The sequence below is a fragment of the Mercurialis annua genome, linkage group LG5, assembly GCF_937616625.2.
Source record: "Mercurialis annua linkage group LG5, ddMerAnnu1.2, whole genome shotgun sequence".
Taxonomy (NCBI): domain Eukaryota; kingdom Viridiplantae; phylum Streptophyta; class Magnoliopsida; order Malpighiales; family Euphorbiaceae; genus Mercurialis; species Mercurialis annua.
Genome location: NC_065574.1, coordinates 45,466,188 through 45,517,029, shown reverse-complemented (window position 1 = coordinate 45,517,029; position 50,842 = coordinate 45,466,188). Strand labels below are relative to the sequence as shown.

Here is a 50,842-nt window from a genome sequence, read left to right as displayed (position 1 = left end):
AACAATAAATCATAAGATAATGAAAAGTAATCAATAACTTGCATTCAATAAGAAAATCTTATTTTTACAACCAAATAAAAGCTTCCAAGCATTCAATAATGGAGGAAACTATGGAACTAATCCCTATAAAGATACTAAGTTAAAAAAAGGCATCAACTAAGAGAATAATTTTATAAAAGGTTGCTTACCCTAAAAATGAGATAATGTTATATTTACAGGTGTTACAAAAGAGGAAACAAAAGACAGCCACTAAAAGAGTGTTGGGTCAAAAATGGAAGTGAGCCTCGAGTCTTGTCTTTGTCTTGAGATTCAAATTTTGAGCCCATAAGTGAATGGCTCGATCGAGCCTTGGCTCTAGAGAATTCCCTGGCTTGTTTTCTTTATGGGGCTCGATCTAGCCCCTTTTCATACGTGAAGGGCTCGATCAAGCCCTTCCTTTTTTTCCTTAACATCTTGCTCGTTTCTCTGCTTTTCGACTCGCTTCTTTTTCGATACTTGAATCCTTCCTTCTTTATGCCCAAAACACTTCGTATTGCCCCGTTATCCCTGAAATGCTAACACACACATAAGCACACAAACATGGGGAAATAACATATCAAAGTATAAGAAAAGCATGCGAAATTGACTCTAAAACATAGGTGTATTTTGCACCTATTAGTATTCATATGAACAATCCACTTATTCTGCTTCTTTTGATTACTGCTTTGGTTTTCTTTTTCATCGATATTGTATATTTTTAGTGGAAGGATATAAATATATATCTGTGTTAGTTTATTCCCATTTAAATTTTTTTCGTGGAAGGATATAAATATTTTTGTTTTTTTATTTCAATTTAATTTTTTTTCATGGAAGGATATAAGTATTTGTGTTTTTTTATTCTAATTTTAATATTTTTCATGAAAGGATTTAAATTTTTTTTTACTGTTTTGATTTTAAGTATTTGTCATTCGTGAATGGATTTGCAAATTTATCTTGTTATGTTTATCACTGTTTTGATTGTTATTTTGCGTCCTTCATAAAAAGGATTTTGTTTTTGATCTTAGTCCTAAAATAAAAGATGTTTAGAAATAAAATTGTAACAAGGAGATAATAAAACATGATTATAGTTAAACTTTTGTTGTTTCAAACAACAATTCTAATAGAAAGTTCAATTGTAATTTAAACTCATACAAAATTATTACGAAGCAGAAACCGCCTTTTGAAAATGACATTGGCTAGTTTATGTGCTACAACAGTGGTAAACTGTTTCATAAGACACGCAAGTGTCAGAACAAACTTAACTCTAGTCCACATACTAACATGACTTCATTCATTCTGAGTTATGATCTTTGAGATCAACCTTATTGGTAGACCATACGAGTGATAGATAGACATCGGCGCTTCTCGCTATTTTAATAATTACTACATAATAGCACTGATGAGTTAATAATATTCTTAAATTCTATCAAATATCAATATCATAGTTAGTATAATCTACATATACAATATATTCAAAGTACTACAAAAGGTGAGAGTTCGAGTGTTAAGCTCCTATTTCATGATATCATTTAGTAAGTGTATTTCATACTATCATTTAGTATATATCTGATTTTTATAAGGATACTATACGTGTGTGTGTATTTATTTCTCATTCGATTTGAAAATAATATCAAAGTCCTAAAATTAGTAGGCCGATTTGATTCTAATAATATATGTGGTTCAGGTTTGTAGCATTTAATTATATAATACATTACATTCTTGATTTGGACGTTGAAAAATTCATCTTCCTTAAATCCTTTCTCAATATTTTTCCAGACGGACTCTTTGGAATGGAGCTGATAAAGGCTACCCGTCGTACTTTTTTATAAGGTGCAACCTGCAGCTTAGAGATTATCCATATAAGCATCAATTATAAACTTATTCAACAAGTGATAATTCATGATGAGATGGTTAAAAAAAGATGACAATAATCCTATAGTGTCCTAAAAATACTTGATACTATGCAGACCTCACAATCGTATTTGTGGATCAAATTGTATCTTTCTTAATTCAAAATACAATTATTCTAAACACAAATACGACATGATTACTAATCCTGTTAGATAAATAAACCTCAAACACAACACGTTTATAATACATGTTACATTGGTTACACGACACAATATGTATGTTATTGGACCAACTTGTTTATAATGACACATTCAAACTCCTTTAGCTCTATCTCATGTCATATTATTTAATTATGTGGTGTTTAAATGATTTTGGTCTACTACTATGTCCAACATGTTTAAAAAGTTATTCTCAAATAAATACAACTTAGTTAAAGAGAAAGATCAAATTATCATTCAAGAAGTAGCACCTGTTTGGAAACATAATCCATTATATTTCTTTCATTTAGACTGCTATGGCAGTGCTTCACAACAAAAGCAAAAGGTACCTCACCGACTTCTTCATCTGGATATCTGCAGTTTGATATTCTTGTCATAATTATTTATAATGCAGAGTATTAAAAAGTAAGGCGTAAATGCACCAAAAATCACCAATTTTTGCGTGTTTTTGGTATTTAATATAATCTTTTAATTTTGACATATTTAACGTGAACTTTTCAATTATTTGCAATTAAGACCACATGTGTTTTCCTTTAAAAAATAGAGTTATTTTACTTCCAAAATGGCATCGTTTTAATATAAAACGGTGCCGGTGTCTTTAATTGAAAATTTTGAAAGTTAATGTACTTTTTGTCCAAATTAAAAGATTATGTTAAATACTAAAAATGCGTGAAAATTGGTGATTTTTAGTGCATTTAAGCCAAAAAGTAATGATGGAGTAATACTTTTTATTAATCTAAAGGAAACGGATACTTACGGTACCACTGCAGCGTCTATTATCTCTGGGTGTGACTGGAGCAACTGTTCTAGTTCAGCCGGAGCAACCTGAACAAAATTTGAGTAGTTGGGTTTATAATTTGCTATGTTCACCAGAATGGAAAAAATTGGAATAAAAAGTATAATCGAGGATTACTTGATATCCTTTGTATTTTATCAAATCCTTGAGTCTGTCAACCACAAAGACATAACCCTCTTTGTCTATATAACAAAGGTCACCAGTTCTCAACCATCGATCGGATGTTAAAACAACAAAAGTTGCTTTAGGATCTCCAACATAACCTGCAATGAGAAAAAATGAAAAAAATATCATAATTTTTTTTGCTCATATTGCTCATATAAAATCTGACCGAATAAAAACATATCAAGGAGTAAATACAAATAATGTTTTGCCTTTCATTATCATGGGACCGCTAATCCATAATTCTCCTTGTTCCCCGGGGAGCAATGGAACATTGGTTTCAGGATCAACAATCTTTACTATACAGTACGTTGTAACCCTTCCAACCGAACTCATACAAAAACTTTCCTCAGGACTTATTGCTCGGGAGCACACGCCCGTTGATTCGGTCATGCCATAACCCTTAATTGTAAAGATTCAGCTCTTATTAGCTATATAAAAGATAATAATAGAAATAATAAAAAAAAGAAATAGAAAATGATGGAATAAAATTGTCACTTTTTTACTGCATTTAAAATTATGCATTGTGAGAATTTAGGCACTAGTTCTTTTTTGGAATAGTCTAGTAAAGTGTTGTTATGAATCAAATTTCAAGCCATATACATCTTTCTTTATTAAAAAGCTAAAAATCATTGCAATATAAGATATTTGTGGGAGGTCCGTATTAAGTGAAAGACCCGGACGATGGGATGCCGAGACTAGTCTTTTCCGAAGTTTATTCATGTCGTCGGTTTCCGTCCCAATAGAGCGGTCAAGCTCCGTCCCAATGAGATGGTTGGGTTTCGCCGGGAGTTCTCCGTTCATAAAATATATATATATAAATATAAAATAAAAGCTGAAGTTATAAAAGAAAAATCAATTATATATAGATTGCCAAGTGACAATTGTATTCTTTCACAAAGTTTTTAATCACTTAATATGAAATCTAAAAAATTATTAAGTTATTAATATGTATAAGTTATAGCATATGCAAAGTTTTTAAAGTTAATTAATTTAAAAATTATGAAATTTTAAAAGTTTTATGGTTATAAAGTTTAAAGATCTAATTAGGTTATATATTTGGTTGAAAAATACTATATTATCTGTGTTTATAAATTATGACATAAGAGATATAATATAGAATTAATATTTAAAAGTTAATAAATATGAAAAGTTTCAGAAATTGAATTTAATTAATTAAAATTTGAAAGTACAAAATTTTAAAAAAATTATCTGTGAAATTTAAAGAGTTTAATATAAATTGTACAATTTGAATTTTTTTTTGTTATTTTTTGTGTTTGTAATATTATGACATAAAATAAGATATATAGTGTTAAAAATTAATCTTAAATTTAATTAATTAAAGTTTAAACTCGTAGAATTCAACTTTTTTTTATGGTCGTGGAGTTTTAAAAGTTTAAAATAATATCAAGGTTTATATATTTTTGAGTTAGTATGAAGAGTATTGGTGAGGATAAATTGATAATCAACTCTAGATTGCCAAGTGACCATGGTGTTCTGTCACCAAGAATTTTAATCATTTATGAAATATAAAATTTTAAAGTCTTAAAATTGAATTTAGTTAAGTCAAATCAAAATTTATATATTTTTAAAAGTCTTATGTTATGAAATTGAAAGTGTTTTTGTTGATGTTTATAGCTTACACATATAAATAATTTTTTAAATAATTTATGTTTATAGATTATGATATAAAATTATATGAAGTACTATCTCTTATTATCATGAGAAAATAACAAGAAAAGTCATAAATCACAACTCTTTTTCACCAATTGCCATCTTAGCTAGAGCTATTTCTTTGTTACCATTATTATATCAATTAATAGCACAAAACCCATTTAGTTTTCATTTACTACCATCTTTCTCTAACTGACAACACGTGTCCAATAAATAACACATGTAAATATTGGAGCAAGATTTGTGCAAATATCAAATTGGGTCCCACTTAATCCAGTTTCATTTGCTAAAGTCTGATTCACCTATGTCCGCAGACTTTTTCTTTTCCATTCAGCAACTCCTAATTCTCTGCCATGCGATCATTTCTACCCTTTATGCCTTGAAATAAACATGTGAGCTCCATATGATTTTAAGATTTTTATCTGGATCATGGGCCTGTGGCCCGCCCTTAATTGGATGAGTATTATTATTTGATTGCAAGATAATTGAATGAGCAATGCAATTTGATTTTTGCACAATTACGTTTGTTTTTTATTCATCATTTCAATTGAAAGAGAATAAATTAATAATTGATTAAATATGTTTAATTTTTTGTTTTTAATAATATTAGGGTCATAACTGAAACTAGAAAAAAAAAGTGACAATAGTGATAAATATGAGGACTTAATTTACATCAAAATCTATTAATTTTATTAATTAAAGCCATTTTTAATTCATTTTATATTAATTATAGCTAACTGAAATATAATAATTATGGATACATATTTGATATATTTATTATACATAATTAATACAATCGTCTTCACAAATTATCAATAATGGTGGGTTTAATTTATTGGTATTTATTTAATTTATATTTAGAAATCTATAGTATGTTATTTTGTTTTTTAGATATTATTCAAATCTTTTAATTAAAAAATGGATACATCTCCGATACATATTTAATACATATGCGGTACATATTTGATACATCTCTGATACATTTCCGATACATATTTGATACATCTCCAATACATTTGATATTTTTACGATACATATTTGATACATCTCAGATACATATTTGATATATCTCCTATATATTTTTGATACATATTCTATCGTTCAAATCTTTTTTCTTATTTTTGTACATCTTCTTTTTAAGTTTTATTACATATATCTTTTTAAAACATATTGATACATTTGAGATACATATTTGATAAATATTCGATACATATTTGATCGTTCAAATTTTTTACTTTTATTACATATATTTTTTATACATATTTGATACATCTTTGATGACGTATTAAAAAATTTATTACATGTATTACATGTATGTTTTTTATACATATTTGATACATACATGATAGATATTTTTTTTCTAAATTTGTACACGACATATATATTTTTAAAATGTACTTAATAGATAAATGAATGCATGATATATATAATTATTAATGTATTAAATAGATATATGGTTGAGACATAATTTATATATGATAGGTTTACTTTTCACTTCAATAGATATATCTTTAATACATAATTATGCACGATAGATATATTATACATGCATCAGATCCGTGTTCGTTATGTATCTACAATGTATCCGATGAATAATTCATAACATTGTATTTTAAAATTGTATCATTATGTGTTTTTTTAAATTTAATATATTCACATTTTTAAAATTAATATTAATATATTTAAAGTTTATATATAATAGATAAACTAAAATTAATAGTAGAATTTATATGTATAAATAAATAATGAATATAAGTGAAAGTGTTTGTGTTTTGGACAAATTTATAAATAACAGCACAAATAAAGGATATAAGTGATGTGTACCTGTTCATTATTTCTTTCATGGCTTAATACATAGTTTGACCCCTGAACTTGTACCCTTTTACCCATCTAACCTCCAAACTTAACGTCTCACCTATCAAACCCCTGAACTTGTTAAATAACCCGATTTGACCCCCGAACTTGATAAATACGTAAACATTGAACCCCTCCGTACACAATTTCTTCTAGAACGTTTCAAGTGACAGGTGGACACGAAGGGTTCAATATTTGCATATTTATCAAGTTCAGGGGTCAAATCGGATTATTTAACAAGTTCATAGGTTCGATAGGTGAGACGTTAAGTTTAGGGGTTAGATGGGTAAAAGGGTACAAGTTCAGAGGTCAAACTATGTATTAAGCCTTTCTTTCATGAAAGTTAAATGTGACCATTTATACTATGTGACAGCCACTTGTTGTAATCTAATTGGTTTGAGCTTATATAATTGAGAGAAGGCAGCGTGAATCACGTGGGACAAATTCTTTCTTATTGATGATGCCATGACACGCATGTCCTCATCCTATTAGGATGGTATTAATGTAAAGTTTTTGTTTTTTGTGGTAGGAATGTTAAATAGATAACTTAAATGACAATTGATGTAATTGGAGTCTAATTTTTGGTAATTTTGTTATTTTCTCTATTATCATATCAATATAGTATTAAATTTATTTATTTTTCATGTTTAATTTTTAATTTTTTAAAGAAAAAATAACTTATTTATTTACAATTATAGTTTTCTTTTTTTTACCAAATATATCATTATTTTATTTTTCATGTTTAATTTTTGATTTTTTTTAAAGAAAAATCAACTTATCTATCTTCAATTATAGTTTTCTTTTGTGCCAAATATATCATTTTTTGAATTTTGCCATTTTATTCCATCGTTTCTTCAATTTTTATCAAATATATTAAAAAAGGATTAATATTATAAAAATGGCTTAATTACTTAAAAAACCTCCATCTTGTAATATTTTTTCGTTTATACCATGACCTAGAAAAAAGTTCATTTGTACTCTTTTTTTGATTTTTTATTTTCAACTCAACCCTAAAGCACTAAATTGAACTTTTTTTTATCTAGAAAAAGCTTAAAATGATCCTTCATTTTTTAACTTATTTGTATTTTTTTCAAATAAAAAAAAGATGATATAACCCTTCTATTTAATTATTTTTAATATTTTCATCCTTTAATTAATTAAATTGTCAAAAAATAAAATTCTCGGGTACAATTGAAAAAAAAAAAATCAAAAAAAGGGTACAAATGAACTTTTTTCTAAGTCAGGGTATAAACGAAAAATTGCTTCAAGGTGGGATTTTTTTAAGTAATTAGGCCTATAAAAATTTATGAACTTATATGTTTTCTCATTTTAATCACGCAGTTTAAATTTTCTTATTTTCATGTAAACTACCACTTTTTTTTTCAAATTTATACACTGTGCTGAGGTGTCACGGCTCTATTGGTGTAATTTGCTGAGGTGGAGGTCATTTTACACCAATAAATGAGTGCCACCTCAGTATCATGCATGAATTTGAGAAAAAGTGGTAGTTCGTGCATGAAAATGAGAAAATTTAAACTGCGTATTTGAGAAAAAGTGGTAGTTCGTGCATGAAAATGAGAAAATTTAAACTGCGTGATTAAAATGAAAAAATGTGTAAAGTTCGTGATTTTGTTTACATTAACCCTTAAAAAAATGATTAAGCTTAAATTAAGTTTTAAAATTTTATTATTTTATTATTATATTATAAATTTATTTAATTGCATTATGGCGCCGACATTCAGGTAATTTATACTCCCTTCGTCCCATTTAAAAAGTTCCATTGTTATTTTTTGTGTCTCACTTAAGAAGTGCCATTATACTTTTTAATTTTTGTCTATCTACAATTATAGTTTTCTTTTTGTCAAATATATCATTATTTTATTTTTCATGTTTATTTTTTAATTTTTTTAAAGAAAAATCAACTTATCTATCTACAATTATATTTTTCTTTTTATGCCAAATATATCATATTTTTTGAATTTGGCCAATTTGTTCCATCATTTATTCAATTTTTGTCAAATATATTACAAAAGGGTTAATGTCATAAAAAAATCATGAACTTTACACGTTTTCTTATTGGCTTAAGGTCTGAAAAACTACCGACCTTTCAATTTTTTTTCAATAGCACCCTCACCTTGTAATTTTTTCAATAGCACTCTAAAGTGAAAAATTAGATAATTTGATTACTATAAAGATGAAAATTTTCATAAAAACTAAATTTAAAGGTGAAATTATACTTTTTTTCTACTTGCACACTTTTAAACAAGTCTTTTAACTTAAAAAAAGTTCAAATAAGTCCTCGGTAAATGAGTTTAATTTGATAATTTATGGTGCTATTGAAAGTCAAAAATACAAAATAGGGTAAAATTGACTGTTTTATAAGGTCGGGGTGCTATTGAAAGTCAAAAATACGAAATAGGGTGCTATTGAATAAATTACAAGGTGAGGGTGCAATTGAAAAAAAATTGAAAGGTCGGTAGTTTTTCAGACCTTAAGCCTTTCTTATTTTAATCACGCAGTTTAATTTTTTCATTTTCATGCACAAACTACCATTTTTTTCTCAAATTTATACACGGTACTGAGATGTCACGGCTCTATTGGTGTAATTCGCTGAGGTGGATGTAATTTTACACCAATAAATGAGTGCCACCTCAGTATCACTCATGAATTTGAGAAAAAAAATAGTAGTTCATGAAAATTTAAACTGCGTGAATAAAATGAGAAAATATGTAAAATTCGTGATTTTTTTTCATTAACCCTTACAAAATGATTAGGCTTAAATTAAGTTTTAAAATTTTATTATTACATTATCATATTATAAAGTTATTTAATTGTATTGTGGCACCAACATCCAGCTAATTTATAACGAAAAACAAGTGAAGTCTATATTCAACTGAAAACTCTTTATCTCTACAACTTAGGGGTGTGATACCGACCTAATAATATTCGAACTCCAAGCATCGCCTAACGAATGCTATGCTCGCCCAACGGGTCTCCAAATCTCCCATCGCCCATGTCTGTCTCGGGCGGACTCATCCAGGTCTGCCATCTAGGCGATCTCATCCACTCTGTTCCCTGACACCCACTACCCGGGATAATCGGGAACGTGCCTTCCCCATTATCAATAATCGTGGGGCAAACCCACGATTTACCAGATAACCACCGCCTTAAACTCATTATAAAAGGAAGCCACCGAATGCTGAGAAGGGTAAGCAAAATCAGACTTAAATACTCTTACATTCATTTACCTACCAAAAAACCCTCTCTGACTTAAGCATCGGAGTGGCTTTCAGGCTGAGCAAGCCTGAGGTCCTTTGAGCTTATATTTGTTACTTGTGCAGGAAAAACAGTACGGGCGACCCTTTAAAGATCGACCTGTATCATTTGGTGCGGTGAGGGTGGAACTTATTAGTTTCGTCGTTCCTTTTAGATACTTTTCAAAATTTGCTTTTTCAAGAATGGATCCCCCACGAGATAATACTCTAGCAGCTACCAACCGAGAAGACAGGGAAACAGAACCACCGGCCCTAAATCTGTTTCCCCCAACCAGCGAAGAAGGAGAAACCAGCGACCCCCTGGCGATAAGACAGACGATACCTCCGATAGCCATAGCACCTGATGAAGAGCCAATCAACAACCAAGCAATGTTCAAGGCTTTCCTAGAAATCACCAGTCTACTCAAAGACATCAAACAGAGTATCTCGTTAAAATCGCCAGAGCAGGGATCAGCGAAATCACCAGTACAGAAGTCAACGTCAACCATGGACAAGGGAAAAGAACCGATGCGAGAGGAAGATGCCCCTGAAAATTCCGCAAGGAAACAAAATGCCCCCATCGTAATTCCAGACGAAGAACGTTGGATGGATGAACAACACACCCTCAAAGGCGGAGAAGAGCATCTGGAGGAAAAAGTCCGCCAAGTCATGAGCAGGCTTGGAATAAGATGTGAAGACGTGGACATCTCTCTTCGAAGTGACTCACCACTCGCAGATTTCATCATCTCTCACGAATTCCCTACAAAGTTCAGATACCCCCCAAATTTGGAGTCATACGATGGAACAGGCTGTCCCAAGAGCCATATTCACAAATTCCAAGCGGTGATCAATGTTCAGACAAACTTGGATCACGTACTATGCAAACTTTTTCCTACTACCTTAAAAGGTCTGGCGCAGGAATGGTACCAGAGTTTAAAGCCAGGATCAGTGCTGACGTTCAAACAATTCTCAGGACTTTTCCAGGCTAGATTCGTAGCATGCATCCCTCAAAAGAAGCTGTCCACAGATCTGCTGGCCATCATGCAATGGGAAGGAGAGACACTCAGGAAGTATGTAGAAAGATTCAATAAGGAGGCGATGCAGATAGAAGACCTGAGCCAGGAGATCGCCTACACAGCATTACTCAATGGAACTACCAACTCCGACCTACGAAAGGAATTGTTGGCTAAATCACCAAAATCATTTACCACACTGATGACCATCGCACATACACAGATCAGAGTGGATGATGGCCAAAGAGAGATAGAGAATCGCCTCGGACGGGTAGAGGAACGAACGTTTGCAGGAAGAAGAAATGGGGACAGATCGCCCATAGGAAAGAGGTTCAGAGAAAAAGGCAACGACCATTTCAGAAATAAAAGGAAAAAAGACGAAGATAGGCGATATACGCCCCTGAACACAACCAGAACCAACGTACTGTTTTGGGTAAAAGACAGCCGAGAGAAGGTCAGATGGCCAAGGAAGATGAACGCTGCATCAGCCAGCAAAAGAGACAATAGCAAATACTGTGAATTTCACAGAGACAACGGCCACACCACAGATGAATGCTGGCACCTGAAGGAGGAGATAGAGAAGCTGATAGAAAGGGGATCCCTTTCCCAGTTCGTAAAAAGGGACACCGAAGCCAGAGAGACGGAATCAGAAAGAAAGAAAGAGCGGAAAGAAGAAATCGCCAGAAGACCCAGACCAGAGCCAGCAGGCGTGGTTAACGTAATAATGGGCGGATCGACCGGAGGAGACAGCAATACTACAAGGAAGAAAGCTGCAAGAACAGTCTACTCGGTTAGCCCAGGTGCACCGAATGCTAAGAAATTCAGAAGCGTATCTTTTTCGGAGGTCGATAGTCGTGGCTTATCAGTCCCCCATGAGGACGCCCTAGTTGTCAAGGGGCGACTCAACAATTTCGAGGTATCTCGAATGCTCGTAGACACGGGAAGTTCGGTAAACATGATCACGATGGAGGTGTTCGGCAGAATTGGACTCAAGAAAGAAAATTTGACACATGTCTCTACTCCACTAGTGGGACTAGGAGGCAAATCTGTACAGGTGGAAGGATCACTGGAGATAAACATCCAACTGGGGGATGGAGAGATCTACAAAGAGATCCGAGCAGAATTCATGGTGGTCAATATGGATTTCGCATACAACGCAATTCTCGGAAGGCCACTCTTGCACGATACGTGCGCATCCATTTGCATGAGGTACCTACTGATGAAAATCCCAACCAGAGAAGGCGATGCCGAAGTCAGAGGATGCCAAAAGTCAGCCAGAGAAGCATACTTTACAGCTCTCAGGAAAGTACATATAACCTTGCCAGTACTAACAATGGAACCTCCAGAGAAGAAGGAAAGGGCGGAGCATTATGGGCGAACTGAGAAAATCGAATTATCCCCAGGAAAGGAGATAGAAGTGGGAGATGAGCTAGAAGAAAAAATCAAACGATCTCTGACCGAAAACCTCAGATCGCTTGGAGACTCCTTTGCCTGGACAACAGACGAATTGATCGGAGTAGACCCGGACGTCATATGTCATCGGTTAAACATAGCGACCGACGCGAAGGCAGTGATACAAAAGAAGAGAAGGCACTCGCCCGAAAAACAACTCGCCATCGCAGAAGAGGTCGCCCGGTTAAAAGCAGCAAACGTGATCAAAGACGCCTATTACCCCAAGTGGGTAGCAAATGTGGTGATGGTAAAAAAGTCCAATGGCACTTACCGAATGTGCGTGGATTTCACAGATCTGAATAAAGCATGTCCCAAAGATAGTTTCCCACTCCCACACATTGATCAGTTAGTAGACTCCACAGCAGGTCACGCCCTCTATACATTCCTAGATGCCAAGGCGGGATATCACCAGATACCCATGGCACCTGAAGATCAGGAGAAAACGGCCTTCATAACGGACCAGGGATTATTTTGTTACAAGATGATGCCCTTCGGTCTGAAGAACGCAGGAGCCACATATCAGCGGCTGGTGAACTCAATATTCAGAGATCAGATAGGAAAACACATGGAAGTTTATGTGGATGACATGATTATCAAGAGCATCCGAGCTGAAGACCACCCAACAGATGTGAAGATAGTCCTGGAGACGCTAAAGAGATACCAGCTAAAACTCAATCCGGAAAAGTGCGTATTCGGAGTACCGGCAGGCAAGTTCCTGGGATACATGGTCTCTCAGAGGGGTATCGAGGCCAACCCAGATAAAATCGAAGCGGTCTTAAAAATGACACCGCCACGGAGCATACATGAAGTCCAGAAGCTCAACGGCCGGATCACGGCTCTAGGTCGGTTCATGTCCTGCTCGGCAAAACGATGCCTGCCTTTCTTCAAAACCCTGAAACAGATCAAGAACTTCACATGGACCGCAGAATGCCAGCATGCGTTTGAAGAGTTGAAAAGCTTCCTATCCTCGCCCCCACTGTTGGCGAGACCGGATCCGGGCGACGTGTTATATTTATACATCTCTTGCTCTGACGAAACAATAGCAGGAGTATTGGTGTCGGAAAAAGGAGGCGAACAATACCCGATCTACTACATTAGCAAAGTACTCAGAGATGCAGAGCTGAGATACCCGAAGTTGGAGAAGCTGGCGCTGTGCGTATACACCGCCACCATCAAGCTCCGACATTACTTCGAAGGACACCAAGTCATTGTACGGACCGACCAACCATTACGAAAAATCCTCCAGAAGGCAGAGACAAGTGGACGCATAGCAGAATGGGCCGTCAAAATAGGAAGTCTGGGCGTTATCTATGAAGCTCGGAAAGCACTGAAAGCTCAAGCACTAGCCGACTTCTTCGCTGAATTAACATTCAAAGAACCCATGGAGGACAAAACGACTCCCTGGGAGATGCACGTCGATGGAGCAGTTTGCGGAGAAGGAGCAGGCATCGGAGTCGTGCTCAAAGGACCAGGAAGAATCCAAATGGAATACTCAGCAAGACTCGAATTTCCAGCTTCCAACAATGTTGCGGAATATGAGGCGCTGATAACAGGGTTGCAATTATGCGAAGAGCTCAACATCTCCGAAGTCCAGATCTACAGTGATTCACAACTGGTTGTGAACCAAGTCTCGGGGAACTTCGAAGTAAAAGAAGCTACGTTGAAGAAGTACGCCAAGCAGGCCAAAACCTTCTTTGCCGATAATGGGCGATCCTGGTCGCTACAGCAAATACCCAGAGCAATGAATGGAAGATCAGACGAATTGGCAAAGTGGGCAGCAACAAAGAATTACGACTCAATGAGAAACATTCCTCATGAAATCAAACGACAGCCTAGCTTTCAAGAAGAAATTGAGGAAGGCGAAGTACTGATGGTAGAAGGGGAAGAAAACTGGATGTCCCCCCTCACAGCATACCTGGCTAATGGAATACTCCCCGAGGATAAGAAGGAAGCCAAAAGGATAGTGATACTCTCATCAAAGTTCGGAATATACAACGGCCAGCTGTACAAACGGTCATTCACCCATCCCTGGCTAAGATGTGTGAACAAAGAAGAAGGAGAGTACATCATGAAAGAATTACATGAGGGGACCTGCGGAGCACATGACGGAGCATCAACACTGGTCAGGAAAGCACTGCTACAAGGCTATTATTGGCCCACGATGAAAGAACAAGCTACAACCCTAGTAAGGGGATGCTGGCCTTGCCAGCAACATGCCTTGGTACCAAGAAAGCAAGCTTCAGAAATGAAACCCATCGGCAGTGCATGGCCGTTCGCCCAGTGGGGTATGGACATCCTGGGACCTCTCCCTTTGGCCACAGGACAACGGAAGTTCCTGGTAGTGGCAATCGACCACTTCACCAAGTGGATAGAGGCAGAACCACTGGCAAAAATCACCCAACAACGCATAACTAACTTTTTCTTTAGATCTATCTTGTGCAGGTTTGGAATACCGAAGGTGCTGATCACAGACAACGGAAAGCAGTTCGACTCAGCAAAGTTTAGAAAGTTTTGTGCCGAGTATCAGATCGACCTAAGGTTCACTTCGGTTTACCATCCACAATCGAATGGGTAAACCGAAGTGGCCAACAGAATCCTACTGGCCGGACTAAAAAGAAGACTAGACGAGTGCAAAGGAAGATGGGTAGAAGAACTCTACAGCGTCCTATGGAACTACCGTACCACCCCTAGAGAATCAACGGGCGAAACTCCATTCGCCCTAGCCTATGGAACGGAGGCTGTAATTCCTGTAGAGATCGGCGCACCCACGCCAAGGACAGAAGACAACCAGCTAAACCTAGAAGAAAACGAAGAAGAGCTCAGGAACAATCTGGATCTCCTGGTTGAAAAAATCAACAGATCAGACATCAGGATGGAAGCCTACAGACAAAAGATGGCCAAACATTTCAACAGCCATGTAAAGAAAAGAAAATTCAAACTAGGCGACCTAGTCATGCGAAAAACCGAAGTCAAAAAAGGAGAAGCAGGAAGTGGAAAACTGCAGCCAAACTGGGAAGGACCTTACATCATCAGCGAGGTCATTAAAGAAGGAACATTTAAACTCACCAACTCCATGGGAAGAATCATACCAAGGACATGGAACGCCAACAACTTGAGAAAAATTTAGTCACAATGGGTCGCCATCAGACATGATTAGTTATTCCTTAAGAAGTAGCATAATTAGTCAAGCGGTGTTTAGTTTCAATATTGTATTTCAATTCCTCCAAGTGATGTTTAATCACAACATTGTGCTTCAATTTCTACAAGTGATATTTCATCACATTATTGTATTTGAATTTATGCAAGTATTTTAATTTACCCTTGCTCGGACAAGGAATTTCCACAGATATCGTCTCTTTACCATAGTTACTGATTACTTAAAAAAAATTCCAAAGAGGAGAACTGACGAGTTCATTCCCAAAAAAGGAAAATACACAGTCAAAATATATATATCGCCTAAAATAAAGAGAACATAGAAGCTAACTGTCTCAAAAATAAAGAAGGCAAAAAAGATATATATTAAAAAGAGGGCAAATGCCCCACAAAAATTACAAAGGAAAGTAAAATTCCTAACAAAAGAAAAGATACAAATGTACAAAGTACATAACAAAAAAAAAAGGAAAATTCTTCCTATACAAAAACTAAAAAGAGGAATCTAAAGCTTGATGATCTCTGGCTCAATCTTCTCCGGGGCAGCCTCTTTGTTCCCCTCCAAAATATTTGGGACAGATAGCCCCTCCTGCGAATCCCGCCTGGCTGAAGAAGAAGCATCGACACGAATGTTGCCAGAACGGGTGGGAGAAGCGACATCGGCAAGACTAAGAGGATCGGACCCTGGAAGGATAGACTCCAGATCAGAAGGCCGATCCAATAAGTCCAGAGCAGCAAAAGGCCGCTCCGAAGATATAAGCAAGCCGAAGTCCTTCTCCTCAGGACTACCTCCCAAACCAGGAACAAGAGGCTTCTCGCCAGCCTTGGCAGGTTCCTGGACCCCTTGGGCAGACTGTTCGGCAACCTCAGCAGCACCTCCACCATTTTCAGACTTGATGGAGACGAACAAGTCTTGGGGAGAATCTGGCTCACTCTCACTGTTAACCCCCTCGGGAAAGCCATATAAGAATTCAACGTCCCCATCAGGATGACGCTCCAAGTAGGTACCCACGATGGCTTCAGTGAAGTCAGTCAGATCATTGGCTAGCTGGGCGGTGTTACGGCGACGCCTCTCCTTCTCACGAATCAGCCTGCCCCGCTTCAAATAAAGCCTCTTCTCAGCAACTGAGACTTTATCGTTAAGGGCCGTGACGGTGGTGTCGAACTCCTTCTTGAGATCGTCATAATCAGTACTTTTCAACACCACCTCTGCCGCCAGATTTTTATTTTCCTTCTTAAGGCGGGCGACCTCCTCAGACAGCACACGCTGCTGCTTCACAGCACTCTCCCTCTCTCTGGATAATCTATCCACATCAGCACGAAGAGAGTCCAGCTTCTGAGTGCACCCGCCATGTTCGCTGCGAAGGGAGTCATACTTTCCCTTCAGCAGCTTGTACTCCGTCTTTAACTTCACCTGCATCTCATCGTCGTTAAGACGGTTGGAGCGGTATTGACGGATGGCATAGGCAACCTAAACATAAAATAAAACTGAGTTAGAAAATAACCATAACAGGAAGAAAAAGGCAAAATGATAAAGTTAGAAAATAATCACCTTTGCCAGGTTGGAAAAACAATCGTCCATCAGTACGTTGTCCGGCCTCTTCAAATAATAGTCAACGTCCGAAGGGCAGCAGGAACCCCGGAAGATGTCGTGGGCAACGGCAGGACAACGCACAGTAGCATCGGCCCCATACTTTTGAAGGAGCAGGTCGACCTGAGTCACCATCACATCCCTCTTAGGCCTTTTCATAGAGGGTCCCTCCCCCTCAGTATCTTCGCCCCCTGAAGAAGGAGCTCGCCTTTTGCTGCCGGTCGAAGCAGCCGGGGCAGTTTGGGGAGCAGAAGGAAGGGATCTGGCATGCTTCTCCTTCGCAGGAACCTCCATCTTATCCTTCCCCTTACCGGTGTAAGAGGGAACAGCAGGAGGAGGAGGGCTGGTGACAGGTTCCTTTATCTGGAAGCCTGGCAGCACCACCCTAGGAGTAGGGGCAGATTCATCACCCTTCTGAGAAGAAGGGGGTTTGCTTCCAGTCGTAGAAGGAACATCGCCCCCTTTCTTGACAGGCGCCTTCTTAGCCTCAGAAGTCGGCTTGGGAATAGCTTGGGGAAGGGCCTCCCTCTCTCGAGCCTCCCGGCGAGCTTTCCTGTCCTCCATGACCTTCTGCTGAAGCTCCTTGAAGTTCGGCACTGAAAAATCAAAGTAAACAAGATTCAGAAAACGCTTCACAAAAATTAAAGGAAATAAAAGCTTCATGGTACAAACAAGGTACCAGAAGGACTAAGAGGCATAGAAGAAATATTAAGAGGGGAAGAAAGAAGTGGTTCGCCCATGTCAGGGAACTCGTCTCCATTATCAGGCGATGTCTCCCTCCTATCCTCACTCTTCTTCCTCTTCCCCCTTTTTCCACCCTGCACTCTCTTATTTCTCTTGGAGGCAACACTTTGGTCCCAGCCAAAGTAGGAATCTATCAGATTCACTACGTGCACCTTAGCGCCACCTCGAAGCAGACGCAACGTCTCTTTATCAACCTCGCTCAGGTTCGCCTTTTCCAGCTTTAGGGGCCCTTCCACAAAAACATTCGGAATGGAACCCCAACCCCCTTCCTTCTTGGCGATGACAAAGGAACCCTTCCACCGCTTCAAAGAATTGGGAAGGCCAGTGAAGGGAGATCTTCCGGGTTGCAAGTAGAAGAACTCATCGCTTTTCTTCCTCCCCAAAGAATAGATCGCCCTAACAATCTCGTAGCCCACCTGTCTCTTCAGTTGGAGCCCACGAATAAAAACTCCTGTCAAGTGACGGTGGGCGTTAGGATGGAGTTGACCTAGGGGGATCTTAAAATTATCGAACACTTTTTGGGTGAAGAGATCGAGTGGTAGCCTTAAACCCGCCTCCAAATCTTCAACAAAGAGCAACTGTTCATCATCCTTCAAGACCTGGCTAACAGCCGAACCCTCAGATGGAATCCGAAGGCCAATAAAGGGAGGAATTTCGTACCTCGCCCTAATCCATACAAGGGCCTCTTGACCCAGATCGATGGTCCACTCAGACAAGGGTTTTTTATTACTAGAAGATGTCCCAGAGGAGACTTTACGTCTTTTAAAAACAAAATCCTCCTCGTCTCCTTCGTCATCACCCAGTTCACCATCTCCGCCCTCATCTCCACCAACGTCCTCAAGGGGAGCCTCGCCCTCTGGCCCTCTGTCATCAACACCCTCCTCACTATCAGGGATCACCTTCTGAGACAACCCTTCCTCGTCAGATGACAACTCAACGAGGGTGGCAAGAGGAGCAGGGTAAGTAGGGTCACTGGCAGAACTCTCAGAAGAAGAGGAAGAAGAAGGGGAAGACACTGAAATCCTTAATGTAGACATCCTAAAAATATACTATCTAAAGGCAAACAAGAAGAAGGAAACAAGAAGACAAACAAAAATAGCTAAGCCACTTACTGATTAAAAGAGAAAGTCTGGTGCTATGTAACTCGAAGAAAACCTGGCTGGAGAAATACGTCAACAGAAATACAGAATCAGAGAGAAAAATTAACAGAGAATCAGAGAGAAAAATTAAGAGTAAAAAACTTTTAATTAAAGAATATGTACCTCTTTTATACACTCGAATGCCTGACAGCAGGAAACTCCTCGAAATAATCAATGGAAAACCAAAAGTCGCGTTCTTTTATAGTCAAAAAACGCTTCAGATTCGTAACCGTTGAAGGAAACGTTTGAAATTCAAATTGTTTCGAAAATTTCGGAAATTCGAATTTTGAAAATTGGCGCTTCAAGTCTTTGACTTAGCAAGATTATAAGGGGGGGACATCTGATACCGACCTAATAATATTCGAACTCCAAGCATCGCCTAACGAATGCTATGCTCGCCCAACGGGTCTCCAAATCTCCCATCGCCCATGTCTGTCTCGGGCGGACTCATCCAGGTCTGCCATCTAGGCGATCTCATCCACTCTGTTCCCTGACACCCACTACCCGGGATAATCGGGAACGTGCCTTCCCCATTATCAATAATCGTGGGGCAAACCCACGATTTACCAGATAACCACCGCCTTAAACTCATTATAAAAGGAAGCCACCGAATGCTGAGAAGGGTAAGCAAAATCAGACTTAAATACTCTTACATTCATTTACCTACCAAAAAACCCTCTCTGACTTAAGCATCGGAGTGGCTTTCAGGCTGAGCAAGCCTGAGGTCCTTTGAGCTTATATTTGTTACTTGTGCAGGAAAAACAGTACGGGCGACCCTTTAAAGATCGACCTGTATCAGGGTGATTGACATAAATGGTACCAAACCTTTAGACCTCATATTAAAATGGTACCAAACCTTCAATTTGTATCTTTTTGATACCCAACTTTCTATCATTTCAGATTGTTTTTTTTTTTGACAAATTCATGTCATTTTTAATGACTTGGCGACCGGAATAATATATTTTTATTTATTTTTACCTCATCAGATGCCATATCACATGACACATACTATAGTTTGGTGGTTCAACTCTTCTTTTTCGCTTCTTCCAATCATTAAAAATAGCCGGAATTTATAAAAAAAATCAATATAAAATAAATTATAAAAAATTGGTTACTAAAAAAATATAAATTGAAGATTCAGTTACATTTTGATACAAGATCCAAAGATTTGACACTATTTATGTCAATAACCCACACAACTTGGATAGAATCCAAGAAAATACCAACACTAAATGACATAACTCAAGTCTAGATCGTTGAGCTCATGAATCAGAATTCAGAAATAAATGACATTACTCAAGCATATCATATACTAGTAGTGTATCTTAATGTTATTATAATATTCTGAGTCAGCACTAACCTGCTTCAACGACACCGTCGGAAACCTAGTTCTGAACGCCGCAATCACATCCTTTCCAAGCGGAGCGCCGCCAGAAACCACATCTTCTAACGACCTCAAATCATAACCATCCGTTAAACCTCTCTTAATCATCTCTACCACAGCAGGCGGCGCCACCGCCAGTTGCGTCACTCTAAACTCTTGAACAGCGCTCAACATACTTTTCAAATCAAACTTCTCCACCACCACCACGGCTTCCCTCAACGCCACCGACTTAAGACTGTAAATCAATCCGTAAACGTGAAAATACGGCACCGCATTGAGCGTAACCACTTGTTCTGAATCTTTCTCAGGAAGGAATCCTGCAACAACCGCCGTTAGATTTCCGTGAGTCAACATCACTGCTTTGACATCACCTGTCGTGCCTGACGAGTAAAGAATCCCAGCCAAATCTGATTGTCTCACTGTAACTCTTTCGAACTCATAACTCGTTGTTGTCATCAGTGAGTCAAACTCAGGCGAGTCTATGAGTATGGTGCTGTGTTTCAGTTTAGGAAGCTTATGAGCTGTAGCTGACGTGGCAAACGCGATGACTGGTTTAGAGAGATGGATTTGACGGTGAATTTCTGACTCAGTGTTGAGCGGATTTGAAGGAGAAATGATAATTCCCAGTGAAAGCAAGGAGAAGTAGAGGATCGGAATTTTCGTTGACTTTGGACAGAGGACAAAAGCGACGTCGTGTTGAGAGAGTTTGGTGACATTCTGGAAGTAGGAGGATAAAGATTTGGTGAGTTGAGCGAACTCGGAGTAAGAGATATGGTGAGTGGTTGATGAGTCAATGAGAGCTACTGAGTTGGTGGAGATGACTCGGTTCGACAGAGCAAAGTCTGTTACTGAGATAGGATCGTGTTGTTGAGGAAGATCAATGACGGGTCTTAAGCTATGGAAAGTTTTTGTTAAGCTGTTGAAACCAGTTTTTGGATCGATGGATCCAGGGTTAGTTTGGTCCATTTTGTGCTCAAAGTTATAAATAATAAAGGTTTTATTTGGTTCAGCAAAGTGCAAGTAATAAGCTTGGAGATTAGCAGAGAATCTGGAGTTGATGAACAGTTGACTTAGTGCATAATGTATAAACTATAAACAGTGCAGAATTATTGAGTTCGTCACGTAGGATTATAAACTATCCAATTATCGAGAGACACGTGTCAATAATAAATATAATAATCAATCATTAAATACCATATTAATTATAGTTAAAATATGATCAATAAATATAATACTTAATAAGAGTAATGCTATATAACCCAACATTTTTAACTCACCTTTTTGTATCGCTTGACGTGACAATCAAGGGTTAATGACCATAAAATTTACTTTTTGTTAATTATTTCCGAAATTATCACCAAAAATTACGTAATTCCCATTTTATGTCCTCTAGACCGCGGAACTGTTCCGCGGTTTGTATAAACCGCGGAACAGTTCCGCGGTCTGTCCTACGTGGCTTCTCGCTGGAGGAGCCACATAGGAAAAGCAAACAGCGTAACAGTACGCGGTTTGCTTTTCCAACGTGGCAAACCGCGTAACTGTTACGCGGTTTGCTTTGTGCGGTCAGGGAATTTAATTCCCTGACTGCACTGATTGGGAGAAAAATTCTCCCAATCATTTTAATGTAATCATTTAAAAAAAATTTAAATAAATAAAATATTTATTTAAAAATGAAAAAAAAAATTATTAAAAAAATTACGTTTTAATTGTTGAATTTTTTAAATTTAAAACGTTTGAATTAGTTAATTTTTATAACATTCTACAAAAATAAATTTATAAAATACTACAAAATAATTATATTAACAAATATTCAAATATAATTTATACTTAATAACAATAACATATTTAATAAAATAAAAATTACAAATTAAAAAAGATTACCACATCAGATAATAATGTACAAAGTACAAAAAAGAAATCATCTAGGAGTCCTATCGTCATATCTACTAGTGACCGGGAGGTTCGAGCGCAAGTTGTTTCTGTTACGGTTCGCCCGACGGCCTGTACTGATGGTGAGGTAACGTCGACCTGGGCGACCATCACCATCACCCTCTCCTGCATCGGCGTCCTCGTCGTCGGCTCCGTCGTCACCCTGCTGGTCCTGGGGAATGGCCGTACTCGTCGTTGCTGGTGGCGGGGTAACAAATTCTCCTTGTTGGCGGAACATCATCGCCTCCATGCTGTCTAGACCTAACCAACTGCTACCATATGACAGAAAGTCTGTAGTCCCAGGTGTCTGTGGAAGTCCCTGTGAAGCTGGAAAGTCCTGTGTACCCTGTGTAGGCTGATCCCACTGCACCTGAAAAGGAGGCACCGTAGGTGGTACATAAGCAGGCGGCGGAGGAACAAAAGGCGAAGAAGGTCCTGGTGGCACTGGATATGAACACGACCCCTGAAAATAGTGATGTGCCGAATCCCCGTAAAACTGGCCAGAAGAAGGAGGAGGACCCGATGAAAAGGGTGGCGGTGCAGAGCTGGACCCCGCGTAATAGTAATGCCCTCTGAAAGGATGAAAAACCACTGGGGGAGGCATAGGATCAGTCGGACGCTGAGGTGGTGCAGGGGGGTGACGCCGCTGTCGCCGTCGATGTCGCAGTGTAGTCGGATCTATCGGCGCGTCAGGTATGACTGGTAGTCGATGCGGCGGTATAGAAGGCTCGATAGGGGGCGATGTAACATCACGGCGGTCCTCTCTAGTGCCTCTCTGTGTGCTGGCTGCGAACCGCCGAAGCTCAGTGTCAACAGGAGCATCCCTACGTACACGCTCCACAAAATCGGCCTGCACATAAAGATATAATACGTTAAAAAAAGTAGAAAATTAACCCACAATTTATTGATTAATTAATTGAAAAACATATAATTTAAAAAAATACCTGTGCTCCGAGCTCAGCGCCCTGTCGTGTGATCCAGCGACGCGTGACATACCGAAACCAATCCATATACTCGGAATGATAATGAGGTGGGTCCTGGAGGGGCTGTCCTGAAATTACAAACCGGAGTCGGTCGTCCCACACACGAATGTAGTGAGAGTGTGTCTGGATCCAAGATGAGCTGCTCTTCAGGGTAAGGGAGTGTAGTGAGTGGTCCTGAAGTGGGGCGTCTGGAATACCCTGTTGCAGTCCGAACTGCTGCAGAACTCTGTCTGCCTGGTGCCACTCCACAATATGAAAATAAATAAGTGGAACCGTGGCCCGCCAAAAAGCGCGCCCATCTAAACAATACGCTGGGATAGTGTCCAGCATATCATCAGTGTACGGCTGCCAGATAAACTGCATGTATAAAATATAAGACATTTAGTATTAAAACATTCCCACAATGAGCTATTTAACATACGAGATAATAAAACCGAAACATAATTTCTTACATCTTCGTAGCGAGATGTATCAAGCCGAACACGGATGTCAGGCAGCGAGTGTCGAGCCGCACGGCTGGCGTTTCTCCGGCCTCCCCATCTGTTATTCAAGAACAACAACACATTAATCCGTCAATATTTAAGAAATAGAATAAAATTAAAAAATATTAAATAACAGTAAAACACACCTGTCGCCCAGTGGTAGATGTGGTGAAATAGTGGGATCAGCAAGAGCGGGAGCAATATAACTCTAAGTCGGTCCAATGCCCACAGCTGCAGTATCCACAACGGCCCGCCCATGTTGCGGCGATTCGCAGACCGCAACGAACATGAGCAAAGCTCGTGATATAAGTAAGCCAGTGTCGCTGATCCCCAGCTGTAGGTCCGAACTGCCGCCAAGTCCTCTAAAAGTGGAAGAATCCGTAACGAAGTCTTTCCACTACCGAGGTCAGTGAAGCACAATCCTGTGACAGCGAGCAAGAGATACGCCCGTGTGTACCGATGGACAAGCTCGTCAGTCGCCTGGTCTGGTAATGCACCGAAGTCGGGGAAACTCTCTAGGATCCAAGAAGTCCGGACTGTGGAATTTGCAGGCTTTTTAGGATATCTGCCCGCAGGAATCCCCAAAACCCTCTCTGCCACTGCAGCCCAATCATGTACAATACCTCCTGTAACAGCATGACCGTCTACTGGTAGTCCGGTCTGAATGGCCACGTCCTGTAGTGTAACCGTGCACTCTCCGCCGGGTAAGTGAAAAGTGTGGGTCTCCGGCCTCCACCTCTCCACAAGGGCTGTGATCAGCTGCATGTCGACGCTGTAGTGACGCATAGCAAAACAGCCTGCAAATCCAGTAGGCTCGATCATCGACCGAATACGGTGGTCCAAGCTAGCGAACGGCAAAACAGCGCTCCTTCTAGTCGTACAGCTAGTGCGAGACAGAAATCCCTCGTCAGATCCCTGAAAAAAATAAACATTAAGTTAGTTCAAAAATTTAATTAAGTTGCAAACGTAACTGTTGATAAAAAATAAGATGCAAACGTAAGTTACCGTGCCATCCCAGACATCCTGAGAGATATGGTCATGCTGTAAAAAAAGTAGCGCCGGTCTTTCAGGACCCGGCTGCATGTGATCGTGAACAGCTGCCATGGCTGCAATTTGTTCAATACAAATTATTAAACAATTAAATCATAATAATATCAAACACTTGTTCACAAATAATATGAAAAAATTAAATAAAAATAACTTCATCAATTAAACTAAATAACTAAACAAACACAAAATAGAATGAGCTGCCAGATTTTCAATTTTAATAGAACACAAATGAAATTACAACATCCGTAGTACATGGTAAATGGAAACATAAATTCTCACATCACTGAACTCTAAAAGGACATGAACTAAGGTTATGACCATATGTAAGACATCTTCTACAGTAGTTGCTATTCCGCCTGTCCCTAAATGTCTGGTCCATTTCATTCCTACGCCTACTCTCAACCGGCCTACCCTTCTTCCTCATCCACTGTCTGTTAGGAACAAATGGAATTTCAGTGGAATTGATCCAACGATTTAGATTCCATAAGGGTTCAAATGAAACAGAGCTCCACGCTAAGATTCCGTACTCGCATTTGTAATACCATGAAATGTAGTCACGGTAGTTCTCTCCGTATTGGTTGCAGGCAGCTATCGCATGGGAGCACGGAATTTTCCACTGTTGAAATTTTCCACAGGTGCATGTCCCGTCCAGTAGACGAACTTGCTGTGTATTGCCACCCTTTTGTCTTACATTGTCGCACTGGGTCAAGACATTGAATACCTTCTGTGCCACGTTGAACTGTGAAGCCGTATGAGTCTTTGACTTATTTTCCCAAGTCTCAATTCTGTGTGCACAGACTGGAGTCCACACGAAACCGGATGCCAACCACATTTTGTAGTCGTTCACATGCTTAATGAATACGGAGTTGACCTTGTTAAATATTGTTTCCAACATGGCTGTGATAGGGAGCCCCCGAATATTCTTTAACATCGCGTTGACCGACTCAGCGTAGTTTGTTGTCATCACACCATGCCGCATTCCAGACGTGTCGCCACTCATGCTCCATTTTCTAACATCAAGGCGGTCAAGATATGCATAACCCTCAGGTGAATCCGCCTCTATCAATGACATGTACCGATCTCTTTTATGCTCTTGGTATGCGCGTCCTACACGTCGATTAAACCGTCAATATTTTCCAATCAACCAAATATTTATGTATTATATTAAATGACAAGAAAATTACCAGCTTTTTCAGCAAGTTTTTTGAGATATTTTTTCTTGAAGGCGTTGTGGAAGTTGCTCACTAGGTGTCTAATACACCACTTGTGGGTATCACCCGCCCACTCAGGCCCCTCCATGGCACTCATAATACCGGAGCCGCGATCAGATATGATACACACCTTTCGCTCACCCAAAACATACCTCTTCAACATCCTCATGAAATACCTCCAGGATGCGGCAGTTTCCGACTTCACAATGGCAAAAGCTATCGGCATGATGTGATTGTTCCCTTCAATTGCAGAAGCAATCAGCAAAGTCATTTCGTATTTTCCAAATTTTATACACATTATTCTAATTTTATTTACACATTAATCTAATTTATTTTATAATATATATTTTTTTAAAAAAATTAACTAAATCTAACTATATTTATTTAACTAACTACATTTCAAACACTATTTTAATCTAATTACATTTCAAACATCATTTAAATCTAACTACATTCAATAATTAAAAATAACATAAATTTAAAAAACTCACCCGATAATTCCGCCAAAAATTAATATTCTACGCCAAAAAATAATATTCCGCCACGAAAAATAATATTCCACCACGAAAACCGACTCCGCAAAATCTTCTCCACAATAATTCCCCGATTTAATAAATTTTTCTCTCTCTATCTCTCTAACAATTTTTTCTCTCTCTCTATCATCTCTCTAAAACCCTATTTCTTTCTCTCTAATTTTTGTGGGATAAGGGGGAACGGATTCCCCCTTATATAGTAGTTGTAGACCGCGGAAATGTTCCGCGGTCTACAACTACTCAGTCAGGGAATAAATTCCCTGGCTGCCAACTACTCAGCCAGGGAATTTATTCCCTGACAGAGGGAATAAATTCCCTCTGTAAACCGCGGAACTCTTCCGCGGTTTACACTGACGTGGCTCCATCTCTGTCCAGATGGAGCCACGTCTGCAGACCGCGGAACACTTCCGCGGTTTACTCCAAACCGCTGAAGTGTTCCGCGGTCTAGAAAGCACAATTTCAGAAAAAAAATTAAACACGGGCTAATATGAGAAATTTTATTAATTTTTAAGATAAACATGTCATTAACCCGACAATCAAAGAGTGGATTGATTAAATTCTGTTTTTTGAGATATACACTTTTGGGTGAGAATTACACGAATGAAATTTTACCACGTAAGATGGGTTAAAAGAGTTGGTACAAAGTGTTGGGTTATAAAGCATTTTTCAATTAATAATTGGTATTATATTTATTATTGACATGTGTCCCTCGATAAATGGATAGTTTATAATCCTACGTACCGAACTTGGTTCACACAAAAAATTTTCCTTTTACACACCACAAACTAATTTATTGCATTTATACTATTTATCGAATTACTTTATTACCCTTATCTCTCATGGTCACAAAGAGGTCATTATACTTGTCCCTATTCATACATTTCTTATTCTTCAGATCAATACATAATTATTTATTCTATATATACTTTTTTTTATGAAATTAGCCAATGGAGGGATGGGGGTTAAAAGACTAGTATTATATTCTCTTTTTTCCATAAAAATAAATAAATTATTATAAGTTCACAAGAATTAAAATATTCAATAATTATTAAAATATTTTTTAATTTTTAAGATCAATTATTATAGAGTCACTATATTTAATGTATATATAATAAAATAAAAAAGATATATCGTTTATTATCTTTAATTAATATTTTTTTATGTTTATGAACATAAAAAGTAATGGAGTAATATTTTTTTATTTTAATAGAACTGAGGGAGGGAGTATTATCATACATTACAATTTACAATGCAACAACGCATATAGTGAAAATATAAAATGGTAGACAGCAAACGACTTAGATTAATACAGTAATGTTAATTCAGTATTCATTATTTGATTGATGATAAAATCCAGGATTTTTTACATAAACATCTAACATTTATAAAAATATTATTTTTATACGGGTGAGAGTTTTCAATATGAGGGGTCGGTATCAATTTATGCCTAATTGCTCCAAAAACTACCATACACGCTGGAAATTATTACTTTTTTACGGATCTAATATATATATTACTCAAAGTCAAATCCTTATAAACCAAATAATTTTCTCTCTCATCACAATTAATTTTTCTCTCCTCTCTTTCAGATCATCTCTCGCAACTTGTGTCTCTCTCAATTCATGGTTTTCTTAACTGAAATATCAAATTAATCTACAGATCGACGTCATCTTTCAACAACACTGTGACATTTCGTCTTTGTCTCGCCGTCATTTTTCATTTATCGTTTTGATTTCAGATCTGGAATTTTTTGTTATTTTTTTCATTTTCAGATCTGTAATTTGTTAATTTTTTTACTGTTTTTCACCATTTAACATGTATAAAAAATATCTTTAAAGAATTTAATACTCATTTCATGTTATGTAGAATAATTTTGCGATTTTATGGAATAAAATTCTGTTATTTCTGCGTTTTTCTTGTGTTTCTGCATTTTTTTTATATTCTGCAGAACGATTTGTTGATGATGATTGATTGCTGAATTATTGTAATGTCACAGTGTTGTAGATTTTATGTTGATTTTGTGTTGATATTATGTTGATATCAACTGTTTTTTTTATTTTAACATTGGCAAATAAGATAATATTGTCTGTGAAATAAACTAAAAAATTAAATTAAATTAAATTGAGACTAGATAATGATATGATAGTATCGGGAAAGAAGACAAATAATAAAGTTGAATTATTGTAATGTTACAGTGTTGACATTGTGTTGATTTTCGGTTGATATTTTGTTGATTTTAGTATTGGTGAAGAAGAAAATAATGATATTAAATTATTGTAATGTTACAATGTTGATCTTATGTTGATATTGTGTTGATATTATGTTGATATTTAGTTGATTTTATCATTAACGAAAAATAACACATTATATGTGAAATAAAATAAAAAATATTGAAAAAATATTGAAAAAATATTGAAAAAATAAAAATTAGTGTAAAAGAAGATTGAAAAAATTAAATTTGTTAGTTTATTATATATGTTGATTTCGTGTTGATTTCATGTTGATATTAAAACTGGCGAAAAACATCAACAGTAAAAAAAAGTCAAAATTCAAAAAAAATTCAAAAAATCAAAAAAATTAAAAAAATTTAAAATTAAAATATGTGATAAATATTAAGTGCAGGAATATAATGGTGAAAAAAAATCAAAAATGATGAAGAAAAATGTTGGAAAATGGGATTTAATCTAAAAGGATTATCCTCTTAAAATCCCCCCACCTTTTACCCCCAATTCGTTTGCACCCTCACGTTATAAAACCACTAAATATACCCAAATTACGACCTTTCACTTTCAATTGCACCCTCAAGCATTAAATTGACCTCTTTTTACTTGAAAAATGTTCAAATCAATACTTTAAATTTTAGCACATATTTTAAAATAGGATTTAATATTTTATTTAAAATAAAAATAAACCTATTTTTCAAGTGAAAAGAGATCAATTTAATGTTTGAGGGTGCAATTGAAAGTGAAAGGTCGTAATTTGGGTATATTTGGTGGTTTTGCAATGTGAGGGTGCAAACGAATTGGGGGTAAAAGGTGAGGGGTTTTTAAGGGGATAAGCCAATCTAAAAAGTAAAGTTTTTTTTCAAAAAATAGTATAAAAGAAAAGAAAGTTGGTATGAAATGTAAAGATTTAGAAGGGATGGTAAAAAAGTAAATATTGGAGAAAAAACAGTATTTTATATAAAAAGCCTAAAATTCAAGGCCAACTCTTGGAGATTTTTATTTTTTTAAAATCCAGATCACCTGACAAAAAAAATAAATTTAAAATTAAACTTTAGAAGTTTATTTATTTATTTTATTAAAAAGTAATAGTTGAATGTAAAATGGATATCCATATTATTAAAAACAAAAAAATTGACAATTAGGTAATATTTTACCATCACTGAATTATATCATATGCTTACATAAGATTATCAATAGTTTATTTATTAGAGTTAATAATCTAACTATTAGTTTAGTCCAAATATCTATGTGAATAAAGGAAAATAATATGGTTAATGAAAAGGCAGGAAGATAATGGCAATTACGAAGTTGGGATATTCTGAAACACACAAATCTTATTAATTTGTTCAATTACCCATATTTTGTAGATATGTAATTAATTGGGAACAATCTTCTTTTTCAAGTCATTTCTTAATATTTTGCCAGCTGAATTTCTTGGTATAGAGCTCACAAAAGCTACTCGCCTTATTTTCTTGTAAGGTGCAACCTGCTCATACATATATAACCAAATATAAGCTTACCAAAATTCAATTATCAGATGAACAAAAATTGAAAGGATAAAAAGAATACCGATTTGGCTACAAAATCAATTATGCTTCTTTCATCAAGACTGCTCTGAGGATCTTTCACCACCGCAGCCATGGGTATCTCTCCAGCTACTTCATCGGGATATCTACGATCCAACACTTCATTAGTCCGTAAACTTAGACAATCTTACGTTTCGGCTTTCCATTTCCGAAACATTTATAAAACTTCAGATTTATATTTATAACCTATTTTTATAAAAAATATCGTTTTGGCAATTTTTATTTCAGCAATTTTCATGCAACCTAGTTAGTCTATAACATGATTGTTTTGGTTAAAAACCAACCAATTTAATCAAAATGAAATTAATTGGATTATTTTACCTTTTCAATTGAACCGATCAAATTAACCGAAACCAGATCAAACAAAATTTAACAAAATTTTGAAATATAAAACCAAACTGATCATAAACATATAAAGAATAATTCGATTAACTAAATTTTTATAACTCCTAACTGTAACCGAACTGTCCAAACTAACCAATTTAATTGAATTTTTTCAATATAATTAACTGAAATAGGTCGGTTAAATTGGGCTAGTTTAATTTTTTCTCACCCTCGGTTGATAAACAGGGCGAATTTTATAGAAGCAACAGATAATTAATTTCACTTAAGATAAAAATGAAGAGTTTGAAATTTGATTAAAATAGAGAAATGTTTACGGTATGACTGCAGCATCAATAATTTCCGGGTGAGAGTGAAGAAGTTGCTCTAGTTCAGCTGGAGCTACCTGCATAAGTTAGTAGAATAGTCGCTACTTTTATTTATCTTTATGTGCTTTAAATAATACTAAAACCAAAATATATAGAATTGAGATTTGAAATACCTGATAGGCCTTGTATTTTATCAGCTCCTTCAGCCTGTCGACCACAAACATGAAACCTTCCTCATCAATGTAACAGAGATCACCGGTCCTCAGCCACCCGTCCGAGAGCAAACAAGTAGAAGTAGACTCTGAATCTCCGATATAACCTGCACATCGTCGCTCCCACATTAGATGATTAGACCTCCGACTAAATTTCTGAAACTGAAAACGCTGATTTTTTTTTTAATAAGAATAGATTATAAATATAGAGTTTCGGAGTTTAGAAAACGTTTTTGCAAATTACCTTTCATGATTGTGGGTCCTTTAACCCAAAGCTCCCCTTGTTGCCCTGGAGGTAAAGCTTCACCTGTATCAGGATTAACAATTTTTGCCTCAAAATTACCTGAAAGCCGCCCAACCGAACCCCACCGACAACTTTCTTCAGGATTCCTTGCTCCAAAAACTCCCGCTGTTGATTCAGTTAATCCATACACCTTGGTTTTATGAATGAAAATGATAAGCCTCAGAAAAAGTATAACTTAATCATAAGTTAAGAACTTTTAATTAATTGAAGGTTGTAAATGTTCAATTTAGCTTAAATTGTAAATAAATCATGAATTTAAGTATTTTCTAATTTTATCACGCACTTCTAATTTTTACAAATAGAAATAAAAATATTATTTGCGTTCAAACTTTTATTAGCACTAACCTGCCATAGCTCCACGGCAGGAAACTTCATCCTGAAAGCTGCAATTTCCTCTTTTCCGAGAGGAGCTCCGGCAGAAGCAACTCTCTCGAGCGACGTCAAGTCATAATTTTCCGTTATATCTTTACTCTTTACGATTCCCACCACCACAGGCGGAGCCACACGGATTCGTGTAATCCTAAACTCTTCAACAGCTCTCAACATCTTCTTCAGATCAAACCTTTCCATCACCACCACCGTCTCCCTCGCCGCAGCGGATGCAATGCAGCAGCAAAATCCATACACATGAAAATAAGGCACAGGACTGAGCGAAACCACCGTTGAAGACTCCCTGTCAGGAAAAAATCCTGCTACTGACGCGATCAGATTCCGGTGAGTCACCATCACTCCTTTCATTTTCCCTGTCGTTCCAGACGAGTACAAAATCCCCGCCAAATCGGATTGACTCACTCTAACCTTGTCGAGTTCATGCATTGAACTCGACATCATTGAGTCAAACTCAGGCGAGTCGACGAGAATCGTCTGGTATTTGAGCTTGGGAATCTTGTGAGCAGCGGAAGACGTGGCAAATGCGATGACAGGCTTACAAATATCGATTTGTCGGGAAATTTCGGACTCGGTGTTGATCGGATTCGAAGGAGAGACAACAACGCCGAGTGAAAGTAAAGCGAAGTAGAGGACCGGGATTTTAATGGAGTTTGAGCAGAGGATAAAGGCAACGTCCTGTGTAGAGAGGTTGATGACGTTGTAGAGATAGGAGGCTAAAGATTTGATTTGTTGGGTGAGTTGAGAGTAGGTGAGTTGGTGACCCGTTGATGAGTCAATGAGGGCTGTTATGGCAGTGGAGAGCGAGTTAGTGGCGGGTTGGAGTACTGAGAAAACATAGTCAGTTACTGAGAAAAGAGTGGTCTCTGGAGGGAGATGAACTTGAGGTCTTAAGCTGTGGAAGGTCTTGGTTAGGGTGTTGTACCCATTTTTTGGATCAATTTGGTCCATTTTGTGATGAAAGAGCAAATTATTGATACAAACAAACTTATACATTGATCACTACGAATTTGCTTAAATAAGGAGAAATTTCTGTAGCTTTGATTGTTAGGCTGCCACATCAATCTCCTATTGGTTTTTCATGGATTAGTTTAATTTACTAGTTCATACTGGTTAAATAACTGGTTCAGTTTTTACATGCCACAACTCAAATAATAGAGATTGCGTGGCAGCCTGTTAGGCAGCTTAACATTATTCTTTCTAAGTATCTTTTTCAGAGATAAATTTGGAACAATTATTGCAAACAACCGTTGCGCCATGTCATTCGTGTAACAAACCAATTGTGCGTTAACCATGTGGAAAATTGAATGATAAAAAAAATAAGTGATAATTAAAAGATTCTCTATCCCAAATGCTCATTGGTTTGATGTAAAAATGACGTGGCGCAATGGTTGCATGGGATAAACACTCATAAATTTGTTATATGTTCACTCCTCGCCATACATTTTTCGACTGCCTTCCGTTGGTTGATTTCCTTAAAATATTATTTCAACTAATTTCTAACATTGATGCATAACATATCACTGATAAAATAAACGTGGTCAACGAAAATTAATTAGCACTATTATATTTTTTATTAAAACAGATAAATAATGGCTTGAGAGAGTCGGGGTTCAAATTCCCGACTTCATGCACCGGTGGAAGAGCCTTGGCCATTAGACTGGAAAAAAATTATGTGAACCTAGTTCAACACGTAGGATTATGAACTCTCCATTGAATGCATGACACGTGGTGTAATTAAATACCATAACCAATTAATAATTATAACATTAATTAGTAATCTTTTAATTAGAATTAAATGCTATTTATTAATTGGTTATGGTATGTAAATACGCCACGTATCATGCATTCAATGGAAGGTTCACAATCTTACGTGGCGAACTAGGTTCACACAAGTATTTTAATAATTTATATATAATTCTAGCTAAGAACAAAATTTAAACTACTAGGAAAAAAAAATAAACAATTCGACATAGCGATGAAAAAAATACTATAATTTTATTTCACTAATTTGGTATAAATTTGATATATGTTATATAATAATTAAATACTACATTTAATTTTAAAATAGCACAATCATATTAATTATATATTTAATACATGTTGTAAATCAGCTTAATAATTCAAAAATAGTCGATATTTTTTGGTTTGTGGTTCAAATTTTTAAATTGGTAAATTTATTCTACTTTTTAATTTTAATTATAGCTATTTTTTTCAAATTAGAGTGTAAAAAATTGAATATGCTCTTTATATTATTTCATATGATTTCAATTTACTTTATTACCTTTAATAATTCCAAACAATATAGATGGAACAGTTGCGAAAATCTACTACCAAATTCGAAAGGGCTTTTTACACAAATAACCTACTTTGCCAATTTTTTATCTTTTATACGGGTCCAAATTTGCCTTTTCTAAACTAACATGTGCGGCCTATTTTATTACTTTTATAAGGACTCTATATATTAAATCCTAACAGCATACAAATCATAATTTCATTTATTTTCTCTCTCCTCATCATTCAATTCTCTCTTCCTCTCAGTTCATCTTCCTCTTTTTTTTACCGTTCGCCATCTTCTGCTGAGCCGTCCTCTGTTCCTCCGCTCCTCCGTCATCGTTCTCATCATCGCCTCCGTTGTCATCTTTGTTAACGCCATCATCTCCTCTGCTCATCGTCGTCATCTATTTGATTTCAGATCTATAATTTATTCATTGTTCTTCTTCTTATTTTTTTTTATTTTCAGATCTACAATTTTTTACTGTTATTTCACCATTAAACATGTATAGAGATTATATTTTAAGAATATAATGCTAATTTCATGTTATGTAATATAAATTTATGGTTATATGCAATAATTTTTTGTTATTTCTGCATTTTTTGTGTTTGGTTGTATTTCTGTGTTTTTTTATTATGCAGTTCGATTTATTGATGATGGTTGATTGCTGAAATATTATAATATTACAGTGTTGTTGATTTTATGTTGATTTTGTGTTGATAATCAGTTGGTATTTCCTTAATTTTAACATTGAAAAAATTTATTCTAAAAAAAACATTAGCAAATTAGATAATTTTGTGCGTGAAATAAACTAAAAAAACAAAATTTAAATGATATTAGATAAGGATATGTTAGCATTATCATGTTGACATGTTGTTGATTTCTTGTTGATATTTTATAGATTGTCACAATTTTTCAAAAAATTATGTTTTATTTTATTCCTTATGTTGATTCGTTGTTGATTTATTGTTAACATTATGTTGATATGTATTTCAACTTTTTTTGATTTTCAATTTTATGTTGACATGTTGTTGATATACTGTTGATAACATGTTGATTTTTCAATCATTGAAAGAAAAATAAAGTTAGTCTTAAATTGATGTATTAATGAACTATTGATATGTTTTTAATAATATGTTGATTGTTTTTGACTTAAATCAATCAATATTCTCATTTTACAAACATCTTGACTAAATTAGCATTAATTGTTGATTCGTTGTTGATTAATTGTTGACATTATGTTGATAAGTATTTCTACTTTTTTTGATTTTCAATTTTATGTTGACATGTTGTTCATATACTGTTGATAACATGTTGATTTTTCAATCATTAAAAGAAAAGTAAAGTTAGTGTTAAATTGTTGTATTGATGACCTGTTGACATGTTTTTGATAATATGTTGATTGTTTTTTGCTTAAATCAATCGATGTTCTCATTTTACAACTAAATTAGCATTAATTGTTGATATCATGTTGACATTATGTTGATAATTTGTTAATATGATAGTAGCAATTCTACTAAAGGACAACAAAGGTACAAAATGTTTAAAATAAATGAATCAGATAAAGATATTAGCATAGTAAGTAATCAAAACAATATGAAAAAACAACAACAACAATTCAAATGAAAAAATAAAATTATTCTTACATATAAAAATAAAAATATATTAAATATACACCAATACAACAGTTCACAAATTAAAGAAATTTATTTCAAAATATTTTTTTTCCTCAATTCTCTTTGCAGCTGTACAGTTTCTTCAAAATCACTTGTATAACTATTTTGCGTTCCACCTCTCATACCTAACTAAATTTTGACAAAGACGGTTATGATACAGTTTCATTTCATCTAACGAAAGTTTATTTCACAGACAATATTATCTTATTTGTCAATGTTAAAATAAAAAGAATCAGTAGATATCAACATAATATCAACATAAAGTCAACATAAAATCAACAACACTGTAACATTACAATAATTCAGCAATCAATCATCATCAACAAATCATTCTGCAGAATAAAAAAAAAGCAGAAATACAACAAAACACAAAAAAATGCAGAAATAACAAAATTTTATTATATAAAATCACAAAATTATTCTATATAACATGAAATAAGTATTAGATTCTTTAAAGATACTCTTTATACATGTTTAATGGTGAATCAACAGTAAAAGATAAACAAATTACAGATCTGAAAATAAAAAAAAGAACAAAAAATTTCAGATCTAAAATTAAAAAGATAAAAGAAAGATGACGCGGCGAGACAAAGGCGGAACGATGGAGGCGAAACGGCGGAGGCGGAACGGCGAAGGCAGAACGGCGAAGGCAGAACGGCGGAACAGAGGAGGCGGAACGGCGGAAGCGAAGGAGCAGAAATCGTGAAAATTTTCTTTTACAGCTCAAAAGAAATCGTGGAGAAGAAGAATGATTGAGAGAAATAAGAAAAATCGTATAAAAGAAAGAAATTTGAAGTACAAGTTATCAAAGTAAGAAAATGAGATAGGTAAAGTAAAGATTTAACTTGTCCTGTATAAAAGTAAATGGGCTGCCAAAATCAGTATTTTATATAAAAAGCCCAATTCGAAATCCACTAAACCTATATTCAAGCCCAAACTCTATTCTCCAGCAACTACACCAGAAAGCCCTCTCGTATGGCAGCCGAAAATAAGGAAGTCAAGCCTTAAATAGTTCATTTTTCTACTTGCATCTTTTCTTTTGACTTGTTCGTTTTCATTCTCATTCTTACAGTAATGTCTTGCTCTAAATCTCCTTTTTAATTGGAATATGTCCTTAAATTGTGTACGCTCTCTTTGACTTCCGCTCTTCTTAGTGCTCTCCTATTGGAAATCTTTCACATCTAAAGGTCGGTTCTCATCATTTTTACTCGACTGATATGTTCGTTTTTTGGGAGGTAAAGTATGATTTTGTTTGGCTATGTGAGCCGTGGGAATGTTGGTATGATTCATTGAAGCATTCATGTTAGACCTTACCCCTTGGTAAAATTCATAGGTGGTGAGGTGGTGACTGGTGATGTAGGCACGTAGAGCGGTGGTAATGTGTCAGCATGAGATATAGTCGGAGCTGCTGGTTGCACCAAAGTTTACTGCATTTGCTCGAAAACGGCCAACTGCCATGTTAAATTAATTTTATTAATCTAATGCTCATGTAATTTATAGTTAATTATAACAGTACGGGTTTGGTGTGGTGGTTGTTGGAGTTAAGTGTTAGAATTAGGTCCATTAACCTTTTCCTTTATAAAAGTCACTAAAAGAACAAAAGAGGGTATATACAACATGAATGATGTAAAATTATAGTAGTTTTCTTATCATCAAGAAAACCATAACGATTGAAGGAAGAGAGTTCGTCTATTGATCGAATGAGAAAAATTTCCGCGTAAAAATTATCTTGGATCTATTTACTAAAGTGTGAAAGCATGGATCAAAATATATAATTATGATTGAATTAAATTGGACTTAATACATAGTTTATTCCTTAAAATTGTACCCTTTTATCCATTTAACCTCTAAACTTAACGTTTGACTTATTGAACCTCTGAACTTGTCAAATAATTCCTTTTGACCTTTGAATTTGTTAACTTTATGAATGTTTAACCTCTCCTTATTCACAAAATTTTAGCGTTTGTTTTCAACAAAAACTGTTCCGTCAGAAAATTAAAGTTTAGACGGACAAAATAAAATGGCTTAATACATCGTTTGATCTCTAAATTTGTACTCATTTATCTATCAGATCCCTTAACTTTTTGTTTAACCCATCAGACCTCTAAACTTATTATATTATCCTTCTTAACTTTATATTTTGTTTATAATATATATTTCATTTAATTAATAATTATTAATAAAATATTTTATTTCTTTTTCATACTTTATATACTATTTTTAATAAATCTCATTTATTTTGCATTTATTTTCTCATAAAATTATACAGAAAATGATTATACTTTATTATAATTATTTTTATTTAATCTAATGTTTATTTTAGTTTATTTTATTTTTTGTTAATTTTAATTATTATTCTCTTATATAATATTTTAGTTTATTTTTGACTAGCCATTTGAACTGCATGTAACCTGGTCATTCAGATCTTCATCCCATCTATTGTAGTTGTTGATTAAAATAAATTAAAATAAAATAGAAATAATTATTAAATAAATTATATTAGAATTTTATTAGAATTGATAATATATAACAAATAAATTGTATCATTTAAACATATAGCACATAAAGCATGGAAAAGCAACATTTTATTTAAAAATATTTTATTATTAATTATTAATTAAATAAAATATATATTAAAAATAAAATGTTAAATAAAATAAATTTAAAACTCGTAAATTCGAGGGTTAAAAAGGTTAATAAAAGGTTGAGATTAAATTAGATTTTTGGTGTTTTAATTGAAACACATTACTTTTGAAATTTTAAATGATTAGACATTTCATCCCTTTAAAGATTGTTTTATCATGCTAGGTCACATGACATTTTTTTTAGATAATAGTTGATACGAGCGATTAGCTATCATAGGGGAAAAAGACCTACCCTAAATATGGATCAGTTTACAAATAACGCCATAGACTGGTTATTATTACATTTTTTTGTATCTTTTAAAAATACTAAGAGTTCACTTAGTCTGCAAGTCAAATATGAAAGACATATTTGAATTTTCTTTTTCGAATGAAAAAATCAAATTCGAAAAAATGAGTACAACTAAAATTGAGAATTGTGGTAAAATTAATGATTTTGAAGTTTGGGATATAATAAAAAGAAAATCAAAAATTTGAAGTACTTTTTAATGATTAACCTTTTATTATTAAATTTTTTATATATTTGATGATGGAGTAAAGGGTCAAATCACCCCCTCAATTAGGCACAAAATATTAAAATAGTTATTTTTGAGATTTTTGGGTCAAACAGACCCGCAACTATATCAAAGTGCATCAAATCAAAGAGGGTTATCGCCAATTCCCAACCTGCGTTTGAAACACTCTTCATGTAAAAAGTCTAAATTAATCCTTATTATTTAAAAAAATAACAATTTAATACTTAAAATTTGAAAAAAAAATATATTTTTTTAATATTGGATGAGCATATATGCTCCTCCAATAACGAGAGCAGACCCATCTAGGTTTGCTCCGATGAAGGACATACCCAAATGGGTATGCTCTTCAAAAAAAGTTATCGAAAAAAAAATTCCGGCAATGGTTGGCGGTGGAATGGAGCGGTTTCCAGTGAAAAAGGAGGAGTGAATTGATTCGGTTTTATAGAGTTTGGGGGGAGGATATTCCCACTCTATTTGGATATTTTTAATATAAAACCGCAAGTTGCGAGTTAATTTGACCCAAAAGACTTTAAAATGACACTTTTGATATTTAGTGCCATGTTGAGGGGGTGAATTGACCCTTTGTTCAAAAATGATGTGTTATAACTTGATTTACTCTCTCCATATATAAATGGTAGACATAATATATTAAAGGATTTTCCAGAAATTAAATGAATTGTACACTAAAATATAACTAAATATTACCTAAATATAATTGGTGTTTATCTCAAATTTACAGCAATTTCCGCTTTAAAAAATTATAAATTAAGTTTAGATCGGATTTGAAATCAAACTACTATTTCTACATGTGGTTGCAATCTAAAACACAAAGTTTTGTAGGTATAAACTTGTTTAGAATTAGAAAATACTCAACATACTTACAAAATTTACTAATTTTTTTCTCATTTTAGTGCAGTATTTGATTTTACACTCAACAATTTACTAAAATGTCACATACGATCCCTGACGATTTTTCTACTACAATCCGAATCCACAACAACTTCAGTGTCATTTTAATTTCAGTCCATACAGATACAGTATTGGACATATTCTAAAATAAAGGCAAATCCAACGGCTAGCATTAAAATACTAAATAATAATCCGATGGCTAAAAAGAGAACTTAATGATTATACCGGTCACAGAACTAGAAGATCCGTCAAAAAAAGAAAACATTTAGAAACAAATAGAAATAAAGAAGGCCTAATTACTTAAAAACACCTCACCTTTTATTTATTTTTTCGTTTATACCCCGACGTAGGAAAATTCTTAATTATACCCTATTTTGGGTTTTTCATTTTCAACTCTACCCCAAAGTACTAAATTGTTCTTTTTTCATCTAAAAAAAAGATTAAAATAGTCCCTTATTTTTAACTTATATTCTAATTAAACGTTAATATTATTAATTATACAAAAATACCATCTTCTTTAAAAAAAATTAACTAATAATAACTATTTAATTTATATTAATTATCATTAATTTCTTTAAAATTTAAAAACTTAACAAAATTAATACATAATTAAAATAATTAAAAAAAAATTCCGATTTTTTTTCCGAAGGAGGAGTCCTACTCCTCCTTTAAATCAGCTCCTCCTCCAAGGGACGAGGAGCAGCTCCTCCTCCATGGAAGGAGGAGCTGCGTTCTCCTCCTTCCATGAAAGGAAGGAGCAGTCTCCTTCCTTCCATGGAAGGAGGAGCCGCGTTCTCCTCCTTCCATGGAAGGAAGGAAGGAGAAGAGCTCCTCCCATGGAAGGAGGAGTACAAAAATTAAAAAATAATTTTTTTAAAAAATATTTAATGACGGGTTTTTAAATCGGAGAAGTATTATGGTAGATCAGACTTTTTTAAAAAATAATTTAATTTTTTAATTAATGATTAGGATATATTTAAATATTTTAAAAGTTAAAGGATCTATTTGTATTTTTTCAAATAAGAGAAAAGATGATATAATACTTCTATTTGTTGTTATTAACATTTTTATCTATAAATTATTCAAATTATCAATTGTACCCTTAGTGGGGGTAGAGTTGAAAATGAAAAACCCGAAATAGGGTATAATTGAAAATTTTTCTACGTCGGGGTATAAACGAAAAAAAAGTTTAAGGTGGGGTGTTTTTAAATAATTAGGCCAATAAAGAATTATATACTTATATCATATATTATTTTAATTTTACTACATTATCTGTCACGATCCAATTTCACGGATTATGATCGACATTAGAAAATAGGAGTAGTTGTTTCAAAATTCGTAACAAGCTAATAAAAGACGACAAAATTACCCACAACAAGACAAAACATATCAATGTTTAGAGGCAATCGAGTCTTCAAAATCATACAATATGTGATATAAATTAAAGTTATGCTCGACACACTTGAGATTCCAACTTTTATCTATCACAAAATAAATGCTCGAATTTAAATCGAGACTCCAACATATCAAATTGGTACAAGAACGTCAAACCATATTATAATAAATTCATATATGATACATCAAACATTCTAAATTCAGACAAACTCGAGATAGCCATATAAACACTCTAATAACTATTGTTGTCTAGAATAATTTTTTACATACTTTTGAAGAAAAGAATTTCCAAAAAAAGACTTCGGAAGTAACACTCCAGAGAAATAACAGGAGCCTGGAAATAAAAAAAAACAACTAGGCTAATCGAAACTGAGTGAGAACTTGCAATCAACAAATAAGTTAAAAATCAAAACCTTTTGAAATACATTTTAAAAACAAACTTTTATCGTTATTCAATACAAATGGAATCCTAATCTCCTAACATTATCATAACTACATATATATTAATATTCCATCAGTACGTTTAAAGATCGAGATCCGAGAGAATGTCGCTCAACTGGTCCTTCTCGACCGTGATCGAAATTCTCTACCACTCCGTCTAATAAAGCACTACACAACAAAATTCATATTTATAACCTGAAATATCAAAAATGCAGCTGAAATAAAATAAGCATAGAACTCATCAAAATTATTTTGACACCCTAAAACATTATTTTTGAAATGCATGTCTGATTCAAGTGTTTTTAGAATCGTGAACTGACGATTTCCAATTAGAACCGCCAATTTATGAATCGTGACCATCCCTAAACAAGAGAAAGAAAAAAAATGTTGGATATTTATTTGTAAGAAAAGCGATCTAGTGACTGATGAGAAAAATAGAGAGAACAGAGAAAAAAAAAACGCAAATTTATTGAAAAAAAAGAACTTTAAAAAATAGAACAAATATAATAGTTGAAACATTAAAATAAAAAAATAAAATTTAAAATCCCAGTAGTTTTTATAAATAAAATAAATTAGGGATAGGGTACAAAAATGATCCTAATATTCACTCTATGGCTCAAATGGTTCCCTAATATTTTCGAGTCTAAAAAATGACCCTAACCTTACCAACGTGGAACAAATATACCCTCCACTGTTAGACGGAGGGTATATTTGTTCCACTTTAATAGCATTAGGATTATATTTGTTCCACTTTAATAATGTTAGGGTCATTTTTAAGATTCAAAAAATATTAGGGCAACGCCTAATTATATACCACATTAACCGAGTTAACATTCAAATACGGGACCGTTAGACGGAGAGTATATTTGTTCCAATTTAATAATATTAGAGTCATTTTTGACTTTTAACGCGCGGAAAATATTAGAGGGCTATTTGAGTCAGAGAGTAAACATTAGGGTCATCCAATAAAATATTTTTGTTCATAGATTTCTCTTAATTTTACCCCATCTAGGTCTACTTATTTTTACAGTTTAGTTTAGACATCCATTTTGTGTTACAGATGAAAAGGTAAAAGAAAGTTATGTTGACTGTTGAGAATTTGCCTATTGCAATTCACAGCAAACAAACAAATTCTTCAATTACTTCCTCATCCTCTTCCTAATCCTAGCTCTACCTTTTACCAACAATTTCTCGCCAATTCCCTAACTCACTATGCTAACGTTTCCACCCATGGAACTCTATTCCTTACGCGACAACTGCATTTCACCTCTCCCTATTTTCCCTAGGGTTTCCTCATCCTCACCTTCACTCTCTCTCAAACGCACCCATCCCTTTCTGTCACTCCGCCGCCGGAGAAATTCGTGCTCCGCCTCCACCTCCGACACATTACTCGCTGGTTCCCGCAAGGACGATGAGAAACGCAGTGGCGGAGTAGTTGTGAGTAGTAGTAAAAAGGAAGAAAAAGAAGAGGATGATTTGAAGGAGTGGATGCATAAAAATGGACTGCCTCCGTGTAAAGTTCTTCTTAAAGAACGAAGGCATCCTCATGATTCTAAATATCGACCTATTCATTACGTTGCTGCTAGTGAAGATCTTCAGGTTGTTCTTTTTTTTTTTTTTTTATAAAAAAATGTGTTATGTTTGTTGTTTTGAGATTATGTTGTTAAGGTGTGTGTGTGTGTGTGTTTTATTGCAGGCTGGCGATGTGGCGTTTTCAGTTCCGAATTCGCTCGTTGTTACGCTCGAGAGAGTGTTGGGAAATGAGACCATTGGTAAGTAATCATCTGCAATTTGTTTTGTATCTTAAGGCTGCCAATTTCTTTTCAACTTGGGTTATTGCAATTCATGTCATAGTGTTGCATTGATGTTTCAATTAGAATCTTATATTATGTATGTGGAATTAGAGTGGAGATAAATTGGCTGTTTAAAGTTTTTATGCTCGTTCATTATGCTGTTTGTGTTTGTCTATTTATTTAGTATGAAAGAAATGCTAGTTGGCCTTAGATTGTACTGCTAATTAACAACAATTTGGAAATTATAGTATTTTGAATCATAACAGTTACCTGGTAGACATTTGTGGGTGTTTTGAACCTAAGACTCAATTCTTACGGGAGAAAACAAGAGAGCTTTTTTGTTTGTTAAATTATTATATGCCAAATCCACTACATTGTGATGCGAAGTCATGCTGTGCTATGTATTTCCTGCATGCTTACGTGTGTGTTTATAGCTTTCATGAGTAGTTAGCTTGGCTTTGACTGTTTTGATATTTTTTTAATATGCTTGGTCTTTGGGGCAGCTGAACTACTGACTACAAATAAACTGTCTGAATTGGCATGCTTGGCATTGTATCTTATGTATGAGAAGAAGCAAGGGAAGAAGTCATTTTGGTATCCATATATTAGAGAGCTTGATCGCCAAAGAGGTAGGGGCCAACTGGCTGTAGAATCTCCACTTCTATGGTCAGAAGCTGAATTGGCATATCTGACCGGTAGCCCCACTAAGGTATGTATTATCTTAATTGAAGTGTGGAATGTTCTCTTGTTGTTATCTTCAAAGACTACATTTTGTTGTTGCTCAATAGGCTGAAGTTATTGAAAGGAGAGATGGAATTAAAAGAGAATATGATGAGCTTGATACAGTCTGGTTCATGGCCGGCTCTCTGTTTCAGGTTACATCCCTATATGCATAACTGGATCAAGCAAAAGTCTTTAGTTTATTTAATTTTCTTTTTGTGTTTATATGTATTTTATGACCTAATTACTTCCTTTTCATTTTGCAGCAATACCCATATGATATACCTACCGAAGCCTTTTCCTTTGAGATTTTCAAACAAGCATTTGTTGCTGTACAGTCATGTGTGGTGCACTTGCAGGTAATTTGTTCTGTTCATTGTACTTCTGAAATACTAAGGTGATAGTTATGTTGCTTGATTGTTTAAAAGCGATTTGATCTTGTTAAATTATCATACTGGAAGGTGTTTAGTTGATTCTATTGATTATGTTTCAGCTGTTAAACTTGCATTCCTGTGATACTGCTAAATGTCAGACATTCCACTCGTGTGAAATGTAATTTATAGAGGTTACATTTTGATTCAAGATAGTGGCTTTAGTGAAAATCTTAAAGTCAATTAATCTGTGTAAAATTTCTTCTAAACAGCATGCTTGGCCAGGTTGCTCAGAATAAGCATTTTGCTTGCCATTATAAAGTGGCCATGGATTAACCCATCATGTTTTATTTGTTTGCTGTTGGGGCCTAAAATTTGTCATAGGCTATATTCTTAGATCGGTGGACCTACAATGAACATTTATTCCTAAATTTGGAGGGAAATGATTCTTGATCTCTTCATTCTCTGTAATTATGTGTGTGTTCCTGCATTAGAGGCATGAGCTTAATTCCTTAGTCTTTGTATTATTCATTGCAGAAATAACTAAGCATTCTGGGTCGATATCAGTTGGTATCCTATCTTGATGTGCTACAACTCATTTTCATATAATAGTATTTTTTTTCTTAGCTTGTATGTTATTAAAAAAACTGATTAGCAAATGCCTTTCCATCTTCAGAAAGTCAGTTTGGCTCGGAGATTTGCGTTGGTTCCTCTTGGACCCCCTTTGCTAGCCTATAGGAGCGCCTGCAAGGCAATGTTAACTGCTGTTGATGGTGCTGTTCAACTAGTGATTGATCGTCCATACAAGGCTGGAGAACCCATTGTTGTCTGGTTTGTAATTGATGTAATATGCAGTTTCATGTTGTCTTATAGTGCCTCAGATTGTTTGAAGTTGGGCCTTTTTTATTAGGTGTGGACCACAGCCTAATTCAAAGTTGCTTATAAACTATGGTTTTGTTGATGAAGATAATTCTTATGACCGAGTCACCGTAGAGGTATTTTTGAATTGTATATCTTGTCTTTGAATTGTTTTCTTTTCTTTTCCAACCCAGTTATGTAACTTATTATGTTAATAATGGACAATGTACTGTTTGTTTCAGGCAGCACTTGATATCGAAGATCCTCAATATCAAGACAAAAGAATGGTTGCTCAAAGAAATGGCAAACTATCAATACAAGTGTTTCAGGTATGAATTCAAACCGTTCTAGTGATTAATGTTTGTGCACTGATTCTTTTCTTTAATTTTTTTAATGTCTTCTTGCTCTAGATACTTGTGGGTAAGGAGAAAGAGGCTATATCAGATATACTTCCTTATTTGCGGTTGGGCTATGTATCGGAGCCTTCTGAGATGCAATCTGTTATTTCTTCTCAAGGACCAATTTGTCCAGTAAGTTGATCTTTTTAAATGAAGCTGTATGATTGGTTTGTTTGGTTACCATTTACTGTTATTTCTGAGATTGTATTGCTATATTCATTGCTTTAGATGAGCCCATGTATGGAACGAGCTGTGTTGGATCAGCTTGCAGGTTATTTCAAGAGACGCCTGGCTGGTTATCCTACTAGCTTGAGTGAAGATGAATTGATGGTAATATTTGCTAAATAGTTCTGTTGGTTTTTTATATATTACTTGTAGTCTTACTTATTTACTGACAGTTTTAATTTGAATTTTCTTTTCTGTTTTTGGCTACTTTAGTTGGCAGATCCTGATTTGAACCCTAAGAAACGAGTTGCTACTCAGCTGGTTAGATTGGAAAAGAAAATACTCAATGCATGCTTGCAGACAACAGTTGATTTGATTAATCAGTTACCTGATTTTACTGTCTCTCCTTGCCCTGCGCCTTATGCCCCTAAATTGAAATGAAGGCAAGGCATCCTCTCTCTTGCTCTTGTGTATATCAGAAAAAATTCATTGCAAGAATATCAATTCAGATACTTTTTTGCAGAAATCATTTTATTTCCTTGTTGGTCTTGCAAGTTTGTGGAAATAAATTCCAGTATTTTCCATACGCAACTATAGACCAGGTTAGTAGAATGAAGCTACAGTGATTAACTTAGATATTTGCTTTTGCAAATCTGCTGAGGTGCGTGAATCAAATTACCTGAGTAGCATGTATTTATGTTAAAAATAATATATATATTTGAATTATAAATATAAAAACAATCTTTTACAATTGATTTTATAGAATAAAGCTAGGCATTTCAGTTTCTGAACTGATAGATATAAACAAATGAAAGATGAAAACAGTTACTATATTCTAATGAGATTGAATCTTGTTGGAAAATATTGAGTGAAATCAAAAGCGAAAATTGAAGATGATGGTAATTGATAGTGTATGATGTTAAGTGGAGTTGGAAAGTTAAGTTTTTGCTATTTTATTTGAATTTTCATGCATGTATAGCAATATTATGTTTGGAGCAAAATCCAGCGGTGATTTTTATTTCCGATGTAAAAAAAAAGGAATGGTGATTCTATGAAACCTCTATGTTTGTGTTGGCTTTTTATGCTTGATTTGGGTAATAAGTGTTAAATGAAAAAGTTATGGTCAAATGATTGATCATTAGTCTCATGTTCTGGATTAATATATTTCTTGATTTGCAGGTATATATATCTGATTTGGATACTGCTCAAGGCAGATGAAATAGTCAAAGTTAGCTGAACAGCCGCTATGTTGCAAAGTTGTTGAGAAGCTGTGGGTTCCTTATTAATTACACGATCATCAGCCGAGACTAACGTCAAGTTTCTTTTGTTGGTGATCGATCCTACTTGTTTGTTCCATCATCGGAAGAGATGGTTATATGATTTTTTTAAAGGCCAAGCTAATCGAGGAAAAGGGTAACGGGAAACATAAGAAAGGCCAGTTCAGCTGTTAGGTCCATGCATAGTTTGGCCAGTCATGATTCTAAGGCAGAATGGGGATTTCATAGGTTGCTGGATGGTTGTCTGTTTCTGCAATTTGTACATCTGATAACCTTTTTTGTTGCTAGTGTCAAGGACTCCAGACATGTTTTTCGTACAAGGTTTTTTCAGTTGAAACTTGATCAGTATAAAATGTACATGCTACAGTCTAATGAAACGTGGAGATCTAAGAAATCATGTTAATGTATATTTTACAACCTGAATATTTTGGTTATTATTTTTAATTTAACAAATAGATTAAAAAGTATATTAATCTCTCTAACTTCTATATATGAACTACAATTAATATGAAACTAATTAATAACCTTTTCTTGTGCTATCTGAAATTATAGTATATGATTGTTTTAAATGTTCTTACAAATAAATTTCATTTTCTGTCCAATCACAAGCTAAGAAAACAGAGAATTTACAATAAAATTCCGTAAAAATAACAAAATCTGATGTTAGAAAATTAACCCAAGAAAATCGGACATTCAATAAAAGCTGAGATGGTACAAGATTAACCGAGCTCAATTATATTGATCCTCTCACTTTATTTGAACAATTGTCTTTTTGACTTCATCTGCTCTCGAGTTTTCTAGTCGTAGTCAGCCTCACATTTCAGTCGAATGTATTCTTTAACCTCTCGTTTCCATAAAGTGATAACTTATCAAAAACTTAACATTAATAAGGAATTAAATATAGTCTTAAATTAATTGAAGTTGAATCTATGAATTCTCCTTCTCTAATCCAACTGACAATTCTCTAACAGCTTGAATATTATTCATTCAATGGTGGTTACACATCCTTGAGATCCCCTAGTCCAATATGAGAAATCAATAGCCAAACAATCGTAAGAAGCTCTCCACCTTTGCTTAGCTGCTGGACATGAGCATTTCCTCTGGAGTGACTTGCAGCATACGCCAGCAATTCCACCCATATTTTGCTTACTATTTTCCATTTCCCCTCCCTCAAATTCAAAAGTTTTTTAGCCAAAACAACTGAATCAAATAGCAAAGACTTGCTTTTATCTCCCTTAACGGACACGGGATGAACATCTGTATTCACGCTGAGAAAATCACGACACACTTCTCGTACTTGCTCGTCCAATTCCAGTACCCTTACTTTCAAAAGTCTTCTGGCTTCGGCTAAAGTATCTTCAACTCGTAGTTTACCCACATCACCCGAACCATCGCCAAAATTTATTTTTCCAATACCACCTGCAGCTGCAACCATAGTAGGTTGCATAATGAGAAGATACAACATGTAATCAGACATGATCTTACTGAATTCTCTCGCATGTTCTTCAGCATCGGTTTCATCAGTATTGTATACCAGCTCAGTCGCAATGTGCCACACTAGAAGGCTTTCATCGTAAGTAAACTTCAGAATGAAAGGCAGTAATAATTCGCTGTGATTTCTATGAGCATGTTTGAGAATCCATTCACCTCTAGCAGAAAATATCTCCTTCGCCTTTTCTCCATTATTGACGAACTTGGATTTTTTTTGCATCTCTGCGAAGATAAATTCCCAAAGCTGTTTCGTAATTTTATGCTTCGAAACATGCATTATCTCATCTACACAAGATGTGCAGCCCAACAAATCTGTCGTTCTTTCCATTAAAATAAGCAAGTAGTGAATGGGATATACAAGAATACCAATGCACTTGGTAGTTCTGTTTGGACGACGACCTTTGAGACTGTATCGTATCAAGTTATGGCCTAAGATAGAACCAGACCACCTACGGAACAGAATTGATGTAGCGAAATTCATGTGTTCTGGCGTTGTTTTAGAGACATACCATTTTGCTTGCTTGAGGTACGAGATTTTACTGAAGAGTGGTGCTGCCCAGTCAATTGATTTGAGCAAAGCCATCGTCCAATCTGAGAAAATGCCCATGAAAAAGGCTAATATATCCTGTCCTATGGCACCAAACAGCAAGGCATAAGTAATCCAAACCTCAAACTCATTGAAACCGTGTTTTTTTACCTGGAAATAAAATACAGCCAGGGCTGCAATAGTTGAACTAAAAGATACAAACCGAAAAAAATATCCCAACTTTGAATGCACTACTGCGGCCTTCGTAAACATAATGTCATAGATGAAGTTAAGCTCTGTTTCTAATACTGTCAAAGCATTTTCTGCATTTGTGTTGTTGAAGAAACGTCTGCTCTTTATCAACTCATCCAAGGTGAAGATAGAATCCACAATAACTCCTTTGAATTCTTGAAAGAAATCATAAGCTTCTTGCACAAGCTGCAGATCATTCAGGTTTATAGTTTCTGATTGAGATAGGCTGGTGCTGAATCCTCCAACGCTGTTGATTCCTACCGGGTAGAAATCCTGTTTTTTGTTTGAGTATTCCTTCATTAACTCGGCCATGATCAGAAAGTCCAGATCTTTGACTACAGATTCTCTGATCCTATCCGCATTGGCAAGATATAAGGAACAAGTTCGCTCCAAGTACTTGATAATACCGCCAAGAAACAAAAGTAACGAAGGAATAATTACTTTATTTCCCGGAATAGTTAGAATGAAGACGTAACCTGTAGCCACGATCTGGAACACGAGTTGCAGCAAGTGCCTGCGCCACAATTCGTTATCTTCGAGGGCGAAAGCAGTGATGGTGTCTGGGCCACCAAGATGCAGCAGAAGAAATGGAGCCCAAAAAGCAAGGAGGTCATTGTTATCCGGGTAGGCAGAAGGCGTAGGAGAATTTTGGGTGTTGGAAATGAGTCCAATAGCAAAAACTGCAGTTGCATCAGCAAGTAAATAAGCTGACCAGATGAGCATGTTCACAATCTTGTTTGCTGTGCGTTTCCTGAAAGGGGCAAAGAATATGAGAAATGTCTGCAGAAAGAGACTGAACATAACAGAAGTACGTATGTTCCAGATTTCCCATAGCTTTCTAACATTATGGGGGACTGGATCCACCATAGCTTCTCTAACTAGTTTTTCAGCTTACAATTAATATGTTTTTGAACTTAACTTGGCATATCAGATCAGATCAGCCCGTATAAATGGTGTTGGTAGAGTTGTATTTACAGTGTTTTGTGTGTCTGCAGCTTCTCAACCTAGCATGCTGTCAAGTCGAAGCTAAAGTAAAAGTCTTGTTCTTTTATTTTCTTTTGTATTTTTAACAAAAAGCATGCTTGCTCGCAAATAATTTGGACGGCTGGTCTTGAGATTGGCATTTCCAAAATATTCCTTGTTATGAAACACAAACACTTTTAGCACTACCTATCAATTGCATCCTCAATTTAAATTGCTCTATAAGTTATTAACACTTGTGGGTCACGTCTTGACTATAAAGTTAGCACATTTAGAAAAGTTGTGGTATAAGTTCTTTTGTAGTG

General features: G+C 35.3%; 6 protein-coding genes across 7 annotated transcripts; 1 reads left to right on the top strand and 5 right to left on the bottom strand.

Moving 5' to 3' along the window:
- Positions 1 to 1,611: 1,611 nt before the first annotated feature.
- On the bottom strand, positions 1,612 to 21,366 carry LOC126682285 (4-coumarate--CoA ligase-like 9). Its single transcript, XM_050377897.1, has 6 exons — positions 20,277 to 21,366; positions 3,258 to 3,447; positions 3,001 to 3,146; positions 2,845 to 2,912; positions 2,339 to 2,441; positions 1,612 to 1,855 (listed from the first exon to the last, which is right to left on the bottom strand). Exons 1-6 carry the CDS (start codon positions 21,264 to 21,266, stop codon positions 1,730 to 1,732), a joined length of 1,623 nt encoding a protein of 540 aa, XP_050233854.1. The 5' UTR covers positions 21,267 to 21,366; the 3' UTR covers positions 1,612 to 1,729.
- Positions 21,367 to 22,057: 691 nt separating this feature from the next.
- Positions 22,058 to 24,516, bottom strand: LOC126681934 (serine/threonine-protein phosphatase 7 long form homolog). Its single transcript, XM_050377491.2, has 5 exons — positions 23,972 to 24,516; positions 23,841 to 23,900; positions 23,665 to 23,752; positions 23,174 to 23,569; positions 22,058 to 23,079 (listed from the first exon to the last, which is right to left on the bottom strand). Exons 1-5 carry the CDS (start codon positions 24,514 to 24,516, stop codon positions 22,219 to 22,221), a joined length of 1,950 nt encoding a protein of 649 aa, XP_050233448.2. The 3' UTR covers positions 22,058 to 22,218.
- LOC126679853 (uncharacterized) lies at positions 24,513 to 26,233 on the bottom strand. The gene is made up of 3 exons (XM_050374861.1): positions 25,929 to 26,233; positions 25,272 to 25,851; positions 24,513 to 24,609 (listed from the first exon to the last, which is right to left on the bottom strand). Exons 1-3 carry the CDS (start codon positions 26,224 to 26,226, stop codon positions 24,513 to 24,515), a joined length of 975 nt encoding a protein of 324 aa, XP_050230818.1. The 5' UTR covers positions 26,227 to 26,233.
- A 3,748-nt stretch (positions 26,234 to 29,981) lies between these two features.
- LOC126682668 (4-coumarate--CoA ligase-like 9) lies at positions 29,982 to 32,938 on the bottom strand. The gene is made up of 6 exons (XM_050378408.2): positions 31,811 to 32,938; positions 31,406 to 31,595; positions 31,123 to 31,268; positions 30,959 to 31,026; positions 30,283 to 30,385; positions 29,982 to 30,199 (listed from the first exon to the last, which is right to left on the bottom strand). Exons 1-6 carry the CDS (start codon positions 32,846 to 32,848, stop codon positions 30,089 to 30,091), a joined length of 1,656 nt encoding a protein of 551 aa, XP_050234365.1. The 5' UTR covers positions 32,849 to 32,938; the 3' UTR covers positions 29,982 to 30,088.
- A 9,831-nt stretch (positions 32,939 to 42,769) lies between these two features.
- LOC126682268 (ribulose-1,5 bisphosphate carboxylase/oxygenase large subunit N-methyltransferase, chloroplastic) lies at positions 42,770 to 47,754 on the top strand. 2 transcript variants are annotated; one of them, XR_007641424.2, is made up of 13 exons: positions 42,771 to 43,304; positions 43,402 to 43,477; positions 44,002 to 44,207; positions 44,287 to 44,373; positions 44,485 to 44,577; positions 45,266 to 45,420; positions 45,500 to 45,584; positions 45,690 to 45,776; positions 45,858 to 45,977; positions 46,074 to 46,175; positions 46,284 to 46,453; positions 46,534 to 46,612; positions 47,190 to 47,754. XR_007641424.2 is itself a non-coding variant. In XM_050377876.2 (12 exons), exons 1-11 carry the CDS (start codon positions 42,918 to 42,920, stop codon positions 46,449 to 46,451), a joined length of 1,566 nt encoding a protein of 521 aa, XP_050233833.1. In that variant the 5' UTR covers positions 42,770 to 42,917; the 3' UTR covers positions 46,452 to 46,453; positions 47,190 to 47,754. The 2 variants fall into 2 exon arrangements, 1 of the variants encoding a protein (XP_050233833.1); XM_050377876.2 differs by lacking the exon at positions 46,534 to 46,612 and having other exon boundaries at positions 42,770 to 43,304.
- A 530-nt stretch (positions 47,755 to 48,284) lies between these two features.
- On the bottom strand, positions 48,285 to 50,423 carry LOC130014765 (uncharacterized). Its single transcript, XM_056105907.1, has one exon. The coding sequence runs from the start codon at positions 50,421 to 50,423 to the stop codon at positions 48,285 to 48,287; it is 2,139 nt and encodes a 712-aa protein (XP_055961882.1).
- Between the last annotated feature and the right edge of the window lie 419 nt (positions 50,424 to 50,842).

Bases quoted from the DNA above. Each gene is read 5' to 3' on its own strand.
- LOC126682285 (XM_050377897.1), bottom strand. From the start codon at position 21,266: ATGGACCAAACTAACCCTGGATCCATCGATCCAAAAACTGGTTTCAAC. The intron at 2,913-3,000 runs GTAATCCTCGAT...AATTTTGTTCAG, and splicing joins TAAAATACAAAGGATATCAA to GTTGCTCCGGCTGAACTAGA. The intron at 2,442-2,844 runs GTAAGTATCCGT...ATCAAACTGCAG, and splicing joins ATAGACGCTGCAGTGGTACC to ATATCCAGATGAAGAAGTCG.
- LOC126681934 (XM_050377491.2), bottom strand. From the start codon at position 24,516: ATGATCGAGCCTACTGGATTTGCAGGCTGTTTTGCTATGCGTCACTAC. The intron at 23,753-23,840 runs GTGTGTTTTACT...CTTGAATAACAG, and splicing joins CATCTACCACTGGGCGACAG to ATGGGGAGGCCGGAGAAACG. The intron at 23,570-23,664 runs GTAAGAAATTAT...TTATACATGCAG, and splicing joins ATACATCTCGCTACGAAGAT to TTTATCTGGCAGCCGTACAC.
- LOC126679853 (XM_050374861.1), bottom strand. From the start codon at position 26,226: ATGACTTTGCTGATTGCTTCTGCAATTGAAGGGAACAATCACATCATG. The intron at 25,852-25,928 runs GTAATTTTCTTG...ATCGACGTGTAG, and splicing joins AAAACTTGCTGAAAAAGCTG to GACGCGCATACCAAGAGCAT. The intron at 24,610-25,271 runs GTACGGAATCTT...TATTTTTTTCAG, and splicing joins TCATGGTATTACAAATGCGA to GGATCTGACGAGGGATTTCT.
- LOC126682668 (XM_050378408.2), bottom strand. From the start codon at position 32,848: ATGTATAAGTTTGTTTGTATCAATAATTTGCTCTTTCATCACAAAATG. The intron at 31,596-31,810 runs GTTAGTGCTAAT...CATAAAACCAAG, and splicing joins CTGCCGTGGAGCTATGGCAG to GTGTATGGATTAACTGAATC. The intron at 30,200-30,282 runs GTATTCTTTTTA...ATGTATGAGCAG, and splicing joins TTGATTTTGTAGCCAAATCG to GTTGCACCTTACAAGAAAAT.
- LOC126682268 (XM_050377876.2), top strand. From the start codon at position 42,918: ATGCTAACGTTTCCACCCATGGAACTCTATTCCTTACGCGACAACTGC. The intron at 44,374-44,484 runs GTTACATCCCTA...TTCATTTTGCAG, and splicing joins TGGCCGGCTCTCTGTTTCAG to CAATACCCATATGATATACC. The intron at 44,578-45,265 runs GTAATTTGTTCT...TTCCATCTTCAG, and splicing joins CATGTGTGGTGCACTTGCAG to AAAGTCAGTTTGGCTCGGAG.
- LOC130014765 (XM_056105907.1), bottom strand. From the start codon at position 50,423: ATGGTGGATCCAGTCCCCCATAATGTTAGAAAGCTATGGGAAATCTGG.